At 34.6% G+C, this 72,089-nt stretch overlaps 2 protein-coding genes across 7 annotated transcripts; one reads left to right on the top strand and one right to left on the bottom strand.

Annotated features, from left to right (window-relative positions):
* Nucleotides 1-14,426: 14,426 nt before the first annotated feature.
* Nucleotides 14,427-20,272, top strand: LOC110806477 (homeobox 1). Of its 2 annotated transcripts, none has more exons than XM_022031356.2 (4): nt 14,427-14,979; nt 15,483-15,616; nt 18,705-18,944; nt 19,772-20,272. In XM_022031356.2, the coding sequence occupies exons 1-4, from the start codon at nt 14,919-14,921 to the stop codon at nt 20,129-20,131; spliced, it is 795 nt and encodes a 264-aa protein (XP_021887048.2). In that variant the 5' UTR covers nt 14,427-14,918; the 3' UTR covers nt 20,132-20,272. The 2 variants fall into 2 exon arrangements, with proteins under 2 accessions (XP_021887048.2, XP_021887047.2); XM_022031355.2 differs by having other exon boundaries at nt 14,428-15,003.
* A 5,347-nt stretch (nt 20,273-25,619) lies between these two features.
* MBD9 (methyl-CPG-binding domain 9) lies at nt 25,620-65,600 on the bottom strand. 5 transcript variants are annotated; one of them, XM_088220273.1, is made up of 10 exons: nt 64,779-65,599; nt 59,212-59,752; nt 57,904-59,016; nt 57,115-57,801; nt 46,849-47,154; nt 45,446-45,781; nt 38,207-38,305; nt 31,398-31,832; nt 26,870-29,017; nt 25,620-26,484 (listed from the first exon to the last, which is right to left on the bottom strand). In XM_088220273.1, the coding sequence occupies exons 1-10, from the start codon at nt 65,273-65,275 to the stop codon at nt 26,179-26,181; spliced, it is 6,468 nt and encodes a 2,155-aa protein (XP_088076399.1). In that variant the 5' UTR covers nt 65,276-65,599; the 3' UTR covers nt 25,620-26,178. The 5 variants fall into 5 exon arrangements, with proteins under 5 accessions (XP_088076399.1, XP_021887053.2, XP_088076409.1 ...); XM_022031361.2 differs by having other exon boundaries at nt 59,212-59,848; nt 64,779-65,598; XM_088220283.1 differs by having other exon boundaries at nt 59,212-59,848; nt 64,733-64,864.
* Nucleotides 65,601-72,089: the final 6,489 nt, after the last annotated feature.

The raw sequence follows: 72,089 nt of genomic DNA, 5'->3' as shown, positions 1-72,089 counted from the left end.
AAGGTCATAAAATATTGTTTAATAATTTATTAACCTTTAATGCCGTGATAGGAGACAGGGTGAGAGATCCTTACTTGTTTCGGGGTCTGAAATCGGCTCTACAGTGCGCCTACGAGCTATCCCTAAATTCCTTGAATTTTTCCTGGAAAACTAAAACGTACTACCAGTACCGACGACGGAGCTCTCGGGTATGGCGGCTTCTCCGACGCGAGTCGTGGTTTGATGTTTTACTCTGGTCAACCCTCCGGTGCTGTGGCGGGTGGCGGCGGTCGGCTCCTCCGGCGTCTGGTCCTTCTTCTCCGGCGAGGCACTAGCGGCTAGGGTTTGGGGTCGGGTATGGGTGAGGTTATGTATAACCTTCACGTTTTAATCTGGGCCGTCCGATCGCGATTAAAATGGGAATAAATTTGGGCCGTCCATCGCGATGCGATCTGGGCCGTCCTTACGTGATTCAATCTGGGTCGTCCGCACGCGTGAGATCTGGGTCGTCCGTGCGCGTGAAATCTGGGCTGTCTGCATGCGTGAGATCTAGATCGTTCGATTGAGTGCACGCGGATCACTCACGTGGCTCAGTCCGCGTGGTCTCCCGCGTCATCTTCCTTGCCACGCGGCGTGTTCTGGTTGGCCGGGGCCGCTGACTAGGCTGCTAACGTGGCTGCTGATGTGGCACAACTTTCTTAAGTTGCATTTTGACCCCCAGTTTTTGATTTTCTTTTCAAAAACACCCCCAAAATCCAAATTTTCACCCCTTTTTCCCAAAATCAATTTCAATTAAATCCCAAAAATAATTTTATCCTATTTTATCATTATTATTATTTTTATTTTCATTAAATTAAATTAAAACCTTATAAATTAAATATTAAAAAATTAAACTAAAATTCTAATATATATAAAAATAATAAGAAAAAATAAAAATAATAAATTGGTGTTACATTACTCCTCTACAGTACCACCCAGCACCTCCACGGTATGATCCGGTGCCCCAACCATAGTACCACCCGGCACCATCATAGTATAATCTGGCGCTTCCACCGTATCAGCAAGTATCACCGTAGGGCCCCCCAGTTTATCCTTAACATGGCTACATAGAGAGGTACAAGAGACTAAATTCATCTACTTTTGCAGTGGGATCCTCTTTTAAAGATATCGAGTACTGGTTAGTAGAGACAAAGAAGGCCTTCAAGGCCTTGGGAGTGACTCCTGAACAGAAAGTCACCCTTGCTACCTACATGCTAGTGGGAGAAGTAGACCGCTGGTGGGAACTCAAACAGACCACCCTGCTTATTCTAGTTACTTGAGAACAGTTCCTAGCAACCTTTCATGTAGAGTACCTTCCAGAGCATCTCCGACATCTGAAGGAGATGGAGTTTGTCTAGTTGGTCCAGGGGAACATGACTGTGTCAGAATATGCTCGTAAGTTCATAGAGTTGGGCTGATACTCTCCTGAGACGTTTTTGGATGAAGGCAGGAAGGCTAGGAGGTTCGAGTGGGGCCTCCGCCTAGAGATCAGACAGTATTTGTTTGTGCTGGAGCTCAGGACTTATTTAGCAGTTCTGGCCAAAGCACAACTAATAAAGAAGAGCTTCCGCACCCTCTCTCAGGCAGTAGGGAACCTCAGACCCTCAGCTCCACCCGCAGACCAGCACTTACTGTGCCTGTTCAACAGAATAAGAGGTCCAGGCCAGTGATGCAAGCTCCCCCTCATGCTCCAGTGGCAAAATGCGGTAAGATCTGTCGGCATTGTGGCAGGGATCATGGGGACCGACCCTGCTACCGCCTCAACAACACTTTTCGTATATGTGGTAGTGTCCAACATTATGCGAGGGAGTGCCCAAGGAACCAGAATCAGAACAGACCTCCTATCTAGGGCAGAGCTTATAATCTCACCCAACAGGATGCAGAAGCCAACCCAAACATGGTACAGGGTATGTACATTATCTGTAACTATCTTGCTCATATTTTAATTGATACTGGTGCATCGCATTCATTTGTTTCACTTGTTTTTGCATTAAAATTTAATGTACTGCTTGATAAACTTGATTCTATATTGTTTGTGTCTACTGCTGGGAGTATGACACTATTGGGAGAAGTTGTCTACAGAGCTTGTATCATAGATATAGTAGATAAAAAATTGAGTGTGGACTTGATAGAATTAGACACGGGAGATTTTGATGTAATCTTATAAATGAATTGGCTAGCGGCGTATCACGCCACGGTAGATTATTTTAGCAAGAAGGTTGTATTCAATCCTCCTAATGAGAAGCCATTTACAAATTAATAAAATCATTTAGCATTTATTTCTTCATGGAAAATTTTCTTATTTCTCGAGTACTTTAATCCTACTGTTTTCTCTAATTGTATTCAAGAGATTCTGGTAGTCCAAGACTTTCCAGATGTGTTTTCGGATGAACTACTCGAACTACTTGTAGACAGAAAAATCGAATTTACCATAGATCTCCAGCCAGGCACCCAGTCTATTTCGGTTGCTCTTTACTGCATGAGCCGTGTTGAGATGGAGGAACTGAGAAAACAGATTATTAAATTGCAGGATAGTAATTTTATCCGACATAGTGTGTCTCCTTGGGGTGCCGGAGTCACCTTTGCCAGAAAGGGAGATAAGACATTGAGGTTATGTATTGATTACAGAGGGTTGAATAGAGTCATAATCAAGAACAAGTATCCCCTTCCTAGGATTGATGACCTCTTCGATCAGTTGCAGGGTACCCAGGTCTTCTCTAAAATAGACCTGCGTTCAGGTTACCATCAGGTAAAAATTAGGACAGAAGAGATCTCCAAGACAGCCTTTCGAACCAGGTACGGACACTATGAGTTCCTGGTCATGCCATTTAGACTAATCAACATCTCATCCATCTTCATGGACTTGATGAATAGGGTTTTCAGACAATTCTTAGATCAGTTTGTTATTATGTTCATCGATCACATCTTAGTTTATTCAAAAAACAGAGAGGAACATGTTCACCATCTAGCTCAGGTTTTATAGGTTCTCAGAGAAAAGAAGCTGTATGCAAAGTTAAGTATGTGTGGATTTTGGTTTGAGCAGACCACCTTCCTGAGACACATCATATCAAAGGATGAAGTGTCAGTGAACTCTAAAAAGGTTAAAGCAGTGCTCGACTGGAAAAAATTGACATCAGTTAAGGAGATCTGTAGCTTTCTGGGATGACGGGTTATTACTGCAGGTTTGTGGAAGGGTTTTCTAATCTAGCTACTCCCCTGACTTGGCTCACAAAGAAGAATGTCAAGTTTAAGTGGAATGAGAACTGTGAAAGAAGTTTCTCAGAGCTAAAGAAGTGGCTGACTACTGCACCTGTGTTGGCCTTGCCGTGTGGATCGGGGGGATATACAGTTTATAATGATGCCTCCTACCTAGGTCTGGGTTGTGTTTTAATGCAGCATAGGAAGGTCATAACTTATGGATCTAAACAGTTGAAGAGTCATGAGAAAAACTATCCCACCCATGACTTAGAACTTGCCGCATTCATACATGCCTTGAAGACTTGGCACTATTATTTATATGGAGAGATCTTTGAGATCTATACCGATCACAAGAGTTTGAAACACATATTCATTCAAAAGGATCTCAACATGCGTCAAAGAAGATGGATTAGAACTTTTTAAGGACTATGATTACGACATCTTATATCACCCGAATAAGATGTTATATGAGGTGTTATATGGGCGCCCATGCAGATCGCTGATTTGTTGGGAAGAAGTAGGCGATAGAAAACTGTTTGCCCCAGATCTGGTAGAGGATACTACATCCAAAATAGTTAAAAGCATGAAGAACATTCAGACGGCTCAGAGCAGGCAGAAGAGTTATGTGGACATCCGGAGAAGAAATTTGGAATTTGAGAAAGACGATCGGGTGTTCCTTAAGGTCACTCCTTTCAAGGGAATCAATAAGTTCGGTAAGAGGGAGAAACTGAACCCCCGATTTATGGGACTAAATGAAGTTTTAGACAGAATTGATACCGCCGCCTACAGATTAGCACTGTCTCCAGAACTTTTCAAGGTCCACCATGTATTTCATGTGTCCATGTTACGTAAGTAGAACCCAGACCCCTCTCATGTCTTAACCTATGAGCCTCTTCCACTTCAAGAGGATCTATCCTACGAGGAAGTACTAATCGGCATTGTGGATCGAAAGAGTAGATTACTCCGCAATTGAAAAATTCTCTTTGTAAAGGTCATATGGTAAAACCACAAACAGAGGAAGGCTACATGAGAGCTAAAATCAGACTTTAAAGTCTAATACTCACACCTATTCGATTGAGAGTGAGAAACAAATTTGAGGGACCAAATTTCTTTTAAGGAGGGAGAGTTGTAACACCCACAATTTTCTTTTCGGTGATTAAAAATTAATAAATATAAATTTTTATTATTTTATTTTGTATTATTATATTTTGTTTTATTTAATTTAGAGTAAAAAAATGAAATAAAATGTAAGAAGGATTTAATTGAAAATAATTTTGAGAAAACTTGGTAAAAATTTGGGTTTTTAGGGTATTTTTGAAAGAAAAATCAGAAAACAGGGGCTAAAAAGTAATTTTAAAAAGTTTCGCCACGTCAGACGCTGAGTCAACAGCCCTGACCAACCAAGACGTGCCAAGTGGCAAAGGCACTGACATGGGAGGCCACCGGGGGAGGGGGGGCACGTGGGCGATCCACGTGCGCGCGATCGAATGGCTGAGGTCCGTTCCTGCACGCACGGACGGCCTGGATGCGCTCCCTCCCAAACGCAATCGAATGGCCAGATTCAAGGAATTAATTATGTAATATTGTTCAGTACTTTTAAGTTATTGCGTAAGGAATGTAAATCTTAACCTTTTATTTAGCTTCTGCACTTAAGTTATTATACATTTTTTTTTGGAATTCCAGGGTCGTTACATACAAGTATGTGGTTTTATTCGACAATGGGTAGAAGACAATATGTTGAATCATATTACTAATGAAACAAATGCCAAAGTTTTATGGGAAAAGCTTGAAACCTTATATGCTTTAAAAATTGGAAATAATAACTTATGCTTGCTTAAACAAGCTATATGCTTACAATATAGAGAAAATAGTTCTATACTTGATCATGTGAATGAATTTCAAGATATCTTTGATCAACTGTTTGGCATGGGTGTTAAATTTGATGAAGATATTATTGTACTTTAGTTGTTGACTACACTTCCTGACTCATGGGAAAACTTTTATGTATCTTTGACTAATTCTGCTCCTGATGATGTTTTAACCATGCAGTATGTAAGGACTGGTGTTTTGAATGAAGAAATGAGAAGAAGAACTCAGGGGACATCTAGTTCACAGTCAGAAATCTTGGTTACTAAAAACATTGGGAGAAGTAAAAGTAATAGTCAAGATCAGAATATAGACAAGAGCTGGAGTAAATTAAAATCGAGGTATAAGAACCTTGAATGTCATTATTGTGGTAAAACAGGGCATATCAAGAAATATTGTTACAAGTGGAAGAAAGAGAACAAAGCAGACAAAGGGAAACAAGAAAAAAAAAGAAATGAAAACAATACTGATCGTGTTGCCACTACCACTTCAGATGATGATTTGGCTATAATTTATCAATAAAATATGATCAATATAGCCTATGATGATACTGTTTCAGTTTTTGACAGTGGTGCATGCTTTCATGTTACATCAAAGAATGAATTCTTCACATCTTATCCTCAAGGTGTTTTTGGGATTTTGAAGATGGGTAATGATGGAGTGTCGAAGGTGATAGGCACTGGAACTATTTGTTTAGAGACTTAAAATGGAACAAAGTTAGATCTCAAGAATGTTAGACATGCTCCAAACATTAGCTTGCATTTGATTTTCACTAGTAAGCTTGATAATGATGGCTATTGCAACACTTTTAATGATGGGCAATATAACTCAACAAAGGTTCCTTAATTGTAAGTAGAGGAAAAAAGGCTTAGGGTTTATATTGGTTGCAAGCTTTAATCTCTACAGATCTTATTAATGCAGTTGAAGGTGACAGCTCTTCAGAATTATGGTACAAGAGACTGAGTCATATTAGTGAGAAGAGACTTAATTGTCTAGCTAAAAGAAATTTACTTTCAGGATTAAAAGGTGCAAGGTTATATAGGTGTACTCATTGTTTGGTTGGGAAACAAAAGAGGGTTTTTTTCAAACATCATTCTTCATCTAGGAAATATGATTTGCTTGAGTTGTTGCATTCAGATGTTTGTGGTCATTTGAAAGATAAGTCATTTGGTGGTGTACTTTACTTTGCGACTTTTATTGATGATCATTTAAGGAGATTTTGGGTTCGTACCTTAAAGTCAAAGATTAAGCGTTTGGCATATTTAAAGAATTTCAAGCTTCTGCTGAGAGAGAAACTGGAAAGAAGTTGAAATGTATTCGCATTGATAATGGTGGTGAGTATTATAGGCATTTTGCTGCATATTGCAGAGAACAGGGTATCAGACATCAGAAAACACCTCCTAAAACTCCTTAGTTGAATGGTTTAGCAAAAAGGATAAATAGAACATTGATGATGAGAGTCAAATGCGTGCTTTCAGAGAATAAATTGTCTAACTCTTTTTGGGGTAAAGCTTTGTATACTGTCGCACATGTGATCAATTTAACTCCCACTGTTGCATTGGGAAATGATATTCCTAATAGGTTCTGGTATGGTAGAGACGTTTCCTATGAACACCTATGAGTATTTGGTTACAAATATTTTGTGTATGTTCCCAAAAATGAGAGGTCCAAGTTAGACGTCAAGACTAGGTAGTGTGTTTTCATTGGCTATGGGTAAGATGAGTTTGGTTATAAATGCTATGACCCAGTTCAAAAGAAAGTTATCAGAAGTCGTAATGTAATTTTTATAAAAGATCAGACTATTGAAGATGTTAACAAGGTGAAAAAATCTAAGTCTCAAATTGGTGGTTTGATTGACTTAGACCCATCTCCTACAACTCATATGCCTAATACAGTTGAGGTTCAGAATCATGATGTGCAGAATGACAATCACAATACAGATAAGATTGGGGCTCCTGAATATGAAGCAATTAATGTTCAACAAGAGGCACATATTGAGAAACTTGAAGTTCTACTTAGGAGGTCTACTAGAGATCGAACACATTCTAGTAGGTATTCACTTAATGAGTACTTTTGACAGATGAAGAAGAACCTAAATGTTATGAAGAGGCAATTGAGAGTGAGCAAAAAGTAAAATGGATTGCAACTATGAAAGATGAAATGCAGTCTTTAACTGATAATCACACCTTTGAATTGGTGAAACTTCCTAAAGATAGAAAAGCCTTGAAAATAGGTGGGTCTATAAAGTGAAATAGGAAGAGAATTCAAAATCTCCACGATACAAAGCCATATTAGTTGTCAAGGGCTTCGGTTAGAAAATGGGAGTTGATTTTGAAGAGATTTTCTCACCAGTGGTCAAAATCTCATCAATTCGTGTTATTTTGGGGTTAGCTGCTAGTCTTGATTTAGAGATTGAGCAAATGGATGTTAAAACAGCCTTCTTTCATGGTGACTTACAGAAGAAAATTTACATAGAACAACTTGAAGGTTTTATGGTGAAAGGAAAAAAAAATTATGTCTGTAAATTGAGAAAGAGTTTATATGGGTTGAAATAAGTACCCAAACAATGGTATAAGAAGTTTGAGTCAGTTATGGTTCAACAATGCTACAAAAAGACTACGTCTGATTATTGTGTTCTTATGTAGAGATTTTCTGATAGTGATTTTATCATCCTGTTGTTATATGTTGATGATATACTCATTGTAGGTTTTAATTCTTCTAAAATTGATAGCTTAAAGAAAGAGTTGAGCAAATCTTTTGCAATAAAAAATTTAGGGCTAGTAAAGCACATTCTTGGCATGAGAATCACTCGTGATAGAAAATGCAAGAAGTTGTGGCTATTTTAAGAAAAACACACTGAAAAGGTATTGCAACGATTTAATATGGCCAGAGCTAAGCCTGAAAGTACACATCTTACTATGTCTTTCAGATTAAGTGTCAAATAGTCTCCTTCTAGTGTGCAAGAGAAAGAAGACATGCAGCAAATTCCTTATGCATCTGCAGTAGGTAGCTTGATGTATGTTATGATTTGTACTAGACCAAATATAGCTCATGAAATTGGTACTGTTAGTAGATTTCTATCTAATCTAGGAAAAGAGCATTGGAATGCCGTGAAGTGGATTTTGAGATATCTTCGTAGTACTGCTAGTTTGAAGTTGTGTTTTGGGATTGAGAAGCCTATTCTCAGTGGTTTTACATATTCTGATTTAGCAGGGGTTACAGATTCAAGAAATTCTACTTTTGGGTATCTGATTACTTTTGCAGGGGGAGCTGTGGTATGGCAATCTAGGTTGCAGAAATAAATTGCATTATCTACTACAGAAGCTGAGTTCATTGTAGCGACTGAAGCATGTAAAGAATTGCTCTGGATGAAGAAGTTTGTGAATGAGTTAGACTTTACACAAAAGAGATATGTCTCATTTTGTGATAGTCAGAGTGCAATTCATCTTAATAAAATCCTACTTTTCATGGTAGATCCAAACATATTGATGTGAGGTATCATTACTTCGTGATGTTTTGGATTCTAAGCAGCTTAAACTTGAGAAGATACACACTGATAATAACATTTCTGATATGTGCACAAGGCTTTACCAAGAGTGAATTTTGAAGCATGTCGAGTGGTTGCCAGTTTGGCGAACTCCTCCACATAGTCGGGATAGGGAGAATTGTTGGGTTTTCAGTTCCCTTCTATGTGGAAAAAACCCAAATACTTTTGAGCCCACTTATTTTTTTTGGCCCATTAAGATTATTAGAATTTTTTTTTTGGTATACCACTTTAACCCTAAGAAATAGTATAAAAACAAGTTTTTAGCCTCTAAAATAAAAAGTGAACAGAAAAGGGAATTTTTGTTGGAAAATTACATCCAACATGTTTTGTTTCTTTTCACGACAGACATTAATCTTCAACGGATCAAGCTAAAATTTGGTGGGCATTTAGAAGACTCATTTTTCTTCATTATGAACGGTGGAGATCAATTTTCGACGGTTGAATTTTTGGTACTTTTAGTTTAAAATTACTGTTTATGTTTTTCTTTCTTGCACCGACCAGTTTGACTTTCTCCGACGATCGAACGATCATTTATGATCTGATGAGGCTGAAATTTGGTGAGCATGTCCGGGATAAGTTTTCTTTAATCTGAACAGTAGAGATCGGATTTTAACAATTAGAACGCATCCATTTCCCAAGAACGGTATCTGCTTTGGTGATATTTCTCTATTCCCTTATTTATTTCTTGATGTTCAGTTGATTTGTTGTTGAGTATTTGTTTGAGGATTATAGTAGTTGCTTATTCTTGCTGCACTAATTTTTATAGTGGAGCTCTTTTTACTTAGATCAGGAGAGGTCCCGTAGTTTTTATCCTTCATATTGAAAGAGTTTTTCACATTAAAAATTTTGGTGTCTTTGTGTAATTGTTTTTGAGTATCTTGGGTAGATTTTATCATATTTATTTTGCATGAATTTTTACTTAGTTTTCACTCCTCATAAATTCATTCAAGTGCTTCCCTACATTTTCCTGCTCATTCAGATATGGTTTTTGTTTCACCTTTGAATGAGAACAATTATTTCGCATGAAGTTGTGTAATGAGAATAACATTCGGTGTTAAGGTCAAATTGGGGTTTATTGATGTGAGATATCAGAAACCAGTGTTAAGATCTAACGATTATGAAAAATGGACTAGAGCTAATTGTATGATGTAATCATGAATTTTAAATTCTATTTCTAAAGATATTAGACACGTTTTTCTTTATACTGCTTCAACTAAGGAACTTTAGGAGGAATTGGGGAAAATATTTAAAGCGTGTAATGACCCTCTTTTATACTAATTATAACGAGAGATAAGTTTTATATCTCAAAAAAATTAAACTGTAGTTCAGTATTTTATAAAACTTAAGAAACTGTGGGATGAACTTCAATGTTTACAGCCATTACCTGAGTATAGTTGTGGTGCTGCAAAACATATGACAAATTACAATTGTTCTAATAAACTGATACAGTTTATGATGGGATTGAGTGAAGGTTATGATAATGTAAGGAATCCAATTCTTATTATGGAACCTCTACCAACAGTAAATAAAGCTTATTTAATGGTTTTCAGAGTAGAGAAATAGAGGGAGATTTATACAGCTTACACAGACAATATTGATAATATAGCAATGTTAGCAAGTAATCAAGGTAACAAGAAACAATTTATTGATTCACACAATGCTAATAAGGGAAAACAAGAGCAGGAAAAAATTGACAAGTCCATTTACGATGTGCACACTGCAATTACTGGCCACACAAAGAAAATATGTTTCAAGCTTTATGGTACATCAAATTGGTACAAGGATCTTGTGAAGGCTAGAGGAAAATAAGGTATTAAACAAGTTGCTAATTGTGCAGAGGCAATACCAGATGGTTCATTATCTATGGAGCTGAACAGTAAAATTTTAAAAATAATTCAGCATGAGATGAACAAATTGTTAAAAAGGAAGAACACTGATGATGGAGCAATGGTAAACCTGGCACATTTCTGTGACTTTGCAGGTAAAATTATTCACAACTTTGCTTTTAATATACTTAGTTTATTAGAGCATGAAAGTTGGATTGTAGATACGGGAGCTTCAAGTCACATGTGTTGTGATCTGAAACTCATTAAAAGACCAGAACCCACAAAAGCCATAACACTTGTTCATTTACCAGATGGATTAATCAAAACTGTTCAGCATACAGGCAATGTGCAATTTTCAAATAATATTGTTTTAACTGGCGTTATATGTTCCAGCACTCCATTATAATCTATTATCAATAAATAAACTTTCAGATACATCCCTGATTAAATTTATTTTTTGCCCTAAATATTGCATACTGCAAGACCTATAGAATAAAGAAATCTTGGCAGTTGGAAAGGTGATTGGAAGACTTTACATCTTGGATTCTAGTAGTTTAAACCCAAAATTGATATCTTATCATAAAAAATTATTACTCCAAAATAGTACTTTAAGTTTTTTTCATATTTCATGTAATAACAATATTGAATCAGTTTCTAATGAAAGTTATTTGCAAGCTACCTCACTTTGGCATTAAAGACTTGGGCATATTTCACCCACAATTATGTCATATTTGAATTTCATTAATCAAAAGAATTGTTCATTACTTCCTCCTCGTGATGTTTGTCCATTAGCTAAGTAACACATGTTACCTTTTCTAATTAGCAAAACCAATTCCACAAGACCTTTTTAACTGCTTCACCTTGATGTTTGGGGAGCCTATCACTAAAAGACGTTTTGATGTATATGTTGACAATGTTTCGGTTAACACAATAGTGAGCAGGAGATTAATGTTGTCAAAGTAATTCTGGATACTAAGTTTACAATTAAGGACTTAGTCCCTTACTTATGTTGTTTAACAGCTTAGCTAGTATATTAATACCTCATCTCAGTCTCATTGGAATGTAATACTACACGTCTTAAAGTGTTTGGAGAACTTGCCTTCCAAAGGTCTTTTCCTGCTAACAAAGAATAACTTTTAATTGCAGGCCTTTTGTGATGCAAATTGAGTTGTATGTCATGATACAAGGAAATCCTTGACTGGCTATTGTAATTTTCTTATATCATCCTTAATATCCTGGAAAAGCAAGAAACAAACAACTGTTTCTTGCTCATCTGCAGAAGCTGAGTATCGCAGCATGGTTGCCACAATTTGTGAGCTCAAATGAGTTATATACTTACTATGCAATTTTAGTATTTCTGTTTCTTGTCTTATTCCATTTTTCTATGATAATAAGGCAATTCTATATTTTGTTGTTAATCTCATTTTTCACAAACGCACTAAGCACTTAAAAATTGAGTGTCATTTGGTGCATCATGAACTTAAGCAGGGTTTCATTCTCCCTCAGCATGTTTTTAGTCAGTAGCAGCCAACAGACATCTTTCACCAAATCTCTTCCTTCTCCTCAATTTGATTATCTCCTCTCCAAGTTGGGATTGGTAGACTTTCACCAATCTCCAACTTGAGGGGAGGATGTAAATTATGGTGTATACATCACGTTTTGCGTGATGTGTTAGTATGCATAGCTATTTTTTGTATTTTTTTATTTCTAGGTTGTTAGGTAGTTTTTTTTTAGTGCTAGCACCTTTTTGTTATTCCTTTTTCCAGCTGGGTGTTTTTCATTTCTCCCTTCACAGCTGTATATATATGTAAACTTCTTCAGCATTCATTTTAGAGAGAAAAAATATCATAAAGTTTTTTCCTCTCAATTGGGTCTATTTTCTTTGAAACTGCTCAAACCCATCATATGTTACACATAACCTATTTCTTGAAATGAAAAGTGTAAAAGAGATATTTGGGCAAGGTAACACAGATTAAGTACCAAATCCAGTACAAAGATGTTTACCACCTCCATATGAGATTTATAAGCTAGCTTAACTATGATGCATATGTGGAAACATAAGGATAGAGGAGTCTTCAAGTATTATGTAAGAATTGGGTAGGCACAATTGTAGTTGAAAGGGGAATCCAACATCTCATGGCAGAGAGCAACTCACAAGTTATAATCGAGTCACTCTTTTCATCTATCTTCACCTACTCTAAATGGGGGATGCTTGTTATGTATGTTTACATTGTAAATTTTTTTGGAATTTTTGTTTTTTTTTTCTTTTAAATGGATTTTTAAACTGTACAATCAAGAAGCAAAATGTTTTAACACGGCAACACAAAATTTAGCTTATAGGAAACTTGGGTTGTACAAAAGGATTATGATTTTCTACTTCTCCTACTTTTATAAGATTTCTTTCTTCATTATTAAATGATGATTGACGATTTTTCTTTTTAAAAAAATTTCTTCTTATAAGATTTTTACTATCCAATTTAAATTTGGATTTTAATTTCAAACTTGAAATTGACTTGTAATCCTATTATGTCATAGTAAAACAAGAAGTCACAATCCTATTACCTAAAAATCTGTATAATGTCTATTATGTCACCTTTTTTATTTAATTTTGTTAACTAAAGATCTTTATATAGTATTTATTATAATTATCTATGTACTTAAAATTTTATAATCATACCAAGTCTTAATTAGATATTTTATGTTCTCTAATTTGATGGTTATACAATATCTATATTCATATAAAGTTAAAATTCTTTTAAACACACAACATATTAATGTGAATGATTTCAAGTAATTCAATTTTTTCCTACCATGCTAATTGATTCATATTTTTCAAATTCACCATCAAGTTTAGGAATTAAACTTGATTTACCTGTGTTTTTAATATATTTTTATGTCAAACAAGCCTAATAGAAATTCAAACAAGAAACAATATAACCATAAAAAAAATTACTATAAATTTAATTCATTTTAAATGTTTAGTCTAAACCTCATAAGCATAACAGTTCGCAGTAAATTATTTCTTTGAAGAAAATATTAACCAAATTCATTAACTTGCTCAAAACTAGCGTTATTAAAGAAGAAATAAAATCAAATTTTTTCCTAACATCAGGAACATATCAGATTTGTATAAATGTTGAAATATAATTATTAAATAAAATTAATTGATTTTAATGAATAACATAAATTTATTTTCGTATTAATAATTTTAATTAAGTTTTTAAATTAACAAATTCGATATAACTTAAGCACCTAAAACAAACAATTAAAGATGGCATAGGCATTGGCAAAAAAGAGAAACAAATAAAAAGCAAACATAAATTTCTTTTAATATTTGTTTATCTTCTATGTAAATTACATAACTGATTGTTGAAATTTTGAGAAAATTTTTTAATATTAATTTTATATTATAATTAGTTTAAAATAAAAAATAATATATTTTATTAATTAAACAATAACCGCATTCCAATAATATCAAGATTTTTTATAAAACCATACAACACTCGTAGTGAAGTCTCAAACTTAATACCTTTATAAAGAATGGTGCAAGTATCGGTACTATAGATATTGGTAGTTTACACATTTATTATAGGTAATCTTCATGTAAAAATAGATAGTAAACACTAAACTGAAAAAATAATAATATAATAATTAAGCCAAACGTCAACCGGGTTGGGTGGGGGTGGGGATAGTATACATGCAGCAGTAGAGGATCAAATCTCACATTAAATAAGTCAACAAAAACTTATTAAATTCAACGGCCAAGATTCACCTCAAGCACTGCTTACCCTACGTCGCGAGTCAGTGAATACTCTCTCAGAAAAAGAGTCGTTGCTGCACCACAAACACAAATTTCCAAAAATCTTTAAAAAGGAATTACCTAAAACGCCCTCAACTTTTCAAAGAGACATGCAAGGGTATTGACGTCATTTTATTATGAGAGCATCCCTATAAAACCGGCACTTCGTCTGCGGGAGAAGTTTAGCTGCAAAAAACATACAGAAACGACGAGAGAGAACAGACTCAGAAACCATTCTCTTCCATGTTGGATTGATTTCAACAAAGAAATGGAAATTTGGAGAGAATAAAAATTTCTCTCCTTTTTATCATTTCTAAGTTTTCTCGGTTTTGTTTGTTTCGACAGAAAGAGAAAGAAAGGGAAGCTGTGGACTGATGGGATTTTGTATATGTCCGTTGGAGACGCCGGCGAGGTTACTGTGGACTACGAGTTTCTTCCGCCATAAGCTAATGATTTTCTAATTAATCGTTTTAGTGTTTGATTTTGAGAAAAACCGAAAGAAAATAAGAGATAGGTTTAATCCGGAGTTAATACTTGTTTAGCAATTTTGTCTCGAGTGACCGTCGCCGGAGAATCTATACTTCGCAGACCTGTACGCGTAGATACATAAGAACAGAGAGATAGAAAAAGAAGGAGAAGAAGAAGAAAAGGAAGGTTGTCATAGATGGATTCTGGCCGTCTTTTCTTCGATCCTTCTACTTGCCATGGAAACGTGCTCTTCCTCGGTAATCATGATTCCCTTTTCCGAGGTCTCTCTCTGCCTCTCTCTGTTTTTTTTTTCGTTTTAAATTAATGTTTGATAATTAGGTCGTGATATATTTCCAATTTTCTTTTTGAAGTTCTGGTGTTTTGCTGCTTGGAAAACTAAGCATCAAAGAAAATAGTGTGTTTTTTGTGGCTGCTTTTTGTTTTGGAAGTATTTGCTTTAATTTTTGAAATACAGAATTCTGTTTTAGTTAACAAACTTCGTTTGCTCTGCAAATACGGTTTCAGTAGAAATTCAAATATCTGAATTTTGTGCTTGATATTTTCTCGTTATTTCCTCGCGAAGAAAAACAACAGTTTCCCAAGTAATAGTGCTAGTTTCCTGTTTTTAGTAATTTCTCACACAAACTTCAAGTTGAAGCATTTAATTCATTTATTAAAAAAGAGTTTCCAGATAAACTGTCTTGCTGATTGTTATATACACTAAGAATTTCCTGATTTGCATTCATTCTGCGGTGTGAAGGAGGGAGATCCGTTATCAACATGGAGGAAGCCTCAAGGAGGAGACCTTTCTTCAGCTCGCCGGAAGACATGTTCGACGAGGAATACTACGACGAGCAGCTGCCGGAGAAGAAGCGCCGCCTCACCCCTGAGCAGGTCAGTAATCAAATTCTACTCACCCTTTGACAACCCTGCGCCAAACATCTTCATTTCCAAGTTCCAACTAAAGTCCCCATGTGCTTTGATTTGATTCATGTGCTCTCATCTTCCACCACCTTTGTGTTAAGATTTCAAGATGTTTACATGTTCTTTAGTACTCTCATTTTTTTACGGTACAAGCAGTTTATCAGGGATTTGCCCGATAAATTTAGACTAACAAACTCAAAAAATTAGCATGTTTAAATGCCTTCGATATACAGGGCCGTTTTGATTGTTTATTTTGTTTTTAGTTTTTGAAGACTACCATTGTTAGTCCCAAATAAGCTTTTTAAATTACAAAAAGTACTTTTAACAATATAACTCTTTTTAATAAAGTGTTCCATCTCACCACTCCGTTTTACAAAAGTTGGAATGATATTTGTATTTTTTTTTTTAAAGAATGATATACTGAGTGTAAGTAAAATTATAGTTTAAAATTAAAAATTAATGGAATTTTTTTTCGGAGAGATGATTAAGTTTTATCCTTTAATCTATGAGAAAAAAGTCAGCTCGTTTTTAAAAATAAAAATCACTTGCCGTTTTAATCAGTTTTGTTGCATTCTGAACGTACTGAATTTTTTTTTCCAATCAAATTTAGTTTTAAGCTCTTCCTCCAAAACAAAAGGTCAATCCAAATTAGCATAATTATATTTCGAAAACCACCAAATGCAAAAAATGCTCTTGCCACTTTTTTTTTTTTTTTTTAAAGCAACATAGTACAATAAAATCTTGAATCTATCTAATAATACGAGATATTGTGTTCATTAAATTATTCAGCTGGAAAGTAAATTAGTAAAAGAAAAAAAATTGCATCAGAAATACTTTAAACCCGAAATATTTTTCTTATATCCAAATTACAGCATCCTCACAATTTCTCAAAACTGTCTGATTGACTCTCCTCCTCATATGACTCTTCTTTGGGCTAACATTGCTTTACATTTTATTTTGTCAAGAACTATACTTGTTCTTTAAAGCATATAAGTAGGAGACAAAACTTTGAATTAAGTTCCACAAGCATCTCATTTCCCAATCACATCGACAACATCACTCCTGTTCAGGAATTTTAATTTATTTTTTATTCTCATATATTTCATGAGTCTAGTTTTAGTGTAATAATTATTTGTTTTCAATAGTTAAAGGGACTAAGGATGCATTGAAATCTTTTATTTGCACCGATAGAATATGAACTACTCAAATATGAAAAATTTAGAATGATTCTACTAAAAAATAGTGAATTTTAGTAAGAGGTCGTCTGATTTGAATCCTCACTTTTCATCTTGGCACTATGATACCATGTAAGAAAATACCGTAACTTTGTTGCAGGTCATAATCTAAAAAGATTTGCAAGAAAAATGAGTAACAAGAATAAGAAAAATCCAATAGAGATCTAGAAGGATTAAAAAATAAACGACAGCTCGAAGAAAAATCTAATACGGTTTCAATGTATTTTAACAGGAAAGAGTTCAAAATAACAAAACGAGGTATTCATACCCACATAAGAAAGAGGATATACATGCTCCTTGTATACACAGTTGCACCTATACACAAGCATAGCACATGTGCCACCATGACGGCCCATGCAACCCATTTCTTCTTCACACGTTGGCTTGGGTGGGTAGGTGGGCCTATCAACCCAAAGTCCATTAATGAAGATAATTTGGTTTAGTTCCTTAAGCATAATACCATGGTATTCCAGTTGACCATTTTCTAAAGTGAGAAAAGCAAGAGAAAATTCTATCTCAATTAGTTCTTGAATCTTATATATCCTTTCTTGAATCTAGGTGACATGATGTTCACAGTTTTCCATTCTCTAGTTGTGTTCTTTTTTATAATTCTCTTATTGTGTTATTTTGATATTGGAAGGATTAAATTCATTACCAAAATTCAGTAACCTCTACAATTAAATTTTATTTACAGAGAATTTATATTTATCACTAATTAAGAACTAAATAGAAAGTATGTATAAATTATAATATCAAATAAGCTAGAAACTTTAAGAATCTTCAAAGAACAATTTAGCACCAAAAGAATTATAAAGAAAACAAGAAATTGTGATTTATGTGAGTTTATTTGCTAGTATCTTGGGAGCAATAGCACAATGAATTTTCTTAGTTATTGATTTGTAGTAACGGTTTGTCTATGGTAATTTTCTTTATCCATAGGGAAGTTTTAAGAGAATTTATTTGCCTATTTGAGCTAAGGCAGTAAATTTGGTGCATTGCCATTGGTAATTATGGAGATTCAAAACCTGATATGGCTCCAACCAACTTGCTGCGGTTACTTTCCCCTCTTGGATTCAAGTCTTATGCAGCTCTTTTGGGCTCCACCAGAAAAATAATAATAATAAATAATATAAATAAATAAAAGAGAAAAGAGACTCCCGCTCTACTTGGTAGTGTGATTAGAAAAAGTTTCTTTTTAAAAAAATTTGCTTTTAATTGAAAAACATACTGTTATAAAAAGTAATTATATTGTTTTGTAAATTATTTTTGATAAAATAATGTTTAGATGCTGTCCAAAATATTTATATTGTATAACAAAGAACAAAAAATACTGTGGAAATAAAATTAATTAATTCAATCGTATTTAAAAAAAAAAAAATTTATGCTTTGAGAAGTTGAATATATTTATATATTTTATATTAAAAAAGATTATATACACTTAGTAAGAAATTAAAACTAGTTAACTATTTTTATTTAACTTTCTCTAAAGAAAAATTTTCAATAGTTTTAATGAGTTATACTATAGCAGTCAAATTTGTGTTTTGAATTAAAAATTTTGGAAAATCGATTAAAAAGTCTATGGCTAAAAGTAAATTATCTAAAGAAAGTTTGATTGTGCTTTGAAAAGCAAAAAACTCCAAAAAGTTTAGCCGAAGAGTGCCTGAATCAGAATACAAGAGATCTGGATTTTGTTCTCTTTTCTTTTGTTTGTAGAGATATGAGTGAATAGATAAAAGGATACCTAACTTTCGTATTATAATTTGATGAAAAAGGTGTACTTCGATATTTATTTTGACTTCCTATGCCTGCAAATATGTTTTCAGGTGCATCTATTGGAGAAGAGCTTTGAGGCAGAGAACAAACTGGAGCCGGAACGAAAGACCCAGCTGGCTAAGAAGCTTGGGCTGCAGCCAAGACAGGTAGCTGTGTGGTTCCAGAACCGTCGGGCTCGCTGGAAAACTAAGCAGCTCGAAAGGGACTATGATCTTCTCAAATCTTCTTACGATTCTCTTCTTTCAAATTATGACTCTGTTGTTAAAGAGAACGAGAAGCTGAAATCTGAGGTACTTTATTTTTCACATTGACTGCAGCTCTGACTTTTAAATCATAATGTTTTTATGTAGACTAAGTGGTGGTTATGATCAAAGATAAAACATATTGCAAAGTAAATTTTTTTAGTTAGCATATAAAAGTGATGAGAAATAAATCTTTAAATCATGCACAATCATAATAAAATAAAACAAAAAAAAAAAAAACAACACAAAATTTAAAAGAAAATATCTATATTTACAAGTAAGACTAATAAAAAAATATTTGATTATAATTAAAAAAAGTATATCATTTATAAATTAATAAATCTATTTATAAAGAGATTATTAGGGTTTTTTTTTTTCTTACACAAGTCTCCAGAATATATCTAAATTAATCCATAGGATCATTATATAAATATCTTCACGATCAAATATAATATTCTCAGAATTTAAACCACATCAACAAAAAACATCACGTTGATCTTTATGTGGTTATGTATTAGAATAAATATATATAGTTGTTGGGTGATATTGTTTTCTTTTCTGAGTTATTGATCAAGAACTCTTAAGTGAATATTCTTTTGGACACACGGTATGGTCGGAAGCTGTTTCTTGTGGGTCATAAATAGCTAGATACAAGCTTTAACTTTATTGTTAAAAAAAAAAACATGTGGTTTCAGATATGGCATCTATTCTAAACTTAATGCTGATCTGAAACAAGCTTTAAAGTCATGCAAAAGAGAGAATATACCGTATGTAGCTTTCTCAAAATATGCTGTAAGACTTTTCTTCTTTCCTAGCCAGTGCTAAATTCTCCCAAAAATCCTTAGATGTTTACGTGACAAGACTTTCCACTATAGGTTCTTTCCTTGACTGTGAAACTTGAAGCTAAAGAAGTGAGCACAGAACCGGTGTTGGGTCAGATATCTAACCCGTCCGCAGCTGAAATGGTCCATGTTTCTGCCGTTCAACTCAGTGTGAAGGTTGAGGACCGTCTAAGTTCAGGCAGTGGTGAGAGTGTTGTTATGGATGAGGAAGGACCTCAGCTACTGGACAGTGGCGATTCTTACTTTCCAAGCAATGAGTACTCTGCATGCGTAGGCCCCGTCTCGAAGGAGGATGATGGTAGTGATGATGGCCGGAGTTACTTCTCACATGTGTTTGTCGATGCAGACCAGCAGCAGCACGAGGAGCACTTGGGCTTTTGGGTGTGGCAATAAGTGGTTATTCAAATCTTCAAGCTACTTTATTGTTTATCTTTTGCCTCTACTGTCATATGTATTGTAATGGATAAGTAGGTACTCAAAAGGACTTATGGGTTAAAAAGAGAGGATAAAAATAATATGAAAATGTTATATGGACACCCATATATATATATATCTATATATATATATATTAAAAAGGGGAAAAATAAAGAAGTGGGATCGGTGAGGCTCCGGAATGTGGGGCTAACTTTATGAATAAAATAGTACTTTGAGAAGTAAACTAACTGACTACTCGGCAGATGTTCTGATTATCAGTAGGTCTTGGAGTTTGGGTTCACAATCTGCAAGAATATAAATGAAGAACATCCTTCTATTGTTCGTTTCCCTGTCATGTTTTCCATTAGCTGAGCAGCAGAGAAATGTTTCCATGAGATTTAAAAAGACATTAAGAAACGATGAGTATTTGAAACTCTCCTCACATTCTACGCGAAAACAAAGGAACAGATCAATCAATTCAAATGTGTTGGTCTAACCTGGTTGATGAAGCAAGGGTGTAATTTGGTTACATCTTGAGCATCTTGGAACTAGAGGCTTCGAAATACTTCTAAAAAGGTTGATAGAATGAAGAGAATATAGTTGTACTAGATTTTATCAATTTGGCGATGTCATTTATGACAGATAATAGAAAAAAGGTGCTGGAGGAATAGACATTAAAAGTTTCTCATTTGTAAAAAGTTTGGAAGATTTGGCTCCCAAGTGTAGGTAACAGTAAAACATCAAATTTATTTTATGAAATGTTATTTAAAATGACTAAGATAATAATAAATAAATTACAATTCCAAAACATTTAATTCAAAGATACAATATTGATAGAACTTAATTCTTTAAATCCAAAAAATTAAAATTATTTTAGGTTCATGGGTTCCTCCCTCAACAAAATGCGAATAAAGTTAAACCAAAAAATTCATATTCAAGATAAATTTACGAGGAAGTAGGATTTCTTTAGTATTTATTCCAACATTAGAAATTAGTTAATTGATAAAAATACGGGCACTTGATGTCCCGCCCTAGAAATGGACCAAAGTCCTAATATCTTTGCTAGGTGGTGATTCAAACATAGATTATACATCTTACAGCCAAATCAATTTTGGAGCCGCTTTGTGATAATGGAACCAACATGCAAAAAGCATTCAAAAATCAATGCACCAACTGCGATATTTATTTTGTAAATGGCACATTGGTTCATCAATTCAAAAAACTATCATCACCGTTATAAATATGAAAATTTCTTTAATTATAATTAATGCCGTTATGAAAAAGTTTTCTTTTATATTATAATATTTTAAACTGTTTATTTAAGAACTAGTCATCAATAACTATATATTTATAAATATATTGATCAATGAAAACTAAACGATAAGAAGTAAACTATAGCTAGTAAACAGATCAAGTTATCCTACGTAATTTTGATCTTTTGATTACGAACAAACTGTTATCCCCTAGTTGAATCCGAAGAAGTATAACTCAAAACTAAAGTTAGTAAGAAAAAAAAAATTAAGCCAACTTAAAGAAGTAAATATGAGTATGAGACAATAGTCTAACTTCATAATATATGGAGCCATAGAGTACATTAATTGGTGATATTTTGCATGATTATGGCATGGGCATATAATTGGAAGTAATGGTATGTGTGGATAATTCTAGCAAGTAAATTGATCAATAGGAATGACCACATCTTTACGAGAATGGTTAACTACCGTCGTAGAAAACTTGATTGACTTAGTTTCTTTGTGTTTCTTGTCAGTGCCAAGTGTATTATATCCTGCCACAAATGTATGTCACATGCTTTATATGTTGCCATATGTCTTGGTACATGTGGTTTATTTATATATATATATATATATACACGACAATGATTTATGAAAGTATTTAGAAATATTTTTATTCAGTTGCAGGATGCTTAGATTTTTTCTAAAATAGACCTGCGTTTAAGTTACTATAAAATAAAGATCAAGGCAGAAGACATATTCAAAACAGCTTTCCGAACTAGGTACGGATACTATAAGTTCCTAATCATGCCATTTGTACTAACTAATGCACCAACTATCTTTATGGATTTGATGAACAAAATTTTCAGATAATTCCTGAATCAGTTCGTCATTATATTTATCGATGATATCATGATTTATTCAAAAAATAGAGATGAATATTCTCACCATCTAACTCAGGTTTTGCAGATTATTAGAGAAAAAAAGTTGTATGCAAAGTTGAGTAAGTGTAGGTTCTGACTCGAACAGACTATCTTCCTATGACACATTACATCAAGAGATGAAGTATCAGTGAACCTCGAAAAAGTTGAGGCAGTACTTGGTTGGGAGAAATTGACATCGGTCAAGGAGATTCGTAACTTCCTAAGAATGATAGGTTATTACCGTAGGTTTGTAGAAAGATTTTCTAGGCTAGTTACTCCTTTGACTCGGCTCACAAAAAAAACGTTAAGTTTGAGTGGAACGAGAACTGTGAAAGAAACTTTTCAAAACCAATGAAACGGTTGACTACTGCACCTGTGTTGGTCTTGCCGAGTATGATAGATGGATACACAGTTTATAGTGATGTCTTCTACCTAGGGTTGGGTTATGTTCTGATGCAGCATAAGAAGATCATACCCTATGAGTCCAAGCAGTTGAAAAGTCATGAGAAAAACTACTCCACCTACGACTTAGAACTTGTCGCGATTATCCACGCCTTGAAGACTTGGCACCATTACTTGTATGTGAAGACTTTTCATATCTATACCGACCATAAGAGCTTGAAACACATATTCACTCAAAAAAATCTCAACATGCGTCAGAGACAATGGATAGAACTCCTCAAGTACTACGATTGCAACATTTTGTATCACTCGGGTTGCCTACGCACTCAGCAGAAAAAATGCATGTATGTTACCTCACATAATGGTTTCAGAATACAGGATAATAGGAGCCGCACAACAGATATGACTTCAGGACCTGAAGAGAGTTACATGTTTGGCTCACTTGACTGTTCAATCTAAGTTGATCTAGAGAATAAAAGAAACTTAATTCGTCGATTCCATCCTAACATCTCTCAAGAAATGTGTAAAACATGAAGTAAATTCAAAATTTCGAGTCTTTGCTGATGAGTTACTCAGATTTTAAGACAGAGCATGTATTTTATGTGACAGTTAGCTGAAAAGATACGTCATGACAGAGGCTCATACCTCAAAGTTTGTCATGCATCTTAGAAACACTAAAATGTATCAAAGTATGTGATTCTGATTTTGGTAGAACGGGATGAAAAGAGAGGTAGTCGACTTTGTTTTCAAGTGTTTAGTGTGTCAGCAGGTCAAGGCAGAACATCAGCACCCAAACAGTCTACTTCAGCCATTACCGATTCCGGAGTGGAAGTGACAACACATCACAGTGAATTTCGTGACAGAATTGGCTAGTTACAACTTTAAGAAGAGGTGGCATTCTCAATTATATGTGTTTTCTGGCTGGTACAGAAGGTACATTTTTTGAAGATTGTTCTAATTGTTCATCTTTCCTTTGGGACAAAGCTTTTTTTGTAGTTTTATGAGCCTAGACTTAATGATGTCTCTTTGACTACCATGCAAAGAAAAGGGAACATCAACCAATACCAGTGAAGTTTAATAGGATTTTAATAAGATTTAAAACCGAATTGAGGTGATTTTTAAGATGCTTACCGATAAATTAGGCATTTTATGTATGCAAAGAAAAGGGAACATTAACCAATACCAGTGAAGTTTAATAGGATTTTAATAAGATTTAAAACAAGATTGAGATGATTTTTAAGATGCTTAACGATAAATTAGGCATTTTATATATAAGAGGCATGAAAAAGACTATCCACCTTGATTCAATCAAACCTGAATCCCCAATTCATATTCCCTTATGTATGAACCTCTAGTAGATAAATCTAAAAAATTACAGTTTTATGGGATTGAGATTCTGTAAATAGAACCATGTAATGGCAACTACAATAGCCAACATGTACCACCCCATTCAATCACTATTTCTAAAGCTAAGAATGCCACTAGATTCTCACATGCTATTTTTCTATCTTCTATTTATGAGATCATGCAAGCCAATATTACATCAACCAAGGGGTTTAAACTACTAGAGGAATTCTGCCTTTAAGGCTCTCCCACTTGTGGGTCAGAAAGTTTGATCCATCATTATCCATGAAGACACCATCCAGTAGAGGTTTTGCTTTATTAAACTACCTCATCTGCATTGCACTTCAATTTGATTTGTGACTCTAATAACAAATGACATGCAGGCAAACATAGACTAACACACACACCTGTATGTATCTGGTTGAATCATAAAGACTTACCTCAATTTTGATTTCCCTAGTATACGTATAAAACTCTGTTGGATCCTTCCTGAAACATGACCTAGAATCATATCTTTATTATCTAAACCAACCCGGAGCATACCATTTTAAAATGGTTCAGTAATTAACCCTTCAATAATTACATATCCGATTTGACCTATGGACGAATAGGAACCCTCCAATAAGTCTATTGGAATTGGCTCTATACAAATGGAATCTCATCGTCTATACATACGAATTGGTATGGTATATTCATATCATAACATATGAACACGTGTAATCTTATTTCTTTTTGTATGCATCATCTACATGAATGAACATTAAATCCAAAAAATTACTCTCTAAAATAAAGGAAAGCAACTAACACATGAATGAGCTAGAAGATCAACTATACCGCGTTCCACATGGATGCAAGCTCGAAATGTAATTTACAAAAATCAAAGCTTCTAAAGTTCAATAACCAAAATATTCTATCAAAAAAGAGCTCAGGATCCAAGAGATTCTTATTTGATAGTATCAGTTGCACCATGTGTATCTAATATCAAGAGCGAATGAAATAGTAATTCTTGGAAAGAAAGGATAACATAACAAATAAGCAAATAATGTGAGTACAAAGATGCAGGATGCAATAACATAAAGTGAATGCAATCCAATAAGAAAAGTATAGATAGATATTAGTGATTGAAACAATTAGATACCTGTTATATGACATCTCCGAGAGCAGGCTTCTTCCCTTTTTAAGAAAGCATGAACACCTTGGTCAAGCAACATTCATAGAAAGGAAATGCGATATAACATATGCATATATATCCTCATTTCAAACGCAAGAACCATCATTTTTGACTGACAGGAAATCAGACAGCATGGTTGATTTCCAATTGTAGAACCCACTAGTGATACTCAAATCAGCAGGAAAGATGGAGATATGGTTTGGCACTATTCAAATACAAAGAAAAAAAAAACCCTCCCTGCATTCTAGCTGTATAAATCCCCAGCGGAAATACAGTAATTTTGACTCCTCAACCTTTTTTATCTGAAAAAAAAAACGTGAATTAAACACCATATACTATATATATGTATATATATGAATGTAGAGAGAGAGAGAGAGAGACAAAGAGGAGAGAGATGCAAAAGGAATGAACTATTGCCTACACCTGCTTAGATTAAACTCATCTCCATTGTTTTTTGCTTTTTTCTCCTTTTTTAACTTTTTACATTAAATCATCCTGTATTTGTATATGAATATTGCTCTTCATGAGAAAATTTCTCTTTCATTCCTCCGTCTTTCCAAGGAACAAATGAAAAAGCTGCAACAGAAATCATTCCAAAACTGATTGTGATTCCACTTTATGAATATGTGTTTCATATCCCAAAAATCTGTAGTTCTAATAAGCTCCACAGCTGAATTCAGAATCCTAGTTAGCATGTCAGCTTCATCTATATACACACACAACGACCGCCAGGGCAGCATAATTATTATGCTCCAGTTTCTTCCAAAAAGTATCAAGGATTAATCTGAACCAATAGAAACTACAGTGTGCTTTTGATTCCAGAACAGTCATCGCATTTCCTATTCCCGTGACATGCACCTGTTAGGTGTTACTACCTTTCACAATCACAGTTACCAAGATTAATTTTGTCCACCTTAAGTGTCTGCATGAAGAATATGAAACCACCATTAGACCCTAAGATCCTCCCTCTGGTTCCTTCCGTTTCTTACCAGACTTCCTAGTTCTGCACTTTTCCTGCATATCCATATGGGACAACAGCTTCTGATCTTGTATGCTGTTAGGCTTCAAATTATCAACTGAATCTAAATCAGACAAGACCTTCTCATAAATAATAGCGGCATCAAGAGAGTATATACGCAGAGCAAGGGCAGACACAGTTGAGATTTTAACAGCAGCTGACAGTGATGACCAGTACCACCATTCGTTCTTCAAGTACTCCGTCTTAATCATGTCCTCCAACACAATGGTTGCCTGGACCATCTGAAAGAAGAGAAATTTTACTTAATAGTCTTGCCAATTCCATAAAGCAAAGGGCAGAACTGAGCCATGGAATTAATAGTGATAATAGCACATCAATTTTAAGTTTATCAGGGTTCCAATTAAACTCTCAATGCAAAAGAGAAAGTTGTTTGACAGGCGCCAAATCAACAAAATTGAGAAGGAACAAAGGAACAGCAGGTTGTGCCGTTTCTATCCAAGCAGCTTAGGCAGTAGGTTTTGTTTTAAGGTGATCCATGGAAAAGAACTCATACAAACATAATAACAATATGATCTTAACTACTTCTGTGTTGAATAAGATAATCTTGATTTGATGAGACTTTGATGTGCTAAGAACACAAAGAATAAGTAAAAGACCTGTACTAACCTCATATATAGTTGCTGCAGATTTAACAAATGCACGCCATGCCCATCTACGTTCCAAGTGTGCTTTTGATGGCTTTAAAGCTCGTTCCAGGAGCACAGCATCCATATCAAGCAGATTGAACTTGAGCTTCCTTGAAATCTGTGAAACTTTACCAACTAATTTCCTCAATGAAGTCTGGGGGACCACACAACAGCTACCAACTCCATGATCTAGAGAGACAAAATTCCTCTCTCTTTGTTCTGAGTATCCTAATATTGGCCCATTGGCTTTGATCAACTCACAAAAATTGTTCGAAGCTGTTCCTCTGAACGATTTATCAGATATGTTTTCATTACCTGCAGTGGTGAAACTCCTGTTCCCTAGTGAGAAAGCCACCTCATCAGCCCTGCGATCATCCCCTGTAACACCTTTCTCCTTCTGGTGAGCCATTAACGTAAGAGCAGAATCACTAAGAAAAGGAGATAAAGATGGAATAAATGATGGAATTCCAGCTGAACCAATAAGACCTATCTCCTGCACCAATTCTTTGTTAGAGTCCTTTGTAAGAAATTTTGAACAGATATCTTCAAAATCATATGGACAGGGTGACACTTCTCTTTGAAATTTTATCAGCCCGGAGCTAAGCTCAGAACATCTATTCTTAGAAGATTCCTCTATGTCCTCAATGTTACGCTCCTCCCAAGAAGTACCAGTTTTCAAATTTATCTTTCCTTTAAAAGACTCCCCAATTTCCTTCCTTTTCTCCTTCGTCGGACCTAGAGTGCACCCACCATCATTATGCTCCTCAAATTCAGCATCATTTGAAAAGGTCTTGTGGCACAAGAGGCAATGGCTTCTGGAAGGCAAGATTGGCTCTAAGCATTCACATCTATACATTTTCTCTTCATTGGTTATTCTTGCCTTTTTACCTTCCCTCTTCAGGGTGTCAGTTTCTAGCTCAAAGCAGGGACCATACCTCTTTTCCAGCAACAAGGCAGCTTTGGTTACAACATATCTAGAAGTAGTTTTCTCATTATTGCCACTCATAGATGGAGCAGTTTGGTTCTGAATGCGAAGGTCATTTCTGACCTGTTGAGAGTCCCAGAACCTTAGCTTTTGCCAGTTCAGGATTGATTCTTTTAATTCTCTTTCCTTTGGATCATTATCATCCAACCAGTGCATAAGCTCTTCAACATCTCTATCAGTTTGGTAGGAAGTCCACGATGAATATGTGGGCATAGAACTTTTCATACTATATAGAAATGGGCAGGAAGCATCTGACCCTAGCAAAGTTGAAATGGCATTGGTGTGTAAAGGACTCTGTAAACCTGAACATCTGTGTCCCTGATCTCCAAGTTGCAAAGCTTTTTTTTTTTGCTTGACAGCCAAACTTCCATCAACAATAATATGAGGATGCCCACCAGGCATAGCAGAAATCCAATACAATCGACCACCAGAATCACTACCCAAAAACTCTCGGCGCACAGATAGACTTGAAAGCTGTGATTCAAAACTGCTAATTGACTCCTGGAGATGCAGAATGTCATTCTTAATGGTTTTCAATTCAGTGTTGTCCACTTGTGATTCATTTGTAGCAAGAGAAGGCACATCATTAGGTGCAGAGATTACATTATTTCCAGTATATTCTTGCAAGCCACCTTGGATATCCATTTCGCTGCCTGAACCATCAACTTTTGGAGGCAAAGAATTTGATAAGGTGGACTCATTAAGTCTGGACGATTTATCATGATTTGAAGAAGGATCTTTAGTATCACCAACAGAAGCATTAGCATCTTGTAATTTGCACCCACTATCCGAAGTAGTGTTGTCGATGTTCTTATCACAAGCAAGAATCTTCTCGCCGACAGGAAGCTGTTTACTGAAACCATTACGACTCATTCTATCTCGGTCACTCTCCCATATGGGTGGATCAGCAGCCTGCCCTTCATTTAAACCAATTTCTCCAGCTGCTTTTAGCACATTTGTCTCAGCCTTGGCAACTCTTGATGCAAGGAAGTCTTCCCGAGACTTCAGGTTCTTCCACTCTGCAATGGATGATCGCAATTTCTGCTGCAACTCGGCATTTGTTTCAGCGCACTGCTCAAGGTGTTGACGAACAAGAGCTGAGTTAAGTAGTTCATCACATAGAAACTTAAGCAGGAAGGTCCTCTGCACCCACATCAAAGGCAAGATATAGTAAGAATATTAGTGGAAACAGCAACAGACAATAGGTTATCAGAAAGAAACAATAACTTCAAACCGAACAGACAGCCATCACCATTTTAAAGTTGCTAGGAAGTCACCTGAAAGCTACATAAAATCTTCTATAAATATAACATATTTCAAATGTATCAATGTTTCAAGACTTCATAAAAATATAGATGGCGTCTTTAGTCTCAGAAAATTACTTTCAGGTTCTATTTTAGGAAAATCAGAAAAATTATATGTTTTCTGATTTGGGAAGGAAGTTTCTTTCTTTTTTTCTCTCTTCCATTTCTCTTTGTTTGGAAGAGATAGAAAGAATAAAACTCTTCTGTTTCATCAAACTAAACAAGTTTTTATTTGTTTCCAAAAAGACAGTATAATGTTCAAATAGGAAAATCTCCTGCAACTTAAACAGTCCATGAACTTCTTCAAATATCTCTATCATATGGACGCTCCGAGTCTTTCCCATTCAAAAATCTCAGCCTAAGCAGCAGGGCTTCTAAGCCAACTTAAGTTGGTTGAGACAAGACAAACAAAGAACTAGTTGCATATAAGCACAAGCACATTAAAGGAGAACAAAAAGACTTAAAAAGTGAAAAAATAATCTCAGAGCAAAGAAATAATCTCATTAGAATATCATCCCCTCAAATCATACTCCACAGAAGGTCCAATATTAAATTTAATTATTCTTTTAACTCTTCAAAATTTAACATTTATCACAACAAGCATTTTGGAAGCACGTCAATAACAAATCAGTGGTCACATGGGGGAAGAACTAATGGTATTGTGGTATTTCTGCTGTGAATGATCAAAGTCCTTTATCCCTTTAGCATTTCTTTTATTATTATTATTATTATTACTACTACTACTACTACTACTATTATTATTATTTTGAGTTACTTGGCATCAACGGAATAAAAAGGCTCTTGGCATCATTATCTCTCTATTTTAATAAAATTAGAGACCTTTGGTTTTAGACCCTAAATATTTTATTCCAATAGTCATCCTCTCAGTAACAGGGAGGACCTATGAGACCTTGTATATATTATGGCCAATACCTTCTGGCAAATAATTCTCGTGTACCTTGTGATTCCATAATCGATACATGTTTTTATTTCTAATAAAACAAAGGATGAGAGAATCTGAGATCAAAAAGTCCAGAAAGTAAAGATAGAATAGTGCTGCTTGCAGAAACATTTTTGGGCACCAAGAATTCCCATGACCAAAATACTTTGCAATCAACTAATTTTGCATCCAGTACAACCAGAACCTCAAGAGAAAGGAAACAACAGAAGAGGCAAATCTCAGTTCATCATCAGGAAAGGCAAGCTAAGGTGTTCAATGATGATGCAGTTCAAGATAGAAGCCCCCATCTCCAACACAATTTGAAACCAAAAACATTATATAGTAAGCAGATTTTGGCAGCCACTAAATTTGCAGAACGAACATCAATGATGACTGTAAATACTTTCTCCGAGTTACATCCTCTCACTAACAGAGAGGATCTAGGAGAACTTATACATATTTTGGCCAATATTTTCTTGCAAATAATTCTCTTGTACCTTGTGATCTGTGAATTATACATACATTTATTTTTTAATAAAAGAAAGACAGATTATTGAAGGTTAAAAAGCCCAAAAACTAAAGACAGAATGGCCCTGCTTACAGAAACATTTTGATCGGGCATGACAAATCCTGTGACTAAACTCCCTGGAATCAACTAAATTTAAAATTCAGTAAAACCAGAACCTCACAAGAAAAGAAATGACAGAAGAGACAAATCTCAGTTTAACCATCAATAAAAGGTACGTTGATCAGGTGCTCAATGATGACAATTGTTAGTTTGAGAGAGAATCCTGTTTCCAGCACCATTAACGCTATAAGCAGTATATAATAAACAGATGTTTGAGGCCACTAGTTTTGCGCAATGAATAGAAGTAATGACCACCCAAATCTCCCTTGCCACTCTTTTAAAAGTTAATTGTCTGAATGACCTTAACAAGGTAGCTTGGTATATGGTTATGTCTCCATATTTCAATTTTTATAATGGTTACTAATGCAACACATCCTGAATAACTCAGTTACACATACAGGGAAAAAAGTAATAAAATAGAGACAACCATAATCGTCTAAAGAAATGATCTAGATCTTTTCCATTTACAACAGCAGTAGCTTTTGTAAAGCTTTGTAAAGATGCTTTAAAAGAAAGAATTCTGTAATTATGAAATGATATAAAGTTTGATGCATGGAGATGATGATATAGTCCATGACAAGAGGAGATAATGTAGACTCTAACTTTTAACATCAAGCAACTAGAAAAAATGAGAAAGAATAGCAAGCAAACCTCCTGTACGCTAAACTCCCAGTATTCTTTCTCTTCCAGCATAGCTTCCATATGTGCAAGTGTCTCCAAATAGACACAGGTAATTTCTCCTTGGTATTTTTTACCTCGGCGATGGCTTATTACTTTAGAACATTCAGATGCATCTTGAGCCACATGTTTACCAATAACACAAGATGGACAATACCAATTTCCTTCAGGTATTCGTGCAAGTGGAGGACTCAAACAGTATGTGTGATACTCAGCATCGCAGGTATCACATAGAAGAACACTATCATCATCTTTATCAATTCCACAAACTTTGCAAACCCCTTCATCCCAAGGAGCCTTGGGGATTTCCTTTGTTGAAGCAAGAATACCTTTTATTTCCTTCCTTGTCTCAGCATTCAGGCTTTCTGATCTAGAGTATTCGACAAATTTCTTAACAAGCATGATAACCTGCAAAGGAGAAGTTTTAAACATCTAGACGTGTAAGAAAATGAGCAATATCAATTGCGGTTACTGCACTAAACAAGAATCCAGAGAAACAAAGAGAACAAGAAAGGGAGGTCAACACACACCATTCATGAACATAAATATTCACTGAATTAAAACTAAGGACGCAGCACAAATTTATGACTCAGCAGTCAAGACATGATCCACACAAAAAAAAAGAACAGGTCAATAAATAAATATTCTAATTTGTTAAAAATGAAGTGGCAGGAACTAGATTCATATCATAGTTTGACTACAGATTACAGTAGAGATGCAACCCAACTTAAGAAATTTATCGAAAAAGATCATGCATATCAATTTCTAACATGACTAAATCCCAAATACGATCAAGTACCAGTCCAGATCTTAGGAAAAGAGGAAATGTTAGTACTCAATGAAACAATTTTTATTGTAACAGAAGAAAAGAGTAGAAGAAAGGTCATACTAGAACCTCGCTCCATCGATAGTTTAGTCATGATCTCAAGAAGCTCCAGACCTCACCAGCAAGCAAAGGAGGTCAATCACTCTGAGAACTCAACTCTAAGAACAGATAGCAGGGATAATTTCTAGTGTACGTTTTGCAAAAAGTCCAAATACAACAAAAAAAAGTGTTGGAAATTATATGGAAAGCTCAGTACTTCCAACAAAAATTTGGGATACAAAAATACCTCATAGAAAATTCCCCAACAGGTTCATCTGGCTAGCCAACAAAAAGGACCTACTGATCTCACTACTTTCAAGACCAAGATTGAACGACTACAGAGTCGATCAAAGTATCTTGAGACGCCTACAAGTACAAGTGTAATAAAAGACTTAAGAATCCTTTCTTTTTCATACGATTTGAATGCCTCAGCTATACATTTGGCAAATTTTTGGATGTTAAACTCAGAAAACACAAATCATATGACCAATATTTCTAAACATTTTCGCATATGCGATCCATATTCAAGCAACAAGAAGATTGTTATTGCAGATGGTCCAACTATCTTTTGTGTTACATATTCTCAAACTATGCATTAATTTTGTGTCAATCAATAGATTATTATAAGATTTAAACTGTAAAATAACATTTGACTCTCCTTATTATAACTTTCAGGACCAAAATTCGGAAAAGATGATTAGAGGTACCGAAACCAGGTATAAATTCTACTACTTGGATGCACCTAAAGGATTCTTCTCTACTACCACTATCGACCCCATACACAAAAATTAGCTCCACCATAAGAGACTTGAGAACCAAATATTCTTCATTTTGAAGGTTATGTTTCTCTTATTGTTTAAAAATTTAAAATATGAAAATTTATACTATAATATCTATGACTTTGCAAAACATAAATGTTAACCACATTTCTTATTACTAACAAAAGAAATTCAATTTCATTTTCATTATTTCACATAATATTTAGAGACCAACCTACATACCTAATATTCTAGAGCTCGATGATTTCTATCATTTATTGACAATTGTACTAGACTTACCTAATTGTTTTACTCAAAATTCTGCAACATGATAAAAACTCAATTTGGAACTTCTATAAAAAAATCTCATACTGACAATGCCAAATATTTTTTCAATCACATACTTTTATCATTCTTTCATCATGAACGAATTCTTTATGAATCATCTTGCATTCACACTCCACAATAAAAGGGAGTAGCAAAATGCAAAAATAGTCACCTTTGAACTACCACCACTTGACTTGAAAAGTATTCTCAAAATACTTCAACACTTTTACCCAATAGTAAGTGTCATAAACCATTTGATTCCTCGGATATCTAAATGTGTTACCTTTGCTCATATTCATTCCCACTAAGAAGAAAAACTAAATCTTCGGACTCTGAAATATATACTTGTGGGTTATTCTTCCTCTAAAAAAAGGTACAAATATTACTATCTATCCAACTAAAAATTCTATGTATTTATGAACGTCATCTTTGTTAAATAGGAATCGTATTTCTTTATCTCAAAAAAGAAAAAGAATCATATTGCAACCCCTCTTATCTCTCGGGGGAGCCTATATTGGAAGATAAGAATACAGAATTCTTATCAGACTTTAACTTACTACCTTTGTCACACAAGTTAAAACTATCACCATAAGAAAAGGTTTATAACAAACCAAAAAATTCATCACCCCAGAAATGTACATGAAGCAACCACCTAGGTTTGTTACTTAGGGGGAGTACGAAAAAATATATCGTTTGAAGAAATCTTTGTATGATCTGAAGCGGATTCCCTGTGCATGATTTGGCAAGTTTAATGAGGCAGTCTGTGAGTTCATATTGAAGAAGAGCAAGTGTGATCATTCAGTTTTCTATAGACAATCAACAGTTGTTATTATACTTCTTATTGTTTATATTGATGATATTGTGACTATAAAAAATGACCATGCAGGAAGATCCTCTCTCAAGTCATTTTTTCATACCAAGTTTAATACCAAAAACTTAGAACAGGTAAAATACTATTTGAGGATTGAAGTAACAAGAAGCAAGGAAGGAATTATGTTGTCTCAGAAAAAGTATGTACTTGATCTATTTATAAAAACAGGAAAGCTGTCAACTAAGTCATGCAATGCACCAATAGCATCAAATATACATCTTATAAAAGATTATGGTAATCTCCTTGATGATCCAAGAAAATACAATCGACTAGTTGGGATATTGAATTACCTCATTACGACTCGTCCACACATTACATACCATGTCAGTGTTATTAGTCAGTTTATGTCTGCACTTACAGTCAAACATTAGGGGCTTACTAACAGATTTTGTACTACTTAAAAGGTGTCCCAAGATTCGACATAGTGTTCAGAATTATATGCATACTCACATTGAATATTTTACAGATACGGATTGGGCTGAATCTAACATTGATAGGAGGTTTACAACAGACTGTTGTATTTTTGTTTGTAAGAATCTCGTATCATGAAAAAGTAAGAAACAAATAGTTGTATCTCGCTCAAGTGTGGAATCCGAATATTGAGTTATAGCCCAGTTCACATGTGAAATCTTATACATACATCATCTGTTAGATGAAATGGATTTGAAACTCACATCTCTTACAAAACTCTTGTGCGATAATCAGTCTATCTTTCATATTGACTCAAATTCTATGTATCATGAGAGAACCAAACGTATCGAAGTTGATTGTCACTTCATCTGAGAGAAAATTGAGGAAAACTTTATATGTACTGATTATGTAAAGACAGGAGAAAAACTTGATGATATATTCACAAACATTTTAAATGGAACCCGAATTGAATATTTTCGTAACAAGTTGGGCATAATTAATATTTATCCTTCAGCTTGAGAAGTGTTAAAATATTACAAAATATATTACGAAATATTCTTATATAATTATTGGTTGATTTCCTAGTATTAATAAGATAATTTATATTTTCATATATAGATCTCTCTTCTCTGTATATATATCCCTAGCGCTATATAATGAAATATAGGAATTATTCAGTATTTTTCTTCCCTAACCTTTTACATTTATAAAAGACATTGAAATTTTAAAAAAAAAATAAAAATTATAAGATGTATATCAAGTAAATGTAACCGAAAGGGTGCCACTCATATACTAAATATTTACAAGTCAATATGCATGTTTACAATGACCTCACAATTTTCCATCTTATCTAAGTTATGTTCTAAAATCACGAAACCAAAATATTGGAACCATCCTATTTTAATGCTAACAATCTGCTCTTCTTTTTTCTCAAAAGTCCTATTGTTTCTCTCTTTCTAAATAACCTAAAAATGGTCAAAAAAATAAGTAATGATGCAGAACTCAAGATCAACTAACGTGATAAAAAACTTCGCATATAACATTAATATTCAAAATCATAAAACTCTCAACAAATCTTCCCTACTTGACTTACATTCAACACGTGAATGTCAACCAAGGTAATTGGAATAGTTTGAATTGATTAAAAAGGTAACACGTCTGAACTTAATAAGTTAGAAATCAATTCGAAAGAAAATTGATAAAACGTCACAAAAATTTATCTTAATAATGTTGGAAATATTACCAAGAAGGTAAAAGGTCAAAACTCTTTATTTCGATCGAAGAAGAGATCACAATTTCTTCCTCGATAAGTTTAACTCAATTGAAAAGCACTTCAACTAGTATGGCAAGCTACATGCACAAAAGGTTAGATTTGCCAAAATAAAGATAATTGCCCGTAAAATATGGCAATATAGTATAGATGAGAATTTAACAAGGAGACAACAATAAATTGAAACATGGTATAAGATGAAATATTCATGACAAGTATTTACATCTTAACTAAACTTCGTAATGAAGCTTATACTTTAATTCAAGGCAATATGTCAATAAATGAGCACAAACAAAAGTTTTAAGAATTAAAAAATAAAAGTCAGTTGATAAAAGATGATAGTCAAGTAGCACCTCGACTAAATGTAGGATTAAGAGCATTAAAAGAGAGTTAATTTGCAACTTCCTGCAACCATAGCTGACAAATACCAAGCTACCCTCAAAGCAGAAGATATTTGAAATATCTAATTATATGAAACATCAACTTTCCCAAACATGGAACCCGCTATTAAGGATATTTTGAATCAAAAAGTCAGCTGAAACATAGATCAAATATAAATTTCTGTGACTCCTAAAAGCAAAGAAATTGTTTGCTTTATGTGCAAACAGACTGGACACATGGATTATGAATACCCAAAGAAGAATACCTTGCAAGTTGGAATGAAACAAGGAATAAATGCAACGAAAAGATGACTGTTATGTATCCTATGAGGATGACAATTTAGCTCCAAGTTGAACAAGTAAATACATCTCTTTTTTTTTGTATAAGGTGCATATCGACAAACATTAAAATGGACAAGCAAGAAAAACCACATGTCCCTATTTGCTCAAGATCTTTCCCCAGAAGACAACTTTATTAAAGTTCCATGCATGCAAAACTTGACACACCAATTGGCCAATTTGTTGATTTCATCCTCCTGCCAAAATCTCATACTCCTAAGCAATAGTTTTTTTCTATTTTTTTGGGTATTAAAGAGAATGGCCAAGCACAAACTTTACTAAATTTCCATGGGAAGCTTGAAGATCTATGTTTTACATAATTTACCACTTCAAAACTCATGGTTCGGTGAACAGTAAGTTAATGGCTTGGGAGGGACTTTGTCAGAAGAACGGCTTTTTTCGGCTAATTCCGCTGTCCATTCTCCAGGTCATTTGGAAGGAAATTAACAATAAAGCTTCTAAGGGAGAAAAGATAATTGTCAATATCAAAAATAAATGGTTTCATTATTTTGATTCCGTTATTTTGATATATAAACTTGATAGAATTGAAGATTTTGGGACCACTGTAGATAAACTTATTGATATGTAAATCTTTTGTAAATAGATAGTGGCCCCTTGGTACCAATACTCAATATACATCTTACACTTTTATTTAAAATAAAAAAAAAGAACCTCACGGTTGAGTTTTCTCTAACGCTAGGAGAATGATCTTGAATGACTTATCTTTAAACTACTTAAATAGATTAGTAATTATAACTCTATTAAGTACAAAACTACTGTACTACTTAAGAGTATTATTACAATTTTAGTGACTTTAGAATTTTGTTATTATAAGTATTTAGTTTTCCTATTTGTATTAGTAGTATTATTTGTTGACTCTTTTAACCTTAATACTTCTAGTCTAATTCTATTTAGTAAATGTTACTTAAGAAATACTAAGAACATTAATATTGTTAGTCTAATCCTATAAATATCTTCATAATTTCACTTCTTATGACAAGCTTCAGTTAGTCAATAAAATACTTCGGGAGTTTTTCAATTTTCTAATTGTTTGATGTGATCAAACCCTTAAGTGTGCACTTTAGGACTTTTTATATGTAATATCAAAGAAACCCTAAGTGTAATGTCCAGGGTTTTCTTCCCAAATCCTAAATAAGCAAATTAACTATAATTCGTCCTAAATCATTCATAGCAAAATAAGTCCAACAAGGATCTACTTTAACTCATTTCATTAGCCACTCTATGGGTTATTCCAGAAGGAAGAAGTAGAAGGAATGTCTTTAAGGTAGTTGCCTGGTCACAACAGTGGTTCTAAACCTTCTCTATTTCCTTTACAGAACATCCTCCCCCTTGGTGGAGAGCATATCGGGAACATCATTCATGTTTTGACTTCTAACATTTTGCAGTTTGCTTTTCATAAAGGTTGGCACCGCTTGATGCCCTGTTTATAATAATTCCTTTTTACATCAAAAAGAAAATATTATGTATTATTAACCTTTAACAGTTCAGAATTAGATTTCACAATATTCACTGGAGAGAGAGGATGAGAATGTTTACAAACCTCAGCTTCATATAACGATTCAAAATTTTGGGATAATGTCTCAGCCAATTCAATAAAATCAGGCTGATCAGCATAAGCAGTGCGTACATTATTCCACAACTGCCACGTGGAAGAAACTTATTAGTTAACATTATTAGCTAATACATTTAAATAATTACATCAACTTCAGACAGTAAGAGAAGCATGCAGTCAAGGCCATGACAATCATTAATATGATGCAAGGAAAGAGTTACCATGCATGCAAGATTAGCTTCAGAAAATAGAATTTCTAACAGATGTAACAGGTGATAAAGAATGAATTATACCCAAATTTCTAGCTTAACCGAAAGCTGATCATTAAAGAAACTCAGTACAAAGAAGAGGATGAGAAATTTGAGGAATCATAACAACAAAAAACAGAAAGCAGATTCACTACCTGTACGGTCTTCCTGTAAATTGTAATAAGAGTAAATTTCCTTGTCAATTTTAACAATCACACAACATAGAGAATGATAGTTGAGGGCTATAAAATCCAAGGAGGCCTCATACAGTTCTAATTATGTCAAGAAACAGGAACAGGAAATAGAAGATATCAATTTTATTAAAGAAAATGCAAATTAGATTAAATGGTATAAGGGTAATTAATTGTAATTAATTATCTATTTCTTTTTTTATCCTAGAAAAGCTGTATATATAAAGTTGTTATATTCAATTAAATGCATATCAACCATTCTTAATATGGCATCAAAGCTTGAAGTTAAAAAAACCCTTAAACTCTCTTCGGTATTCATTCCAAAATAAAGAAATCCTAAAAGGGGCCAGCCTTCATTGCCAATAACCACAACCCTAGCTGTCAGCTACCTCAAACTGGCCTTCATTTCCCAATCCAGGTCCAGCTCCTCAACCACGGCCCAGCTGCACAACTAATCCCTATTGGCATGCAGCCTAGCTGCAACCGCCCTGCAGTTGCACAACCAGAATAGTTCCAACCCAGTTGCACAGCCACCATCTGCGCATTCGTCAGCTCACAGTTTGCCCAGACGCGCAGATCTAGCTACAGAGCTCCTCTGTGTGCGACCCTGACGTGGTTGCAAATTTGTCTGCCCCAATCTGCCTGCACGTCGCTCCTCTTCGCACCGCTCATACGACTGTCAATTTTGTCAGTCCGAATTTGTTTGTCTAGCACAACTGCCACTCTCTTCTGTAGTGTTTGTCCTCGTCTGTCTAGGGAAACAGTGTATCTTCTGCTACTCCTAGCACAGCCAACTGGGAGCAAGCCCAATCTGTCTGCACAGCATAACCAGTCTATCTATTCTTAGTGGCTTCCTCGCCCAAACACACACAGCCCCCCATCCTCCTACTAAAATCCTTCTTGTAATTTTTTTTCTTCCCATAATTGACATAAAACTCTTAAAGGATGTTGGAGATAACATCCAAAAATACTAAAACACATTTCCACATAGGGAATACCACCAGCGAATTTCAGCCAATTCTGACAGCCCTATCGCTTTACAGGAAAAGATTATTTGAGTTTATCTCAGTTAATCCAGATCACTCACAAGGGAAAGGGGAAGCTCAGTCATCTTCTGAGTACTGAACCAAAGCCCAGAGACCCCACATTCGATACTTGGAACAGAGAGGATTCTATGATTATGGCATGGCTCTGAACTCCATGGCTCCAACAATCAACCAGACTGTAATTTTCCTACCAACAACAAAGACAGTGTGGGATGCAATTGGCTAAATTTACTCAAAAATCACGGACTCCCCATATATTTATGATCTGACTGTCAAGACATGGTCCATCAAACAATAGCATAGGTCAGTTAATGAATACTCTAACATTTTAAAAAATTAGTGGCAGAAACTAGATTAGTGCCACAGTCTAACGATGGATTGCAGTAGAGATGCAGCTCATCTCAAGAAGGATGTAGAAAAGGCCGTGTATATCAATTTCTAGAGGACTAAATCCTGAAAACAATCAATTAAGAATCCAAATTTTCAAAAAAAAGGAAATCCTATTGATTATGAGGTAATTTCAGAAGAGCGGTATGCTAGAACTCACCTCACTGATACTTCAACCCTGATCTCATGAGGTTCCAGATCTCACCAACAAACAAAGTGAATCATTCTAAAAACTCAGCTCCGAGAACAGATGATAGGGACAACTTTTGGTATACTTTTTACAAAAAGCACAGATACACTAAAGAAAAATTTAGAAATTGCACAATTAAGCCTAATACCTCAAGCAAATAGTGGGGAAACAAAACTATCTTATGAAAGATTCTTAAACAAGATCATATGGCTAACCAACAGGAAGAAAAAACATCCACCAATCTCACTACTTTTAAAGCTGAAATTGAACGATTGCAAAGTCAATTGGAGGACCTTGAAAAACCAACATATACAAGGGCAATAAGACACTCCAAGTATGCTTTCCTTTTCACACGGTTTAAATGTCTTAGATAAAACATTTAAAAATTCTTAGATTATAAACTCAACAGCCACAGGTTACATTATCAAGACTTCCAAAATTTTCATACATATGTTTCATGTCCAAGTAATCAAAAAATTGTCACTTGCAAATGGTTCTCTCAATATTATTATAGGCAAAGGCAACATTAAACTTAATCCTACTCAATTCCTAGAAAATATATCACATGTGCCCAAAATATGTACTAATTTTATATCGGTCAATAAGTTATCACAAGATATGAACTTGAAGTAACATTTGCTTTTTTCACTATAACTTTCAGGACTAGAACTTGGAAAAGATAATTGGACCTGCTGAAACTAGAAATAGACTCTACTACTTGAATGCACTAAGGGGATCCTTCTCTACTGCTAGTATCGACCATACACACAAGTTCTGCCTCTACAATAAAGACTTAGGCACTCATTCTTTTCTATTTTAGAGGTTAGTTTCTCCTATTATTTAAGACTTCACAATATAGAAATTTAATTGCAGCATCCATTAATTCGTTAACTATAAGCGTGTAACATTTCTCATTAGTAATAAAGAATTTTAGTTCTTTCATTAATCCACAATGATATTTATGAACTGAGACACATCAAATATTTATTAGGCTAACTTATGTCATTTATCGACGATTGTACTAAACTCAGCTTGATCTTATTACTCAAAGCTAAAAATCTGATATTAGTCACATCATATCTTAATTCTGCAACATGATAAAAATTCAATTTGCAACTATCATAAAAAGCTTATGCACTGAAAGCACCAAAGTTTTTAATCACACAGTCTCATCATTTTTTCACCTGGAAATGATTCTTCATGAATCATCTTGCGTCCATACTTTACAACAAATAAGGTAACGAAACTCAAGAATAATCATCTTCTGGCCATCACCAGAGGTTTTCTTTTTCAAAACCACATCCCAAAACAATATTGGAACAAAGTCATTCTTACAGCCACTTATCATTAACTGCCTTCCCTCCAGCGTTTTTAACTTCAAATGTTCTCTTGATAAACTCTCCAAGTTTTACCCAACAGTCAGTGTTACAAACTAACTGATCTCTTGAATATTTGAGTGTGTTGCTCTTATTCATATTTATTCCCATCAAAAGAGGAAAACTTGATCTCGAGACCCTGAAATATGTATTTGTGGAGTACTTCTCCTCTCAAAAGGAATACAAATGTCACCACCTGTCCATCCAAAAATTCTATGTATCCATAAGTGTCACTTTTATTGAACAAGAATCTTACTTCGCAACCTTATCCCTAAGGGGAGCATATATTAAAAAATAAGAATACAAAGTTTATTGACAGATTTTATCCCACCACCTTTGCCACACACCATAATATCATCACCACAAGAAAGCCCTCAGAACCCTCAAAAAAATTCACCCACTCTAGAAACCATACCAGACCCTAAGTTAACTCAAATGTATACAAGGAGAAAGATTCCAAGCTTCAAGCCTAAGTCAGTCCAAGCATCCAACCTTGATTCTAGAACTAAGTTAAGTCTTATAAAATCTATACAATCTAATAATGATGTATCTATTGCAATTTGTAAAGGTATCAGGGAATGCATTAAACATCCCCTTTTATCCGATCTTACAGTCTGTGTCATTTGACAAGTATTAATCAATCTATAAAAAAAATTTCACAAATTTGAATACCGAGTCTATTTCTAATACAGCACCTGAGGCATTATCAAAAAGCAAAAATGTTATGAATATAGAAAATGTAGGCACTAAGAGAAAAAAAAAATTAAACATAGGAAATGGTAGATCTACCCAAAGGAAAGAAACTGGTGGGATACAAATGGGTATTCTATAAATATATAAATGAAGATAAAAATACATATCTTGTGGAAAAGGGGAAAATGTTGTGAATATAGAAATGCAGGCATTAAAACAAACCAGACATTGAAAATGGTAGATCTACTCAAAGGAAAGAAACTGGTGAGATACACATTGGTCTTCCCAATCAAAGATAAGGCAAATGAAACAATCGAGAGATATATACAGACTTATAGGATAGACAACTAGGAGACATTTGCATCAGTAGTCAAGATGAACATTGTCATTAACTGCTCACTTTGATTGACAACAACAATAATTTGATGTGAAAAATGTCTTCCTATATGAAGACTTAGAAGAAGAAATCTGCATGGATATCTAACAAGGCTTTGACAAAGAAGCAGGAACGAATAAGGTATGCAAAATGAAGAAAGCAATGTATACACTTAAGCAATCGCCAAGAGCATGCATTGACAAGTCAACCAGGGTAATGATAAACCTGAAATTCAAGCAACCTCAAGTAAATCATACTTTATATATCAAAAACTAAGAGACAAGGGGAAGTTACAATTCTTCTAATATACTATGATGACATTATCATAACAAAATATGATAATAAAGAAAAGTTGATACTAAAGCAGTGTCTGGTAAGGGAATTTGAAATCAAAAAAAAAATAGATAAGTTGAAGTATTTCCTTGGATTCGAATCCACCCGCTCAAAATCTGAGATCTTCATTTCTCAGTAGAAATACATTCTTGACTACTGAGAGATATTGACAAGTTAACAGGTAAATTAGTTCGCACTCCTATTGATCCTAATCATAAATTAAAAATAACATAAGAAAATACACCAATAAATAAAGAATTATGTCAAAGATTAGTTAGAAATTAATATATCTATCCCACATGAGAACAAACATTACCTATGCAGTGAGTATTATAAGTCAGTTCATGCACAGCCTGAAAGAAGTGTACTTACAAGTAGCCTACAGAGTATCGTAATATCTAAAAAGGTCTCCTAAAAAAGAAATCACATTCAAGAAGAGTGATAGATTGCTTCTAAAAGGTTATAAAAGAAGTCTACTTACAAGTAGTCTACAGAGTATCGTAAGATCTAAAATGGTCTCCTAAAAAAGAAATCACATTCAAAAAGAGTGATAGATTGCTTCTAAAAAGTTATAAAGATGCAGATTATGCAGGGTCAATTGTAAACAGAAAATCTATCTCAAGATACTATAACTTTATGCAGATTATGCAGGGTCAATTGTAAACAGAAAATCTATCTCAAGATACTATAACTTCCTTGAGGGCAAACTAATTAATTAGAGAAGTAGGAAGCAAAATATAACTACTAGATCAAGCGCATAATTGGAATTCCAAGTAATGGTACAAGGGATATACAAACTATTATAGGTAAAAAAATATTTAGAAGATCTAACAATTAAGTGGGAAAGTCTCATACGCCTATACTGTGACAACAAGTCAGCCATAAACATAACGCACAATTCGAATAAGACGACCGGACAAAAGATATCGAAATTGATAGATATTTTATTAAAGAAAAACTTAGCAGTGGCCTAATATGTACCACATAAATACCCCTACTAATTCACAACTAACAGATATGTTGACTAAAGACTTGAATAATCCAGCATTTCAAGCTCTTATTGGCAAGCTAGGATGGATAACATTTATTCCTCACCTTGATAGGAGTGTTAAAGAAAGTACAAATTAGGTTAAAAGGTAAGAGTAAAATATATTCTATGTAATTAATTATAATTAATTGTTTATTTCCTTTTCTATTCTATAAAATCTATATATATAGGGTTGTAATATTCAATAAAATATATATTAACTATTCTTAATAGATTCTATGATTGAACATAGAAATTAACACCAAATAAATCTTTTCAAATATGACATGCATGTATGAGCTAAATTTCACAAGAAACATGAAGTTCCAAATATGGCAATATATGAATGAATTGTATCGCACCACAAACAAATGCCACGATTAATATGAAGTAGGTAAATCTAGGCACATGAGATGCATAAACAACCTAAACAACCCGATGATGGAATCAGACTACAGTCTCATGGAAGGACATATGAGAACTCTCTAATTTAATCATTGCTATCAAAGTGAGTACACAATCGTATCATTAACCTCAAGAAGTACATTTGGAATCTTAATGTGTCACCCAAGATTGCCTTCTATTCCTGAAAGGCATGTGCAACGGAGGATTCTCACCATTGGTAATCTTAGGAAAAGAAGCAAGATTTTGGTTAATGGGTGCTAATGTGCAAGAGTGTAGTTGTGACACCACGTAATCTTCTTTTGTGGTCTCCTTTCTCTCATAGCCTTCCAAGTGATCTTCTTTTGTGGTATCCTTGCTCCCATAGCCGTCATTACACTACTGTTGAGTTTCTTGGCTTGAATTATAGAATAGCCAATTCCATTACTAATGATATTTGGGCTTGGCAGGGTATCTTGTTCTTGTGGTGATAAGAGGAGAAAAGAAACTTTGTTCTCTCATCCCCTAGCTCCTTTGTGGGCCATATTGAAGAGAGTGATAGAAGGCCTTCAAGGGTATTGTCATTCCAATTTAGACTTAGGATTCTTGGTTCTGAACTCTTTGTTTTGTCATTTAGGATTATCCTCTTTATTTCAAAGAAAAATTAGGATTATCCTCTTACTTTGATAACGATCCTGGACATTCTCATAGACATTTCAAAAATTTTGTAAATGGATGGCAATGCCTCGCTGCCATCAATATAAGTCCTCTTTTCCTATCAGAAAAAATGATACTATCATTAAATAACCAGTTGCAATATAATTCATCCATACTTCAAAAATAAATACAGCAAAAAAATTATATATTCACATTAACGCATTTAAAGCAAACAGGTAAGTTATGGTACACATGAAAAATAACTAAAAGTAGAACCAAAGAAATAGACATGTCAAGTAAAGAAAACGGTAAAAAATCAGACCTCCCGAACATCCTCAAGAAAAGATTCATGTGATCCACCATAGGCACCAACAGCCAACCTCAAATCAATAGTCCTAAAATCCAAAGGTCGAGAAACCATGGCAGGAGATCCAAGAAGCCCTTCATCATCATTATCACTGGAATTCATGAGCTTCCTTCCAAGTAAGTTGCAGAAAACTTTTGCATCGTCAGCAGCAGCAGAACGACGTAATACAATACGACATTGTTTCATAATTATATCAGAAATGGGTATCACAATCTTCTTTTTACTTCCTTTGTCGGGCTTTTGCACCAAGCATTCATTATGTACATCTGCTAGTACAGAAAGAACCGCTTTCTGTTTTCATCAAGAACAAGGAATTTTTGTTTCAGATATTCCAATTTATTATAAACCATAGACGAAAAATAACAAGAACTAAGTCTGATGAGGAACATTTAACTGATGAAGTGCCATACATGATAATACAAAGATTTCTTTTGATAGAAAAAGAAGTATTATGAGATAAAGGAGTGAACATTACAAAGGGTACAGTGGATAAGATATCCAGCCGAGGAAAAACTAAATAGACAAACACGCATAAAAAAAATGTAATTAACACCGAAAAGACAAAAGATCATATGAAAGTAGCATCCTAATCACTATGGAGGATGGTAGGGAAATTTTCAAGTATTTCCCATCAGCCTTGGACTAAAGGGAAGCCAGAAAGTTCATCCTTTCACAAAGAAGAGTTCGGAAGAGTGGTTATCAAAAGTTCGATAATTTCTTTCCAAACAGATAGTCCAAAGACCGGCAAGCAACAGAGAATATATAGAAAATCCAAATAAACAACAAAGCAATGAGATATAAACATACAAAATCCAACCAAGCGAAATTCCACATGCTTATTCTTCTTCCAGATTAATTCAAAGACCTTTGGCAATAAATCAGATATATTACAGAACATAAAACATAGCCCAAGAATGTGCAAAAAAAGGGGGCTCATAGGTCAAGGCAACAGCAGCAACCACATAAAAATTTGTCAATGTACTCCACTTTCAGGTGGCCTTTTTTTTGGTGGGGGAAGGGGAGCCTGTGGGGATGTGCAGGAAAAGGCAGTTCCTTCGGCAGGTTATCCACTAAAAAAGCATATCTTGACCTTTGTTTGTTTTTTCAGAAAAAAAAAAATTCTTCCACTACCTGAAATAAGTATATTTAATTTGCGCTCCTACTTATTAATATTCCTACAAAGCAAGAAACTTTTCGAAAGAAATATTTGCTCCTGGAAACTACAAAAAGACATTAAAAAAAACAACAGAATGCCAACAAGAACATGAGTCTAGTCATGAGTAGAGCAGAATCTGCATTTTGTTTAAAAGCTCATACAAAAGATCAATGATGAGGTCAAAGTTTCTGTTAGAATTAACCTTTGTTGGCCCTGATGCATTGCCTTTATAAACTTCTTTACTGATTGAATGTTCTAATATCTTCCTTGCCCACTCTGGTGGACCTTTTTCCAGAGCTTCATAAACACACTTTCTGATTCTGGTTCCGACATTCGTGGGTAGCTTTCTAACAGGTTCCAGCACTTGTGCCCACTCTGGGACATTGCCATCACCTGCACTCTTTTCATGATCAGCAGTTACGCCAGACCCTTCATCATCTTCCAAAGTGAGAACGTCATTATCTCTGCTCAAAGAACCAAATATTTTCTTTGTAGCCTCTGCAAGCAACTGAAGATCAACAGTTAAAACATTAGTATAAATTTCCTTCTTTCCTCTTAACTTTGTCTTAGAAATTTGAAAACTAAACTCTAGCCATAAGATTTACAATTACAACGGCATAACTTGGTTCCAGAGTCAAAAACCAAAAAGAATAGGTAGGAAACAAACTCCAAACAGAAAATTCCAAACATTTACAAGAATCTTCAGCAAAACAACATTTTAATTCCTATACAATTTGAAATGCACTTGAGAGAACCTTTATGGTTCCCTACTGATGGATCACGTTATAGGATGGTCCACAACAAAATCAGTAGGTAAAATTGCATTCTTTTTTATTTTCTGCCTTCCCCTATCTTTAAAAATTAAGAAAATAATTAGGGGTTGTTGAATAGAGAAAACCCTACAATCTCTAGAATAAAAACATACTTTTCATTAACATCAAATTCAAACCATACTGTCTTCACCCACAGCAGAGGATATACACAAAAGAGGAGCAGTTAATTCTGGAATTAGAACTTCCAGAACTGCCTAAACTGCCCTTGTCTTACAACAGACTTTCTTACCTTAATCCACACTTATCACCTATTTTAACACACTTAGATATTGCTTATACAATAAACATTAACACACAAATATAGGTAGTTACACAGGATTATTGATTGTATTTCTTCTTTGGTAAACCTGCAAGTAAGGAATTATCTTGTTCCTAACAGAATCATAGAAGTTATCCATGCTACAGAAGTACACAAGTAAAAGTGGTGAAGGTGAAAGTAAAAAATACTAAAGAAACACATGGTCAGATCTAACCGTTGGATGACTTAATTACAATAATAGTAATGCATTTTGGTATCTTGTAGATGCAAGTGTTATATGTCAGCATATAAGGGCATGCATACATATATTAATACGCATTAATATCAACTAGGTACTCTTATCAGTAATTGTCAGAGCATTTATCACTCAAAGGTCAAAATGTATCATGAGTTGTCATACTCATATTCATATATATAAGGCTGATTAACAGTGAAGTAAGAGACATATACAACAACTTAAAAAATGTAAATCCTTCAAATTTTGGGCATCTAGTGTTGAAATTAAGAAATACTTGGTTCCTATCAATTAGTGGAAAACCATAAATGAACATAATCAAACTAAGGTAAGTTGAATCCTGGAGATAAAGAGTTAAAAATCCCATAGCATAGGGGGAGGATCTAGCTATTTCCAGAAGCATCATCGCATCTTTTTGCCGGTTTGATATTATTTTCATTCTGGTTTTCTAACACTTCGAAGACATGTCTACTCCTATAACTACTCCTGTTACTCTTGGTTTCATAGCTCCGTATCTATTTGCTTCCATCATCAACACTTTGCCCGTTGGGAAGAAAATATGAAATTTTTTTAACCAACTAAAGCCAATTTATGTTTCAACTCATTCTCGCCCAGGAATTAACTTTGCCCTGGTGCAACTATAATGACATTTATTGAACCTCTGCTGCAAAACAGAAGTGGAATGACGACAGACTATCTCCATTGTCACAGTATTTTTAGTTCTCTTACTGATATACACTTAGTATTCAAGGAAAACTGAGAAACTCAGACTCCTTGAAGGTTGTTTATGTTGTTGAACAGTCAAGAAACAAGAAGTTCTATATTACTAATTAATTGGACTTCAGGACGACTGATGAACAGCTTATTACTAATCAAGTTCAAGATTTGCAGAATATAGCTAATCCAATATCTTCTTTTGAAACGAAGATGGACGAAGTCAAGGAGATTGAGAACTCCATTGCTGAATTCAGATGACATAAACAAGAATATGATGAAGAACATGTGAGAGATCAGGTTAGAATACTTCACCATATTAGCAGAGTGAAAAAGGGATATTGTATGCACTTTACTTGGCTTCTTTAGACCAGTTCCACGGGGTTAGCTTGCTACCCTGCTTAAGTAACTGCTTGTTTAGCAGTTTCCCAAGAGGTCATTGAAGTTAATAAAAATTGGCATATAACTAACATTTATAGGGAGGTGATTTGAGTGTGGTGGCAGTTGAAGGCGCAGATAGTGAAAGTTGAAGGCAATCGTGTTAGCTAGAGTAGAGACTGTAGCTCTTTGGACAACAGATGACATCACAGTAGAGAATGGAAGGAGCAGCTACGGGAAAGCGGCGATTTCTGGCGGTGGAGAATAACTCTTTCGACATTGTAAGCAAGGGAAGAAAGCCTGAAGGTCTGCAAATGAGTGAGAGCGCAAAGGGGTTTAGGGTTTTGATTGTGTTATGGAAGGAGGAAGTTGACTGGCTGGTGGAGGTTTTCAAGGAATTCTATTGGGCAAACGATGGGCATTTCTGGGGACGTAACAAAAAAGGAAGAAACCATAAGCTATGGGTAGCGTACGAAGGATAGAGGGGGAAGGTTCCTTGTGCTCACAAAGAAAAAGGGGGAGGGGATATGCCGTATTTTCATCCCAGAAGGGAATGAAGAAGGAGGCTCGTGCAGAATGATGGCAATGGTTGCTGAGGTAATGGGTAAACAGTGGGCACCAAAACACCAAGATAGAGAGTTTGTAGTCATCCAGTGGGAAGATTCTCAAGAAACTATGAAGGAGGGAGAATAAATTTTCTCTATTGTCTGTCGTGTCACACGGAATTCAAGCAAGAAGAGGGAGTTTTGCATAAATTGCGCAAAATGGTGCTGAGATGCCCAATCGAGTAAAGAAGAAAGAACCCGAAGAAGGAACGGATCAGGTGGGTACAAATTTGAATTTTAAAATTCAAAATCATGAGGAGCAAAATGGTAGCAAATAGAGGCATTTTGGACAAATGCAAAATGCGGAGGGGAGTGACCATGTGGATAAAAACTTATGCAATGTTAGACTGTACAGAAGATGGCCCAATAGGAGACAAAATGAGCCTAAGTGGACGATGTGAGCTAATAGCTTCAAAAATAGGTGTTGGGCCAAACATAAATGAATAACAGGAGATTATAGACAAGCACGGAGACAGGCCCAAGTGTTAAGATGGGCATGGAGGGCCAAAACCTTGCATTTGCAGTTGACCCAAAAAGAAGAGGGGTATCCAAGGACAAAGACCATCAAAGAAGATGCTAGGTGCAAAAGGAGGAGAAAAAGATGGTGGCAACAAAGGGCTGCAAGATAGCAGTTAACAGGGGAGAAACCACAGAATCCATGAGGTGCGAAGATCGACGAGGAGAGAAAGAGATGACAGAAGAGATGGCAGCAAAAACAAAGGAGTAGATGCAATTTTGGAGGAGGCGGCGGTTGGGTGTCTGGCGATAGTCCTAGTAGAAGACAGATGGATGGGAGGAAACGGAATGTGAAGAAAGAGATCTGAATCCCGGGAAGAAGAAACCACACGAGGAGGACCGAGACTGAAGATAGGGAGGATGAGATTGTAACTGAAAATTCATACTGGGTGATGCAAAATATTTGAAGGATCAATTGCTTACTTGGGGTATCCTTTAATGGCTTAAAGAAAAAGGCGATATATTTATTAATGGAGATTGAAATGAGACAATAAAAAGGGTAGGGAAAAAGATAGATAGACCATGAAAGGGAAGCAAAAGCAAGGAGTAGAGAGTCCCAGGGAATTAAAAAGACTACAGACCAGTATAAGTTATGATAACGTTAGAAAAAGGAGAAGAAGGGGGAATTGTGATTAGAAACTAGTGCATGTTTAATCAGATAATTTCATGAAATGTTAGGGGGTTGAACAACCATAAGAAACAACAAGTAATTAGAGGATATATGAACTGATGGAAACCAAACATCATTTATCTGCAGGAATCCAAGATAAAGAGTATTCAAGAGAAGATCATCTGAAGTTTGTTGAAAATAAAAGAAATAGGTTGGAGGGATTTGTCAGCTCAAGAAGCATTGGGCGGAATTGCGGTTATTTGGAAAGAGTATACTATCGTTGTGTAGAGTTTATAACGGGAGATTATTCTATGTCATGTCTATTGAAGACCGGAGGAGTGGAGTAAAAAAGGTGTTTACTAGAGTGTATAATAAAGAAGGGATGGAGCAAAGCAGATTATGGAAGGATCTTGAAGACTGCAAACAGAGATAGGGGTACTCATGGATTGTGAGAGGGGCCTTTAACATGGTCCTAAATAGTTATGAGAGAACAAGAGATCATTACTCGAGAAGCTGCTCATGTGAATTCAAGGAGATGTTGAGCAGAATGGATCTTGTGGACCAACCATTCATCGAAGGAAAGTGGACTTGACCAAATCAGACAAATAGGCCGACATATTCTCATATTGTCAAATTTCTAGTATCAGCATCTTTCCAGGCACCAAGCATTTGTCAAAAACTATTGCAAAGGGTCATTTCAGATCACTTTCTTATCTGTCTTGAGTCGGATGGAATTTTGTGGAGACCATGTCCATTCAGGTTTGAAGATAAAGGGTAAAAAATGGATGGTTTTAAGGAAAAGATTGAAGAATGGTGGAAAGGCAATGAGGTTAAGAGCAAGGCAAGCTTTAGAATAGCTCAAAAGCTAAAGGTGTTGAAAGCTGCAATAAAAATCTGGTGCAAAGAAAAGAAAAAGAAGGATAGAATGGAGCCGCATATTTTGTTTCAGGAAATTGAGGCAATTGATGGGAGGGAAGCATATGATGCTATGTTAGCAGAAGATACAACGAGAAGGGAGAGGCTAAAGGTGGAGTTGGCAAAAATTTTGCAATTGGAAAAAAAATTTTGGGGAAAAAAAATCAAGAGCTAGATGGATACAAGAACCGGATAGAAATACCATATTTTTCCATTATATGACGAACTACCACATGAGACATAATTATGTGGAAAGGTTAGAGATTGATGATCAGGTGATTAAACAAAATGAGAGTTTGAGACGAGGTAGGAGAATTTATTAGTAGGTTGGAAAGGAGGGATTCAATTGGAATTCAATTTTAGCAGGTTAGACAATGCGAATCAGGACACAATGGAAAGTGAGTTCACTGAAAATGAGATTTATGAGGGTCTTATGTAGTGTAGAAAAGATAAGGTCCCTGATCCGGATGGTTTCAATATGGACTTCCTTCATAATTTGTGGTATCTGGTAAAAGAAGACATAGTGGAGCTATTCAGATAATTGCATGTGGCAAGTTCATTTGTGAAGACCCTCAATTCTACTTTCTTGGTTTTAATAGCCAAGGTGGAGGAAGTAGTGAATCTAAAGGAGTTTCGACCAATAAATTTGGTGGGATGTATACACAAGCTTATTGCGAAAGTGTTTACCAGGAGAATGGGAAAAGCATTGGGTAGAGTGGTTGGGGAGTGTCAACACACGTTTTTTGGTGGACAACAAATAATGGATATTGCTTTAGTGGCAAATGAGGTTGTGGATGATTGCATTTCAAGAGGGTGGTTTGTCGTCTAACCTTGACATGAAAAAGACTTATAATCATGTCAATTGAGGTTTTATAGACTATATGTTAACAAGGATGGGGTTTGGAACAAAATGGAGGAAGTTGAGCAAAACTTGTATTACTACAGTCTCCTTCGCGACTATGTGAATGGCGGGCCTTCAGCATTCTTCAAAGCTTCGAATGGTATTAAATAAGGGGACCCACTGTCGCCCTTATTGCTTATTATTGTCATGGAAGTCTTGAATAAATTGCTTTTAAGGGCAAAGGACTTGGATTTAATAAGAGAATTAAAGGTGGGGTGGAGGGAAGGGGATGAGGAGGTTTCACACTTATTTTTGGTGAATGATATTCTGGTGTTCTCTCAACCAGATGTGAATTCTCTTCACCTAAGATGTGTTCTATTGTGTTTTCAAGTTGTCTTCGGTTTGAATATTGACCTCATGAAGTCTGAGATGGTTAAATTGAGATATGGTAATTAAATTAACGTTAACAAAAGTATTAAGTTGTAAGGTGGTCGATATTAATTAAATACTCAAGCATGCCTCTCGGTATTATGTACAAACATGCAATTGTTACAAAATTTGCGAGGAAGTTATCAGGGTGGAAGAGAAGTTTGCTACCGAAGGGTGGACGATTGACTCACATCAAGAGCACTTTAACCAATCACCCAGTTTACAACATGCCGCTTGTAACTATGCCAACAAGCATTGCAAGAAATTAAAAGTCATTCAATGCAGGTCCCTTTGGGAAGACTCGGACGAGAAAATGAAGTAGCACTTGGTGGCGTAGGATCTGAAAAGAGACCAATAAGCAAGGGGGGGTTAGGTCTTAGATATATGCTAGAGATGAACAAGGCACTTCAAAGGAAGTGAGTGTAGCAATTTATGAAGGAGATGGATGCTCTTTGGAGGAGGATCATAGGGGCAAAGTATCGCACGATCGAGGTTGGTATTTCAGAGTGTTGGCGAGACCGCATGGTAAAGGGATGTGGAAAAAACTGTATATGGGAAAAGAAAAGTTTTAAGAGAGTGTGCAATGGAGAATTGGCGACAAGAGTAGAATTGATTTTTGGTCGGACTGGTGACTAGACGATGGAGCGTTGAGAGCAAGGTTTCTGCATATTTATGCTACTACTCATATATGTTAAAGAGGCTTTAGGTAATGGTGCATGCAGTAAGGAGTGGCATGTGGAGATATTGCGGAATCTCAACAATTGGAAAATTACTAAATATGAAGGAGTACACTGGAGTCGGTAGCACTAAATAAGGATTATGATCAACCGGTTCGAAAACTCAGTACTTCTGGGCAATTCTTTGTTAGATTCTTTTACATCTTTGACCAAGAAAGAGCCTGGGGAGAGTAGTTTCTCTTACAGATAGACCTGGAAAATGAAGGACCCCTTAGGGCAGTTTTCTTTGCATGGAAAATAAGTAGAGTGCATCTTGCCTATTGATAAGTTAAAAAGGCGGGGAAAGATTATGGTAAACTTGTGCTATTTATGCAAGAGTGCAGAGGAGACATGCAACCACTTGCTTCTTTCGTGTTCATTGTGCATAGTTTGTGGTCAATGGCATATGGGTTGATAGGAGTTAATTGGGTTATGGTTGGTACTATGAAGGAAGAATTATAGGCATGGAAGGGATTGATTAAAAGGAAAAAAATTTTGGGGCTTATTCCACTGGTGATATTTGGGTAGTGTGAAAAGAAAGAAACAAAAGAGTTTCTTTCTTTTCAACCATTGTACTACATGGAAGATCTAGGAGAACTTATGGATATACTCACCAATTTGTTAATAATTTCGTATATGTGTTTGCACCCCTTGGTGTCTATACTTAATGATATTATTTATACTTGTTATTTAAAAAAAAAATGAATGAAAGCTTTCATGTTAATGAGATAAATTTCCAAGCTCACCGCATCTTGGAGTTATTACCCCGCAATGCATTTTGTGGAAGATATCAATCTCAATATAATACTATGTCACTTGAATGTTTAAGAGGAGACTTGTAACAAGAGAAGAAAGTAGTTGGCTACTAAAAGCTAATATTTTTAAAGCTAACTTAAACAAGAAGCATGGTGTTCAAAAACTTGATCAAGAAGATAAATTTTCTCTAAAAGATAGAACTTAAATAATAGGGACGAAAGAGTCTCAAAACTGAGAGGAAGGAATCTAAAACTCTGTTGAAAGTTTATACACCGAAGCAAGAGATCTAGCAGTGCTGAAGAATCCACTGGACTTCTTTAATCTGAATATGTTGTCTGCTTAATATAGGGTGATCCTATCTATTTTGCAAAAATAATAAGTTCAATAAATGATTTTAGGGAGGAGGGGATTGATGAAGAGATGCATTTTCTCATGCCGAGATATATGGATTTTAGTTGATTTACCAAAAAGATGCAATCAATCCATTGGCCATAGGCAGTTCTCATATGGAGGTTGAGGCCAAATGGATCAGTTCAGAAATTTAAAGTGATACTCGTCACAAAGTGCTACAACCAACACCAAGTATAATTAATTTGTCACTTTCTTCTGAGAAGATGATTACCTTGACACTTGTTGCAAGGATTACTACTGCTAGAATCATGAATGCTGTAAAAGCCTCGTATAATCTCTTCATCCATCAAATGGACATTAAAACCACTTTATCCACTTAGTTCCTAGGTGAATCTAAGTTCAAAGCTGCCAACTTAGTCTCTAGAAACCATGATGTGTTTACAAGTGTAAAGTTCCTAAAGGTACCTTTGCCAGTGCACATTTCTTCCTAGATGTCCAATAGAACTTAAATGCAAGATACTTAGTTTAAATCAAGATTGTTGGAAAATGGTTTTATTTAAGTACAACAATCCATCACAAGTTTTGGTATTTTCTAGATGCATGAATCTTGAAGGTCGGTGTACATGTAATAGTGCATGGTGAGAAGGAGGGTGTATATTCTTACTATAGACATGCTCAGATGGAGGGGGAACGTTCTGATTAATAGATGTTTTTTGTGCAAGAAAGAAGAGGAGTCTTGTAACCACATCCTGCTGTGGTTTCCTACTGCCTATAACATTTGGTTTATGGTCTACAATCTCCTGGTGTTAAATTGGGTAGTAGCTGGAAGTGTAAGGGAGGAATTGTGGGCTTGGGATGGGGTGTGTATAAAGAACAAATTGTTGAGGCTAATTCCACTTTCTATATTTTGGGTGGTGTGGAAAGAAAGAAATTTGAGAACTTTTGAGGGTATTGAAAAAGAGTTTAATGCTATTAGAGATAATTAGATTTACTCTTTTGACTCTATGCTTTTCGGTCAGGATATTAAAGGGCTCGAGGATGTTGGAGCTGTTTTTGATATTTTGATAGATTTGTAACCACTTTGTATATAGGTGTACCTACTTGGTGCTTTTGTTAATAACACTATCTTCTTTTATTTCAAAAAAAAATGTAATAGTGCAGACTGATATATCTAGATGCATGTGATTGAAAAGTCATTTGTATTAGTGCATATTGATATCATCTAGATATATTTGATTAAAAAGTCACACATTCATATAATCTGTTGGTGCATGTAGCATTGAAAGGTTACATACATGTGACACTAACTGTCAACACCCATATTCGTGTATTTCATTAACAGCTCCAGGTATATAAATAAAAGGCTTATTACCTATATAGAAGGCTGATTAACAGGAAAATAAGAGACATCCAATCAAATTAAGAAATTTGATACTTAAAATTTTAGACATCTAGTGTTAAAATTAAGAAGTCTTGGTTCCTATTGGTTATTGCAAAACCTTCTGGGGATTGGATCAAAACCAAGCTAAGTTTAATCCAGAGATAGAGCTATTCATTCCCTTGCTCAGTGGAGGCTCTAATTACCTTCAAGAAGCATCCTCGCAACTCTTAGCCAGTTTCACATTGTTTTCATTCTGATTTTCTAACATTAACAAATGGGAAGACAAAGTGCAAAGAGAAGTTTTAACTAATATGTGCAAAATTTGCAACTTGTAAAAGTTCGAGGGAAGTGACATCCTGTAACATAGAAAAACCACTTTTTAAATAACACTGGAACCAAAAAAAAAAATGAACTTCAACAAAAGTGAACATGGAAAAGGCCTAAGGGATGCTGACACGATTGCTGACACGATTAAAGTTCATTGCTGACACGATTAAAGTTTCATCTGGATAAAATCTTCAAGAAGAAAAGATAAATATCTAGTACCAACAACAGCACCAAAGCATCCCACTCGTACAAAAAATGAGATATTATTATATTACAAGACAAAAATTCAATTATCATTATTGAGCTAAAATGTAAAATTTCATTGACATAGCTGATTCTTTTGTACACGGGTTGCACCCACTTGATGCCTATAGTACACATACTTTCCTTTTCAAGAAAACAATAGTTAATTCTTAGAAGTAAACATGCATCATGACAATCCAATAGCAGATTTTATTCCATGATTAATGCTGAATGAAGAGGTACTGAAGCAGGCATTTGATTACGGTTCCAAATGAGTGCTTCGTTAAAGAGATGTTCAAGAACACTACTCTCGATTAAGAAAATCATCAATAATATTGAGGACCAAAAACGCAACTTACAATTGCATCTGCTTCCATTCCAGCCACTCCCATAAGTGAACCACAGAGCACTCCCCCATCACCTTGTAAGCAGCGGAATACTTTACCACTTTCACGAGCAACCATATCTGCTGAATCAAGATTCCCATCCATCGATAGTAGAGACAAGATGTATCTCCGAGCTAATTCTGGCCAAGTAAGTTCGTTAATAGGGAGCATATTGAGCTTAGTTCTTTTAGTAGGAAGAGAAATATCAACATCTTTCTTTCTTCCCCGTCTAGATCTCGGCTCTCCAGGATCAAAATTTGGATCAACAAGGGCAGCAACCTTAAATTGTAGCTCGCGTATCAATACTTGCAGCAGTGAGATGTGAGCCTTTGTCAAAACAACACCGAAGCATCTGTCATTGGTAACAGATGCAACCCTAGTTTCAGCTGCCTCCTTTGTTGCCTCTGTTTCCATTCGTATAAAAGCATGTAGATTTTCATTTGAAACCACCAGAGAAGATCCTTCAGTTGTAGATAAGTTTCGCTTATCCACACCATTACGTTGTAAATTTATGACTTCAGTCCCCTGCATTTCCTTCTCGAATTTATCAAGATTTGAACCATCAAACCATGGATTAATAAGCTCATCTTCGAGTTCCTTAATCGTGAAAGGCTCTTTTACACCCAAAATTTCATGGAAACGGCAGAATAACCCCCATACCTGGGTGGATAAAAAGAAAAAAATGGATCAGTTCTCATGCCGTAGCAAATAAGTTATCATGCATACATTTATGATCAATGCAATGAAGTAGAATGGACATACCTGATGAAAGTCACCAGCAAGCTCAGGAGAAAGCCTCAAACATAAAGGCTTTCCTGGAGGGGGGCAAGAGTCATCCATCAGATGACCATCAACCAACCTGGGTTTTTTACCCTTTCCAAATAGACCATCTGATATTTCCATTCCATTTTCTTCACCTTCTCTTTTAACAATTAGGAGTCCGTTTCCAACTGTGGCAGATGCAGAATAGGAACTCCTGTTCTTCAGAAATTCATACTGTGAACAGGCTGTAGCACCAGGAAGCTGTTCAATCATTTCTTGCACAAAATCTGCATCCAATCCAAATCTATCCTGCTCCAGCCATTTTGACAACAAATTAGCTAGATTGCCAGCCTCATCCTGACCATGGCACTCAGATAGGACTCTGACAGGGGCCTGGGAACAGCAAAATTTCGCTAATGAAGCAAAATTTGATTTGTTCTTTTCATCCATCATATCCCAGTCCACTGACCCAGTTTCTTTTTCTAGATGCTTGCAGAGGAATTTCAGATTACCCTTCTGTTCATAGATTTTAGATAAAACATCAACAAGCTTTCCAGCCATTACTCTCCATGCAGCAGATGGAGAATGGCCTTCCACAGAAATATCGCCTATTTCATCTCTTAACCCCGAAGTACTAGATAAAGGATTTTCAGCATTGCCAATAGCAGGACTGGCTTCATCCTGAAACCTGTTGAATGTCTGAAGACTGTTACTTTCCCCAAGACAAGTCAATATGTCATTTTCCTTAGGAGGACAAGGATCTGAAAGAATTGTGTGGATACTAGCATCAATGTCCCAATCCCAATTATTATAACCAATACAATCAGCTTCCTCATTATTTTGAACAGAAAGATGACCCAAGTCTGCCTGAAAGAGAATAGTTGATCCACTAGGCATGGGAAATGCAGAGCACGGCAACCTTGTGACTCTGAAAAAAGGACCAGATATGCCATCTGACACTTGACATATAAAAAGTGACCCAGTGATCTTATCATGCCAGCAAGATCTATAACCTACTGGATAGATCAGATTGACATCATGATATGAAGGTCTGACATCAACTTGCCCCAAAGAGAGAACAAAGAAATCTTCAAATTGAACAGGAAGTCCATCCTGAAAAAATAATGCATAAGAAAGTCAGGTGCATAGAAGTAGAAATGTAAAGGAAACACAGAATTACAACAATTGGCTAACTCAGTTGGCTTTCATCATGTGAACAAGGAAAAAAACTAAAAGTTAAGAAAGCGAAAAAGAGAATGACTAAATTGTGCGGACACAAGTTGATATTCAAGAACAAAGCACACTTACATTAATACGATCAGATCCTGTGCCTCCATTTCCAACCATACCAGATTCTGTAGCTTTAACCAAATTACCAGGTTTAACAGCACAAGTTCCCATGCTCTGGCCATTAGATGAGAGCTCCTTACAGTTACCACTGATCCAACTTTCTTTGTTTCCAGAAAATCCATTGGCTTGAAACTTGTTTGACTTCCTCTTTTTGGGTAAATGCAACCTCTCCAGCATAGAACCTTCAGTCCTAATTTCAGTTTCGATAGGACCATGGTTAGACATTAACTTGTAACTGTTCAACGACTGTTTTAATTCCACACGCCAGTCCTTCTCCAGTACTCCATGCCTTTCTGAAATTAATTCTCTAAGATCCTGCAAAAATATCTCATTTGGATTCCGAGATGAAAATCTAATAGCTGTATTAGCACCACTTCTAAGCCTTCCCAGCGGAAACCCCAAATTTACGTCCTCAAAACTTCTATCCATAGCATGTGAACTAAATACATCTTCAAAACCCACTTTGACAGAACGTGTCATTACTCCTGAAGCTTTTTGACTGCCAAATCCATTCCCCGCAAAAAGAAAGTTTGAGTAAGTTACTGGGGCACCAAATGCATTGCCACCAAAAGAGTTATCGCCTGGAGTTGGCTTTCTAAAACAAAATAAATGTAAACAGTAACTATATTATAATTATCATTTTTAAAAAAATTTAATCAGATAAGTAATCAAGTAATAAAAGCACGGTAGCATTCAAAAAATAAAATAAAGTCAGATCAACAACATAGCAGTCACTTGTTTAAATAACTAGCAGCACTAGTAGCGGATCCATCAAAACTTTCTACCTCAAAATCATATGGGAAGAGGTACAAGAAAAAGTTGGTGTGGATACATACTTACAAAATAGAAACAAATGCCTTATTCAGTACTTTCATGCTAGTAACGAAATATTGTAGAGGTTACAACAACCGAAAAAGTTACAGGTGTAAAAACCAGATAATTCAAGCTCCCAATGCAACAATCAAGACAATCGTGTCCGTAAAATGTCAAATGCATTGTTTCCCTACAATCCCGGTTACTGAATAAAGATAATTTTGAAGAAACCTAAGTATCAAGATGATTCATAAAAATAGAACTAGGTGCAAAATGTCTAGACAAGAGATGATACAAGAAAGGAAAACAAATAGCCAAAGATGGCTCTCCACTCCAATGGTCTTCTCAAAATAGAGAACAAGAACCATTGCCCACCTTACAATGATGTAAAGAGGAAAAACAGGAGAGGAATTTCCAAGGGCTTGTGTTAGTGATGGTAGAAGTAGGCATGGTGCTTCCAACCATTATGGAGCATACAAACTAACTTTTCATCCTCCTATAACACATTGAAAGAGTTCTAGAAAACACTATAACCATTTAGCCACTAGACCAAGGTTCTTGAAAAAGATTCCAGATACTCAGGCCACCATCCTTTTTGGTTTGCGAATCCCAGGTAACCAGGTGGTCTCCAGAATTATCTCCAATTCCAAACCACAAGAAAACTTTCAAATTTTTCTCATCTCTCTCAGTTATGCCTATCAGTACTTTAAACAAAAGAAAGCAAACAAAGGATAGTGCCAAGGAAGCCTAAAAGTGAGTAACATGATACCCCAAACAGAAAAGAGTGCCTTTCCAGTTCTAGAAACGCTTGGTAATCTTACTTGGCTCTCAACAAAGATGCCAACTGGTTCGCTCTTACTCAAATTAATACTTACTCCAGAAATAACCCCAAACACCTTCTAAAAGACAGATTGTACTAAGAAAACATTTCAATCCTTGAGGCAGGAAGAGGATGATATTATCAAGAACCTGTAAATGGGAAACTTTCTAGGCATCCTCCCCCACAATTAAACCCTGAAAAGCCCCACTTAGTACCCGTAGAAACACATGACTGAAGATATCAACCACTAAAGTGAAAAAAACAGAGAGAAAGACTGTCTCACACATCTCTCACCTTTTGTTTCACGCTCTTTATTAATAATGGTAGAGAACATAGTTGAAGACAAGCCTCCACTAATCTACCTTCTGCAGCATTCTCCAGAACCCTTTATGTCAACTTCCTAAGCATCTAAGAACCTCTAACTTGCCCTGTCATAAGCTTTCTTGAAATGGACCATTTTGTCCTTCCTAGTCACCTCCTCAGCCACCTCATAGTAATAAAATGAACATCAAGCACTTGTCTCCTTGCAACAAAAGCGCTCTCCTAAATAGGGATAGTATCTTCCAACACTTCTTATAACCACAAGGACAGGATTCTGGTTATCATTTTATACACATTACTTACAAGATTAATTGGACCAAAATTAGATTAACAAACGTAGAATTCATTCTTAACCCCATCTTCCGTTCAAATAAAACTCCTGAAAAACCTTTAGTAAATCCCTTTCAGACACTTGTCCCCAGGTCCCAAATAGCCCTTATAATCTCCTCCTCCTCAAAAAAAACAAAAAAAACTAAAACCATCTAGCTCTAGCTTCATCAATTGGAGGCATGCATTTTATGAAACAAAATCCAGTTAGACAAAATTAAAGCTTACCAGGGAAAAGAACGACTAAAAATAGCTAACTAAATCATGACAAGGGAACACAGCAAATACGGACCTTTGAAAGAATTCCTGCTCTGGTTACACAGTTTTACTAAACAAATTACCAACTTTCAAAACAAGATAAAAGTGCAGTAAACTGAAAGCTAAAAGTTCTTTTAGTTTGACATGGTTATTTAATAAATAAAAAAACTCGATATGGCTGCAAACAAGGGAATTGACCTTCGAGTTTACAAATGGTTATTTACGTTTTAGGATAAATTATAAGCTCAGTATATGATAGATGGGTGTGAACGTGGATCGTGTTTGAATCCAAACACTCAGACATGGCTATTTAAAGGGACTCAGACATTTCAGGAATATCTATTGCTAAACATATCGAGAAAAGGCCACTTATGGATACATATGCCCCTATGAGAAAAAATATTAAAGAAAGAGTGTCATGATTCTCATCAAGAGTAAATTCTTTTTGACAAAATGTACAACAATCCCATATTCTATGAGCTTTATGATAAACTAACCCAAATTCTTTGAAAACTTTCTACATAAGTATTAGCCAATAGACACATCAATTTTTTTTAAATAAGTCTTCTACTAGTAATATTCCTTATCATTTTGGAAAAGGGAAAAGCGATGAGCAGCAATACTGCATGCTTCAGGTTTGCAAGATAGTACATAGACTTCATGAGTTGTTCAGGGAAATTAGTAATTCTCCTGGACATTTAGGAAAAGAAGATGAGATCAGAAAAAAGAAGGAACAACACAGCTGCAATCTCTGCCACTTCCAAGCAAACTGATTCTCACCAAAAATGACTATCATGGCCTGCTCTTTAAAGACATATGCATCTGGTGTTTCATTGAGCTGGGCGAAAAAGGCAAAGTAATTAATCACCTGCTTCATCGTTGCTCCTCAACAATACCACCCAATAGGATAATCAAAGAGAAAAGATGAATTCTCAGTTGGAGGAGTATCTTGAGCATTACACCAGAAAATGGTACAAGCATTAAATGGTCCTGTTAGGCACAGATATATCCATCTGAGTCTTTTTAAGTTGCCCATTGACAGCTATGATAAATTTAAAAGCAGATAAATAACATCAAAATTCAAAATGATCCTTGATAAGAAACCTCCGTACAGAAGAAGCTGCTTTCTATCTTAGGCTAAAAAAAGCAGCCAGAGGTACATGGCAGATTTAGCAAATCTTTATCAAGCAATCTTTAAGAAGAGAACCTAGTAAATGCAATTTGGATGGGACCAAAATGCAACTAAATACAGTTCACAAACATCATTTCTGGGACCAAAATCACAAACATCTTTTTTTCATTTTTGAGGATCAATTCAAAAACATTTTAAGCCATAGAAAAGATACTAAATCACAATATGCAAGAAATGGTGAGACCTGGAAAGTAGATTACGAATTTACATGTTAGAGGGACATGACAATTGGTGGGTAAAAACCACTCCAAAAATGACAAGCGCAAGAGCTATAAATAGAAAAGGCTGATTCTTCAGATGGTCTTAAAAGTTCTCTGTCAACCTTTTAGTTGGTATGCTCATGCGCAGAACCTCTAGGCCAAGCAGTGCCCATGGCAGGAACCATGCCCATAAAAACGAGGGGGTATACACAGAGTAGCAAAAGAACTAAAGCCATGAAATACAAGCTAGTCAAGTTACTCACTCGGCCCAAATTTTAACCCCCAAACACCCACATAAAGGAAGGTTACAATTGGTGAAGAAAGTGGGAAAAAATGAAGTTCAATATAACCAATATGATACATCCTGGCTAAAATGAAATAGGATATGAAACAACCCAATCCTAGTTTGACAGGAGAAAAACCTAACAATCAGGAAAAAGCAGCAGTTTATATGGTCTTTTACCACAGAAGAAACAAGAAGGTGAGATCTAGAAATGCCATGGCTTCAAACTAAACAATAAAGTGACCAATGTTTAATGCTTCGTGGGCGAATACATTACAGCTATATCCATAATGCTCTTTGGTAGCAAAATCTTGTCTAATAATATCACATGTGCTCTCTAAGATTACCCTTCATCAGTCACTTGATTAGCTGGTTCATTGTCTTAGAATAATTTGGATACTTACATTGTCTGAGATGCACCGATATCATTGCAGTTTCTAAAAGAAGAACAAATCCTACAAATATTGGACACAGGCTAGACTCCAACAACTTAGTATCAATTAGCCAATAAAGGAACTGCTCGTCTACAAAATTGCACTAGCACCAAGAATAAGAAGCTTCAGTACCAAAATGACCACAACTTGAGCCCACTGACTTCTTTCCACATACAAACAACATTCCTATTATGTGGCGTCCTGCATTCATTTGCTTGTGGCCAAGCCTAAAATATATTTAACCTTCATATCCCTGTAACACAGACGTAAATGATTTTGTACTTACAGCTTCTACTCGTAATAAAATTCTATCTACTGCTCAGCCTGAACTTACAACACAAAGACACACCCCAGATACATGAAACTTGAACAAGATAAGTCAGAAGCTAATATACTGAACAGTTAAACAACACCACCTCAGTGCAACCCCAAAGACAAACAGAGAAAAACCAAAGGTTCCATGTGCTGCATAAAAATATTTCTAAGCTACATTTCCTGAAGTTGCATGTATTTTACATATAACAATATGGTAGTTAATAACAAAAAAATATATATTGAAAATAATGATGGATTTCGGAAATTATGTTTTTAGTATTTTTCAGAACTTTGTTATTTGTAGAAATTACTCGTAAACACACGAACCCATGCTTTTACCAGCAAATATATGTCTAAGTACGTATCAATATAGAAAATATTTTCATGTTTCTTCAAGTTCCCGCGTGCAGTAGAAGTAACATTTTCATATGTTAACTTTCACTAATCTCTCTGGACGCATGGCAACTAAAACTCACTTATATTCAGATTCATGAATGTATCAGCAGTGCAACTTACTCCATAAACCCCAGCTCACTGCTAGAATAAAGGGAAAACGTCCTACCTCAACTCCTGCACCTCCTCGGTCCCGTCGCCATCTCCGTCACTAGGCGGCGACGCATTGATATCCAATATCCGCTTGGACTTAACCCCTAATGGCCACCTCTTGCTCCTTACACCTCCGCTGACGCACTCTCCGCAGACCCACTCCGCCATACTCGACATCTGCAGCGCAGCGATCCCGGCGCAGGCCACGTGGAACCCCCGCTCGCACCCGTCGCAAACCACGACAAGCTCCCTCGCCTCGGGGCGCCTGCATGCGCCGCACTCCGCCGCCCTGCCCTTGCCCGGCACCACCGCTGGAGCTCCGGGCGCGGGGTCCGGGTTGTCGTGGAAGGCTCTCACGATGTCTATCGAATCGGGCTCGGGTTCGGGCTCGGGTAGGGTTTCGGAGAAGCAACAAGAAGAGGTAGGTATCTCATTGAGATCGATGCCGAGAGGTGAACGCGTATCAGCCTTCGACTCTCTGAGTCTCTCGTCTGTCAAATTAGTGAGTTCCATTATCCGAGTCGCTCCCTTGAGTTAAGCATTGTTCAAAATAGATGGATCGGAAGATAAAATTCTAAGAGCAAAAATGTTTTCTTGAACAATCTTTTTTCTGTGCTCTCTCTGTCGTAGGTGTTTTCCGCTTCTGTCTTGTGTTTTTTTTTTTGTGTTTGGTTGAGAAGAAAGAAAGAGTTGGAGAGAAAGATGCGACCGGCAGAGTACCCGAATTGCAGGACCTGACCGGAATAAATCGGATCGAGGAAAATCGGGGTGAGGTGGTGGGTATACGCTACTCCCATACTCGCCCTGTTTGAACGACACGTGGCAATGTGGACCAAGACCAACACTGTGTTGTTTCTTTGGTTTTTTTATTGTTTTTGGTGGGTGCCTCCAAGTAATATACAAAATCTTCTCTAACCCGAAAGCTAGCCAATGCCGTTGGTGAAAGTCAAATAGTTGGATTCCTAGTTTTAATTTTCTATTATTGTACTTTGTTTCACATGTGATTTTATATTTTACTATTTTGAGGTATGTTAGGAGCATTATTATGGCAAGGGTAAAATATGTAGAAATATTACATCTTTAGGTGAAGATAAATTTTGTTAATTGTAATTGTAGTTTGGTCTATTTGTAATCATTATAGTTTTGTATGATCCTTTACCGGATTGTCTCACTTTTTTTTTCTTGTGAAATTTATGTTTTATACACGGTATCTCTTCAATTACTAATTTTATTTTATTTTCACATTTTAAAAATATAAATAAGTTATATAAATATTTTTAATTTAATTTTTATTCAAAATATCTTTTTATTTTAAAATAGTTATATCAACATTTTTTAATAATTTCAAGTAAATGATATCATTCTAATATGAATAAAAATAAAAATAAAAACAAATTTTTCATTTTTTAAATACACATCTTGTTTTGTCAAAAAAAAAATATACATATTCATAAATTTCGGTTTTAAAAAACATGACCCTATTGTTTTCTCCCATCATAATTTTTTTTTTATTTCTTAACACACCACCTTTATATTTTGTTCTATATTTTCAATCATAATGATCAAATAATTATTAACCAAAAAATCTTTTTTTACATATCATATCAAAAGCTCATTCATGATTTTAAAGGAATTGTCTTTAAAATATGATGGTACTAAAATGTTAAGCAATATATTATGGAAAAATTAACTAGACAAAAAAAACACTCAAGTTTAGGTTGTTTGATTTTTTCTGACATGTGGGTTTAATGTGAACCAAGTATGCGTATCAGGCTATCAATTTAATGGGTTCATTTAAAAGTAATCAAATATGGTTAATAGTACTTGGTCTTTATGCATCAGGTTTAAGTATAGGAGTATAATGTGCAGATACTATTTTTATAATATTCTCATTTTATGATGGGCGAAATGAGAATTGTAAAAGTTTGACGATATAAAATGCGGTTATGGTCCCAGAATCACAAACTTATCATTTTATTTTTCTAAAATTCCGTTACCAGAAAAAATTAGTTTTTAGACATCATGTTGATTCGAAAGATTCTACTGCCAGATGCGAATAATTCTTCTGTGATGGATTCAGGTACGTTTCCAGTTATATTTATCATTAATTCAGTATGAGTTAGTATGTTTACTTTTTTTACGAATCTACAGATTTGAAAAGTATTTTTATTCCAACATAGGCACAATGTATCTTATAAATCTAAAAAAGCACATGAATCAAAGAGCCAATAGTGATTCCCATGGCTTAATTTTAAACTTTACCCATTAACGCACATGCTGATAGCCACACACCCTTGCTTATTAAGTGTTTGTTCTCATATAAAGTCATTAAACTAGTATTAACTCATATGTAGTAATTTAAAGTCTTAAACAAACTTTCTTTTATAAAACAATGATTAAAGACAAAAGAATATAAAAAAGATGACACAATAAGGTATCCTCTAATAAAAAAAATACAAAAAGACATAGAAAACTTTGAAACAAAATAGAGATATAATATCATACAGTATTGTTAACTTTATCAAGTAGATAAAAACATCATTTTAAAAAATCCTAAACTTTCACCCAAAGTAAAGAAAAAAAAATTATTCTAAGATGTCTTTGACAAAGATGTTTGGAACTTCTAGTATTGTTTTCCAACATATGACTTAGGACCTAGCAAAGATAGCGTCTAATAAACACCTTAGTCTCCTTAGTCTTCTATATTTCTCCAAATATAATGAAGATAAAATCTTTAAGAGTGTAGGGAATCCACTCATTTAACCTTAATCAAAGAAAACAATCTACTCAACAATATCCTTAACTTAGAAATATAGAAAAAAAAATGTATGATTGCTCTCTAAAATTTGATAATTTATCAATTAAAAGTATCTAAATTTTAGTTTATTATGTGAAAATCAAGCCTATATGTCTAGAAAGTGCTTACAATAATAAAAATATATATGAATTTTTGGCACATAGAGCATGTAAAGCAAAAGAATCATAATGATGATACATCAGTCAGCCATTTTGTGAGACAAAAACATAATTCCATAATAAAAGAGAGTTTAAACATTTAAAAATAGGTCATCTTAAGGTAGAATGCTTTTATGATATAGGAAAAACTCAATTTTAGGTTGGAAAACTCAAAGAAGAGAAAAGATGATCAAGTGGCACTCTTATGAAGCTATTGTTTCACTAATAGAAGACCACTAGTGCACCCACTATTAATAGTAGTGTACATGACAAATCAATCACATAAATATGAATAGATCAATACTTTTGCAATAATACTTCAAATGTACATTTAATTCAAAGTTTCATGATGATAAAAAAAAATTATCATAAGTTGCTTTTAAAAAAAAAATTGATGTCCAATCAATCATGCAATATTAATGTGATTGTGATGAGATTAAAATAATTAAACACGTTAGTTTTAAGCTTAACTCATAAAAACTATGTTCATTAAAAAAAATGAATTATTGACTTTAAAGTGACTGTAAACATGAAACATTGACTTTAAAATGATGAATGTTTAATGGACCATGCAATGCTAATTTGATTATAATGAGATCATAATCGTATATGACATTAAATTTAAACATAACGTATAAATATCTCTAAACATAAAGAAAAAATGTAAATAAACATTATCGCATCTAAACAAGTTAATATTTTTTTTGTTATTTAATATAATGTTTAATCTTATCAAACACTAGTGTAGCAACATTTTGGCAACTTTTGTATATGTTTGTTACTATAATAATTTCACTATATTGATTCGAGCTTAGATTCTTATATGGAGTTTTTACTATGTGCCAACAAAAATACAATGATAATAGCAGTGTAGTATTATTCATTAGATTACTTCTACTATAGTCGGTGTATGCATCATAAATCATACTTAATGCTAAGATATTATGATTTCTTTATGAGTCTTAACGAATTACTAGTTACTGGGTACGGCCTATATTAGTTATAATCATGTTTGTCATAGTTAAGATATATCATTTTTTACCAAACTAGTTATTACGTATGACCTAAACTATATGTAGCCATGTTTGTAATAGTTAAGGATCACTACATCAAAAAAAGACCTTTTTGAACGATTTTTTGACATTTCATGGTAGTTATTAGTACCATTAAAGTATGTCATGGTGCAAAGACAACTGTTACAAAATCGATGCAGAATAAAGTTTCAGAAAAAGTTTATGCAACAAGTTGATTTTTCCTACAAATTTTACCTTTTTCTTAATGGAAGAAAAAAGTTTTTGTGAAAGGTCCTGCCACATAGTGACTTATATTTACCAAGAACAACCATAAAATATCATGCAAACCTTTATAGATTTGCTACAATTTTGTGAGCCACAAAATATACAACAAATTCTCAAATATATTTTCATATTTTTATTTATTTCAACATCAAAATATAATATTAAAAATATAATTCTACATTGTTCATGTAATGAAATATATCCTTTGCTACCATAAAATTCATTTCAGTCCACAAAAAATATAAATAAAATTATTCACGAAAATATCCATCTAATTACCATAAAAAAATATTTGTAATCATGTCATATTAATAACATCCTTTAAATAACTTGCACACACATCACTTGGTAATTTACATCTATCCTCTGATGATGGATTATGACTTGCATTTAATGAAACATGTATATTTTAATCACCATCATCTTAACCTATAAATAAATAAAAAATATAAATATCACTACTACAATTATTAAGAATCTAATACAAAAATATAATGTATAATAAATTATAAAATTTAATCTAACTAAAATATATCTAATTTTGACATAGTTGAACTAAGATATAATTAAAATTGTATCTCCATAATAAAACCATATAGTATATATAGTAATAAATCCTTCACAAATAAGTCTGCCCTTATATCTTCAAATGTATGTTAATATTGATTAACATACTTGTTACATGGAAATAATATATTTCCATCATATGAAGATCTTTCAAAAACAAGTTCAATGAATCTATTAACGCCTTAATAGTACTCTTTTATTACTATGGACTTTTTCATCCAGCTTTTATCCATCTTGTAGTGTATCTATAATTTCTTGGAGAAAGAAATCAACTACTAAGTTAATATGCAATTTTTGATAACTAACACTTCAAGTATATGTACTAAATTCAATTATAATACTCCATTGACTAAAGCATAATTTAAAACTGCATTTTTTGAAAATTTCATTTTATATACATATGTGATTCACAATGATTATGTAATTCTCAATTATTATGTAGTGAATGACATTTATGTTGTTAATTACATTGAAAATATTTAAAAATTTAATTCAAAAATTTACTAAGTGTACAACTAAATGAATGAAAATCTTATCACAAGATGATACAAACAAAATTAAAGCAATACTTAAGAAATAACTTATATCTAGCATAAGGTTGATAAATGGAAGAACCTATGTATTATAAACTACTTAAGAAGTAATTTATGCCTAGTGTTTTGCCTAAATAGGATATATATAACTATTGAAATTTACTATTTTGTTTATTTACTAGAGGATAATAAACCATGTTATATGACTTGCCCATATATGATACTAAATACTAAGTAAACCTACTAAAAATTGTATTAAAATCTATTGTTAGTTGCATGAAATTACATAATTACAAGATCTTTATTTCAACTCTAAGCCCATGCCATTAACATTTCTATTGACGTTGCTAAGTTTCTAGTTTTTGGACTATATATAGTTATGGTTCGAGAAGTCAAGCCTACACCTTTCAAAACCTAATACGTCGATAATTTATGTAGAAGTACCTTATTTACATGTTTAAATACATACAATTCAAGTAAATATATTGCATTTTATCAAATTCTCGTTACTTTATTATTTAATTAGAAATTCATATACGGAATTTCTAAAGAAGGGAGTTTAATTGAATATACCGCCATAACTTTCTTAAGAAACTTTATAAACAATCACATGTCCCACTTTCCCCCTAAAATTTCATCATTATCTATTTAAATGTAGCTCTAAGGTCCAATTAACATAAGGTTAAAAAAGATGTCAATTATACTAAATAAATTAAAGCGAACAAATATAACAAAGAACGTGTAATATGTATATACATATATATAAATAACATAAGGTTAAAAAAATCAATTATAGTCAATAAATTACAACATATATATATAAAAGTATACATACATATATAAGTGCAAGTATTGGTTTATACATTGGTTCAAAACATCCCCTTTTGGATTAAATGGTCCAAGCTTTTCTTCATCATTAATCTATATTTGAACAAAAGTTTAGAAGACTTGTTTGATTTTCTTGGCTCTTGATATTGTGATAGGTCCAATAAGCATCATGATGCTATCCCATGTGGCCCAAGTCCATTATTTGTTGTGTCCAGCACTTGTGTGTCTCCTTGTGGGCGTTATATATGGCCCAAAATACCTTAGTCTCTATTTAGACAATGTATGTCACATTGATCTCCATTTAGACAACCCATGACACCTTGATCTCCATTTGAACAACCCATATTGTGACCTCCTAAGCTTAAATAGTCCACGTTGTGACCTATTAGGCTTGAATGGTCCAAGTTGTAACCTCCTAAACTTGAATGGTCCAAGCTGTAATGGATTAGGTCTGCCTTGATTTACATCATTCTACCATTCATCGAAAAGATTTTTTTTGAATCAGAAACTACATTAAAAGAAGAAAGATAAAAAACATTAAAAGTGACACATATGACATATTCACGAGGTAAATTTATCTTGTAGGCATTGTTATTGATGTGTTCCAAGACTTGAAAATGACCATCACCTATAGGATCTAATTTGATTTCCTTTATTTATAAAACTTTTTCTTCCTCATATGAACCCAAACCCAGTCACTAGGTTGAAACACAACTTGTTTCTTTCTTTTGTTGGCATTGCAGGCATAAAATTTATATTTCTTTTCAAGGTGTTGTCATGTCTTCTCATGTATGTCCTTAAATAAATATGTTATCTTATGTCTATCTATATTAGTAATCTCACATAATTGTAAAGGTGTCAGATCAAGAGGAATTAATGAATTAAAACCATATTCAAATTTAAAAGGGGAAAAACTAGTTGAAGAAAAAAATACTATAACTATAAGCAAATTCAATTAAATGGCAAACAATCTTCCCAAGTTTTTAAATTACTACTAATAACAACATACAAAAGATATCCTAACATTCTATTAACTACTCTAGTTTGACTATCAGTTTGTAGGTGGCAAGTAGTAGGAAATAATTGTTTAATACCAAGATTATTTCATAAAACACGCCAAAAGTGACTTAAAAACTTAACATTTAT

This window comes from Carica papaya, chromosome 1 (assembly GCF_054855325.1).
Source record: "Carica papaya isolate Zhongbai chromosome 1, ASM5485532v1, whole genome shotgun sequence".
In the NCBI taxonomy this organism is placed as follows: domain Eukaryota; kingdom Viridiplantae; phylum Streptophyta; class Magnoliopsida; order Brassicales; family Caricaceae; genus Carica; species Carica papaya.
Note: the sequence above shows the minus strand (reverse complement) of the source record. Positions and strands in the feature narration are given on the sequence as shown.

Bases quoted from the DNA above. Each gene is read 5' to 3' on its own strand.
- MBD9 (XM_022031361.2), bottom strand. From the start codon at position 65,275: ATGGAACTCACTAATTTGACAGACGAGAGACTCAGAGAGTCGAAGGCT. The intron at 57,802-57,903 runs GTATGTCCATTC...TTATCCACCCAG, and splicing joins TTGCTGGTGACTTTCATCAG to GTATGGGGGTTATTCTGCCG. The intron at 47,155-57,114 runs GTAAGTTGCGTT...GTTGATCTTCAG, and splicing joins GAATGGAAGCAGATGCAATT to TTGCTTGCAGAGGCTACAAA.
- LOC110806477 (XM_022031355.2), top strand. From the start codon at position 14,919: ATGGATTCTGGCCGTCTTTTCTTCGATCCTTCTACTTGCCATGGAAAC. The intron at 15,004-15,482 runs GTCTCTCTCTGC...TGCGGTGTGAAG, and splicing joins TCATGATTCCCTTTTCCGAG to GAGGGAGATCCGTTATCAAC. The intron at 18,945-19,771 runs GTACTTTATTTT...TTTCCACTATAG, and splicing joins ACGAGAAGCTGAAATCTGAG to GTTCTTTCCTTGACTGTGAA.